The sequence below is a fragment of the Eleutherodactylus coqui genome, chromosome 1, assembly GCF_035609145.1.
Source record: "Eleutherodactylus coqui strain aEleCoq1 chromosome 1, aEleCoq1.hap1, whole genome shotgun sequence".
NCBI classification, from domain to species: domain Eukaryota; kingdom Metazoa; phylum Chordata; class Amphibia; order Anura; family Eleutherodactylidae; genus Eleutherodactylus; species Eleutherodactylus coqui.
In genome coordinates this window covers 31,822,798-31,894,886 of record NC_089837.1, presented here as the reverse complement: position 1 = coordinate 31,894,886, position 72,089 = coordinate 31,822,798, and the positions used below count along the sequence as shown (strand labels likewise).

Sequence of the window (72,089 nt, the reverse complement as noted above, 5' to 3'; positions counted from 1 at the left end):
CAGCCACTCACTGCAGGGGGGTGGTAAAGGGCTTGAACGTCGCAGGGGGAAGTTGTAATGCCTTCCCTGTCTTTCTATTGGCCAGTAAAGCGCACTAACGTCTCAGAGATGAAAGTGAAAGTAACTCGAACATCGCGTGGTACTCGTCACGAGTAACGAGCATCTCAAACACGCTAATACTCAAACGAGTATCAAGCTCGGACGAGTACGTTCTCTCATCTCTAATTATTTTATATTTATTAAATTATTTTCATAATAACTTTTTATAAACATTTTTATTAGTTCCCAAAGAGGACTTGAACTTGCAATAAATTAACAGTTTATTCAGATCACAGCTGGACTCTATTACACACTTAAAGCATCATTATACACAAGTAACAAAACCAATAGATCTGTCAACAGCAACTTGTTGAAGGCTTTCATCTAATAGGAGATTTACTTACACAGCACAAATAGAAAAAAACTTTGAGATAGGCCAATCAATGTATGATCGGCAAGAGTAAGGATGAACAAAAGTTGGACCCGGACCGCGCCTGAGCTCCTCTTACAGATACCTATAGAAGAGGTGGGCACACATACTTATGGCCCTCTGCATTGAAGCCCATGGGAGTTGTAAATATAAAAATACCAAATCCATTAGACTTCAATAGACAGAGCCACATATATGTATACACTACATGACAACTAATCTACATCTAATGATAGGAAGGATGATTAGGAAGGCTCTCCAAGTCTTCAAGGTGGTGAACAAAGTGTACGAACCCCAAGTTACCTATTGCCCTAGTGGGAGTCCAACTTCTAGGAGCCTGCCTGGCTGCTGGGAGTTGTAGTGCCTGACTATTACCCAGCTAGGCCTTTTTGAAACCTTGCGTATATTTTTTTTTGGCTGCAGTTTGCGTTACATAAGCACTGTCAGCCTCCAACTGCACGCCAATAATTCCATAATTTTTTACACCGCTCTGTGTGTGCCGTCAACTTCACGCACGGCGTGAGGAAATAGACCCTGATAGAGGGAAAGTCATATAGGCGCTATATAGCCTGTCTTCTTTTTCAAAACAATTTAAATAAAAGCTCCTTCGTTGGGCTACCTGCGGCCGTCTGCATTTTACTGCCTGGCTGCTGGGAGTTGTAGTGAATCACTATTGCATTGCTGGGCCCGTTTGCAGCCTTCCTTATTCTTTGTTTCTGCTTGGAGTTAGCGTAACATTACCACTGTCAGCGTGCAAGTGTACGCCAATAATTCCATAATTATTCACACCGCTCTGTGTTTGCCGTCAACTTCACGCACAGTGTAAGGCCACAGCCCTTAATAGAGGGAAAGTCATATAGCCGCTATATAGCCTGTATTCTTTTTCAAAACAATTTAAATAAAAGCCCCTTCGTTGGGCTACCTGTGACCGTCTGCATTTTACTGCCTGGCTGCTGGGTGTTGTAGTGAATCACTATTGCACGGCTAGTCCTGTTTGCAGCCTTCTCTATCCTTTGTTTCTGCCTGCAGTTTGCGTTACAATACCGCTGTCAGCCTCCAACTCTACGCCGATAATTCCATAATTTTTTACACCGCTCTGTGTGTGCCGTCAACTTCACGCACAGCGTGCGGAGACAGCCCCTGATAAAGGGAAAGTCATATAGGCGCTATATAGCCTGTCTTCTTTTTCAAAAAAATTTAAAGAAAAGCTCCTTCGTTGGGCTACCTGTGACTGTGTGCATATTACTGCCTGGCTGCTGGGAGTTGTAGTGCCTGACTATTACCCAGCTAGGCATTTTTGTAGCCTTGCGTATAATTTTTTTCTGGCTGCAGTTTGTGTTACATAAGTGCTGTCAGCCTCCAACTGCACACCAATAATTTCATATTTTTTTACACCACTCTGTGTGTGCCATCAACTTCACGCACAGCGTGCGGCGACAGCCCCTGATAAAGGGAAACTCATATAGACGCTATATAGCCTGTCTTCTTTTTCAAAAAAATTTAAAGAAAAGCTGCTTTGTTGGGCTACCTGTGACCGTCTGCATTTTACTGCCTGGCTGCTGGGTGTTGTAGTGAATCACTATTGCACAGCTAGGCCTGTTTGCAGCCTTACTTATTCTTTGTTTCTGCCTGGAGTTAGCGTAACATAACCACTGTCAGCGTGCAAGTGTACGCCAATAATTCCATAATTATTCACACCGCTCTGTGTTTGCCGTCAACTTCACGCACAGTGTAAGGCCACAGCCCTTGATAGAGGGAAAGTCATATAGCCGCTATATAGCCTGTATTCTTTTTCAAAACAATTTAAATAAAAGTTCCTTCGCTGGGCTACCTGTGACCGTCTGCAGCCTTCTGTATCCTTTGTTTCTGCCTGCAATTTGCGTTAAAATACCGCTGTCAGCCTCCAACTGTACGCCGATAATTCCATAATTACTCACACCGCTCTGTTTCTGCTCTATTCGTAATACACCATGCTGAGGGGTAGGGCTATAGGACGTGGACGTGGATGCGGGCGGGGATGTGGAGGTCCAAGTGAGGGTGTGGGCACAGGCTGAGTTCCTGGTCCAGGTGAATCGCAGCCGGCTGCTGCGGGCTTAGGAGAGAGGCACGTTTCTGGGGTCCCCAGCTTCATATGACAATTTTTGGGTCCACGTGGTAGACCTTTATTGCAAAATTAGCAGTGTGAGCTGGTCCTGTCGTGGATGGCAGAAAATGCATCCAGCGATGTATCGACCACCCGGTCTTCTATGCCGTCCACTGCTGCAACTCTGAATCCTCTCGCTGCTGCTCCTCCTTCCTCCCAGCCTCCTCACTCTATGAAAATGACACATTCTGATGAGCAGACAGACTTCCAGGAATGTCCTTGGGCCCCTGCCTCGATTGGGAAAAAATGGCTCCTCTCTCACCTGAGGAGTTTGTCATGACCGATGCCCAACCTTTGGAAAGTTCCCGGCGTCCAGGTGATGAGGCTTGGGATTTACGGCAACTGTCTCAAGAGCTTTCAGTGGGTGAGGAGGACGATGATGATGAGACACAGTTGACTATCTGCAAAGTAGTAGTAAGGGTAGTAAGTCCGAGGGAGGAGCGCACAGAGGATTCGGAGAAAGAGCCGCTGGACGATGAGGTGACTGACCCCACCTGGTTCGCTAAGCCAACTGAGGACAGGTTTTCAGAGGGGCAGGCAAGTGCTGCAGCAGGATAGCTTGGAAGAGGCAGTGGGGTGGCCAGGGGTAGACGCTGGCCCAAAGCAAAGACTCCACCAACTGTTTCCCAAAGCACCCCCTCGCGCCAAGCCACTCTGCAGAGGCCTAGGTCTTCAAAGGTGTGGATGTTTTTCAGTGAGAGCGCGGACGACCGATGCACAGTGCTGTGCAACCTGTGTCGCGCCAAAATCAGCCGGGGAGCCACCAGTACCCGCCTCACCACCACCAGCATGCACAGGCATATGATGGCCAAGCACCCCACAAGGTGGGATGAAGGCCGTTCACCGCCTCCAGGCTGCGCCACTGCCTATCCCCCTGTGCCCCAACCTGCCACTCAGATCCAACCCCCCTCTCAGGAGACAGGCACGAGCGCCTCGCGGCCTGCACTCACACCCTCACCTCCGCTGTCCTCGGCCCCATCCAGCAATGTCTCACAGCGCAGCCCAGCTGTCGCTAGCGAAAGCATTGGAGCGCAAGCGCAAATACGCCGCCACGCACCCGCACGCTCAAGCATTAAACGTGCACATTGCCAAATTGATCAGCCTGAAGATGCTGCCGTACAGGCTTGAGGAAACGGAGGCTTTGAAAAACATGATGGCGACGGCGGTCCCACGCTACTCGGTCCCGAGTCATCACTATTTTTCCCGGTGTGCCGTCCCAGCCCTACACCAGCACGACTCCCGCAACATCAATCGTGCCTTCACCAACGCGGTTACTGGGAAGGTCCACTTAACCACGGACACGTGGACAAGTACTGGCGGGCAGGGCCACTATATCTCCCAGACGGCACATTGGGTGAATTTGGTGGAGGCTGGGACCGAGTCAGAGCCTGGGACCGCACACGTCCTACCCACACCCAGAATTGCGGGTCCTTCCTCGGTTCTGGTATCTGCGGCGGTCTATGCCACCTCCTCTAAATCCTCCCCCTCCTCCTACGCAACCTCTACCTCTCAATTAAGAAATGTGAGCAGCACGTCGCCAGCAGCCTAGGTGACAAGAGGCACACGGCCCCCGAGCTGTTGCAGGGTCTGACACAGCAGACCGATCTCTGGCTTTCGCCGCTGAGCCTCCAACCGCGCATGGTCGTGTGTGACAACGGCCGTTACCTGGTGGCGGCTCTGCAGCTCGGCAGCCTCACACAAGTGCCATGCCTGGCCCACATTTTCCATCTGGTGGTTCAGTGGTTTTTGAAAAACTACCCGCACTTATCTGACCTGCTCGGCAAGGTGCGCCGCGTCTGCGCACATTTCTGCAAGTCCACCACGGACGCTGCCACCCTGCGAACCCTGCAACATTGGTTTAATCTGCCAGAGCACCGGCTGCTGTGTGACGTGCCCACACGGTGGAATTCTACGCTCCACATGTTGGCCAGGCTGTATGAGCAGCGGAGAGCAATAGTGGAATACCAACTCCAGCATGGGCGTCATAGTGGTAGTCAGCCTCCCCAATTCTTTACCGAGGGGTGAGCCTGGATGGCAGACATCTGCCAGGTCCTCCGAAACTTTGTGGAGTCTACCCAGATGGTGAGCGGCGATGCTGCAATCATTAGTGTCACCATTCCTCTGCTATGCCTGCTGAGAAGTTCGCTGCAAAGCATAAAGGCTGACGCTTTGCGGTCGGAACAAGAGACGGGGGAAGAGAATATGTCGCTTGATAGTCAGAGCACCCTCATGTCTGTATCTTTGGAGGAGGAGGAGGGGGAGGAGCAGGAGTAGGAGGGGGAAGAGACAGCTGGGCCCACTGCTGAAGGTATCCATGCTGCTTTCCTCCCATCTGTTCAGCGTGTATGGCCTGTGGAGGAGGTGGAGGAGGAGGAGGATCCTGAAAGTGATCTTCCTAGTGAGGACAGCAATGTGTTGTGTACAGGTACCCTGGCACACATGGCTGACTTCATGTTAGGCTGCCTTTCTCATGACCCTCGCATTAGACGCATTCTGGCCACTACGGATTACTGCGTGTACACCCTTCTCAACCCACGCTATAAGGAGAACCTTTCCACTCTCATTCCCGAAGAGGAAAGGGGTTCGAGAGTGATGCAATACCACAGGGCACTGGTGGAGAAACTGATAGTAAACTTCCCATCTGACAGCGCTAGTGGCAGAAGGTGCAGTTCCGAGGGCCAAGTAGCAGCGGAGGTGAGGAGATCAGGCAGCATGTTCAGCACAGGCAGGGGAACACTCTCCAAGGCCTTTGCTAGCTTTATGGCTCCCCAGCAAGACTGCGTCACCACTCCCCAGTCAAGGCTGAGTCGGAGGGAGCACTGTAAAAAGATGGTGAGGGAGTACGCAGCCGATCGTACCACCATCCTCCGTGATGCCTCTGCTCCATGCAACTATTGGGTGTCAAAGCTGGACACGTAGCACGAACTTGCGCCGTATGCCCTGGAGGTGCTGGCTTGCCCTGCCGCTAGCATCTTGTCAGAGAGGGTCTTTAGTGCAGCTGGGGGAATCATCACAGACAAGCGTACCCGCCTGTCAACTGCCAGTGCTGACATGCTTACAGTCATAAAGATGAACAAAGCCCGCATTTCCCAAGACTTCTCTTCTCCACCGGCGGGGAGCAGCGGTACCTAAAGATTCTTTTCGCTGCAACCACAGATAAAAGCACTCTTCTCTAACACTGGGAAAACGGGGCATTTATTATTGACAATCTGTCTCTAACATTATTCAAAAGTATTGAGACTGTAACATGAACCAATTTTTTCCACAGGGCTGCCTCCAGGCTCTGTTACAAATTAAGCAACAGTGAGCTGTATCTGTAAAAAAATGTTTATGGGTTTCACCTGGCCTCTCGGTTGATACATTTTTCAGAGGTACACTTGTACTCTTGGTACACTAATTTTTGGGGCTCACTCCTACACTCTTATCCAAATAATTTTTCCAGCCTTCGCCTAGGCTAATGGTATCCCAATGTTTCAGAGGTTGGCCTTTACTATTACTACAGAAATTTTACTGGGGTCTGCCTGCCTATACTTCTGCTACAAGAAAGTTTTAGGGGTCTGCCTATACTGCTGCCACTTATATGTTACAGGGGTCTGCCTATACTGCTGCCATTTGAATGTTACAGGGGTCTGCCTATACTTCTGCCACGTAAATATTACAGGGGTCTGCCTATACTGCTGCCACAAGGATGTTACTAAGGTCTGCCTATACTGCTGCCACTTAAATGTTAGAGGGGTTTGCCTATACTTCTGCCACAAGGATGTTACTGGGGTCTGCCTATACTGCTGCCACATTAATTTTACAGGTGTTGGCCTATACTTCTGCTACAGAAATGTTACTCGGATCTGTCTATAGTGTTACTACAGAAATGTTACAGGGGTCTGCATATAATTCTGCTACAAAAATGTTACTGGGGCCTGCCTATACTGCTGCCACGTAAATTTTGCAGGGGTCTGCCTATACTGCTGCCACAAGGATGTTACTGGGGTCTGCCTTTACTGCTGCCACATTAATTTTACAGGGGTTTGCCTATACTGCCGCCACAAGGATTTTACTGGGGTCTGCCAATACTGCTGTCATGTAAATGTTACAGGGGTCTGCCCATACTTCTGCTACAGAAATCTTACTGGGATCTGTCTATAGTGTTACTACAGAAATGTTACAGGGGTCTGCGTTTACTTCTGCTACAAAATTGTTACTGGGGTCTGCCTATACTGCTGCCACTAGGATGTTACTGGGGTCTGCCTATACTTCTGCTACAGAAATGTTACTGGGATCTGTCTATACTGTTAATACAGAAATGTTACAGGGGTCTGCGTATACTTCTGCTACAAAAATGGTACTGGGGTCTGCCTATGCTTCTGCTATATAAATGTTGCAGGGGTCTGCTTATACTGCGGCGACAGACATGTTACTGGGGTCTGCCTTTACTTCTACAGAAATGGTACTGGGGTCTGCCTATACTGCTGCCACAAGGATGTTACTGGGGTCTCCCTATACTTCTGCTACAGAAATGTTACTGGGATCTGTCTATACTGTTAATACAGAAATGTTACAGGGGTCTGCGTATACTTCTGCTACAAAAATGGTACTGTGGTCTGCCTATGCTTCTGCTACATAAATGTTTCAGGGGTCTGCTTATACTGCTGCTACTGAAATGTTACTGGGGTCTGCCTATACTGCTGCTACATAAATGTTACTGGGGTCTGCCTATAGTGTTACTACAGAAATGTTACCCAGGTCTGTGTATACTGTTACTACAGAAATGTTGCTGGGGTCTGTCTATACTGTTACTACTGAAATGTTACAAATAATGGGCTCTGCCTGTACTGCTGCTATTAAAATTTTACAGGGGTCTGAATATACTGCTGCTACTAAAATGTTACTGGGGTCTGCCTATACTTCTGGCACGTAAATGTTACAGGGGTCTGCCTATACTTCTGCTACTGAAATGTTACAAGGGTCTGCCTATACAGTTACTACAGAAATGTTACTTGGCTCTGTCTATTCTGTTACTACAGAAATGTTGCTGGGGTCTGTCTATACTGCTGCTACAGAAATGTTACTGGGGTCTCCCTAGACTTTAGCAATATAACTGTTACTGGAATCAGCTTATGCCTTTGCTACAGGAATATTACATGGGTCTGTGTATACTATGGGTGCACTAAGTCTTCCCATCGCAGTGTTCTACCTATCTGGCCCTCAAAAAACCCAGACTGACTAGGGCATGGAATGTGGGCCGAGGCCAACATGTATTTTGTCTCACGTAACCTCAGCTATCCGGGGCACTGCAAGGGGATTTCTTTATGTACCGTCTGTGGGTTCCTGCTAGCCACCCATGCTGTGGGTGCACACAGACTTGCCATAGCGGAGTTGTACCTGCCTGGCACTTTAAAAAAAACAATAGACTGACTAGGGCATGGAGTGTGGGCCGAAGCCAACATGTATTTTTCTCACGTAACCTCAGCTATCCGGGGCACTGCAATGGGATTTCTTTATGTACCGTCTGTGGGTTCCTGCTAGCCACCCATGCTGTGAGTGCCCACAGACTTGCCATAACGGAATTGTACCTGCCTGGCACTTAAAAAAAAAACAGACTGATTAGGGCATGGAGTGTGGGCCAAAGCCAACATGTATTTTCTCTCACGTAACCTCAGCTATCCGGGGCACTGCAATGGGATTTCTTTATGTACCGTCTGTGGGTTCCTGCTAGCCACCCATGCTGTGGGTGCACACAGACTTCCCATTGAGGTGTTTTACCTGTCTGTCCCCAAAACACTGACAGACTTGGGGAGGGTGCAGAGTGCAGATGGTTTACCCCTTGCGTTGTCGATGAGGTATCCGACACCCAAACAGAATGAGTAGTGTGTGGACACATGGATTCCCCATTGCTATGTCACTCGCAGCACCTTGGGCCACACAAGGTGTTGGCTGTGACAAAGGCTGACCCAGGGCCCGCTCACATACTTCCCACACAGAGTATTGCTGCATTGTGGAGATGTGTAGAAGTGCTGGGCTGGCAGCGGAGTCCCCTTTATGCCCACGTTTGCAGCTCCTGACGGAGGTGGCCCAGGATTGGAATGAAGATCGAACGTCAATGTATTATCAATTCTCAACAGTATTGTGGGCTATCGCCCCCCCCCCCCCCCCCCCCCCTTCAAAGAGGGTCGCTGCCTGGCCCTGCCAACTCTCTGCAGTGTGTGCCTCCGGTCCCTCCTCATGGCAGACGCATTTATAAATAGACAAGAGGGTGGTGTGGCTATGAGGCCAGCGTGTGGCATGAGCGCAGCTGAGGGCTCTGTAGGGGCACTTTTGTGTGCGCTGCGGATGCAGGGTCGTGTGGGGGAGTTGGGCAGCATGTAACCCAGGAGAAGAGGCAGTGGTGTGTCCCGCAGGGAGGGATTGTGCTTGGTTGGAGAAAGTGTGGTGCTTAGCTAAGGTGTGCCTTGCTAATGAGGGTTTGTCCATAGCAAAAATTGTTAGGGCAGGGGGCACTCTTGCCGCTATTGTGGCTTAATGGTGAGACCTGGGAACCTTACATGCAGCCCTGTATGTTGCCCCTCGCCTGGCGTATCCGTATCTGTGTCGTTTCCATCACTTTCGTAGTTTTTTCAGATTTTCACAAATGAAAACCTTAGCGAGCATGGGTCATATACAAAAATGCTCGAGTCGCCCATTGACTTCAATGGGGTTCGTTACTCGAAATAAACTCTCGAATATCGCGGAAAGGTCGACTCGAGTAACGTGCACCCGAGCATTTTGGTGCTCGCTCATCTCTACCTGTTACCTTTCCCTGCTCCCTCTTTAACACGTAATCCCCCTACCCACACCCCATTTTTTTTCTTTCTCTTACCCACCCAATTCTTTCTTTACTCCCCCTTGCAGACATTATCTTCTTTTTGTTTTTATAATGTCATTAGTCAGATATATTTTGCAGTCTCTGTTCTAAACCATTTGTTTCTTACCTGACTGTATAGAGAGAATGTAGAGTTTAACTAACATCCTGCGCGATATTTTTTGTCATAACTTTGGCATTTATCTTTGTTTTTTATATTCATTTACATTTTTTTTTTTTAAAGCCAAGGGGCACTCCATATAGTGTCACCACCTTAGTTGTGAGGAAGTGCCCAGCTTCACAGGCTGTTCTTTGTATTTACCAGCTGACAGATCTGCCGAAAGGGTCATCAATAGAGATGAGCGAGCACCAAAATGCTCGGGTGCTCGTTACTCGGGACGAAATTATCGCGATGCTCGAGGGTTCGTTTCGAGTAACGAACCCCATTGAAGTCAATGGGCGACCCGAGCATTTTTGTATTTCGCCAATGCTCGCTAAGGTTTTCATGTGTGAAAATCTGGGCAATTCAAGAAAGTGATGGGAACGACACAGCAACGGATAGGGCAGGCGAGGGGCTACATGTTGGGCTGCATCTCAAGTTCACAGGTCCCACTATTAAGCCACAATAGCGGCAAGAGTGGCCCCCCCCTCCCAAAAACTTTTACTTCTGAAAAGCCCTCATTAGCAATGCATACCTTAGCTAAGCACCACACTACCTCCAACAAAGCACAATCACTGCCTGCATGACACTCCACTGCCACTTCTCCTGGCTTACATGCTGCCCAACTGTCCCCCCTCCCCCCCACAGCGCACACCAAAGTGTCCCTGCGGAGCCTTCAGCTGCCCTCATGCCACGCCACACTCATGTCTATTTAGAAGTGCGTCTGCCATGAGGAGGAACCGCAGGCACACACTGCAGAGGGTTGGCACGGCTAGGCAGCGACCCTCTTTAAAAGGGGCGGGGCGATAGCCCACAATGCTGTACAGAAGCAATGAGAAATAGAATCCTGTGCCACCGCCATCAGGAGCTGCACACGTGGGCATAGCAATGGGGAACCTATGTGCCACACACTATTCATTCTGTCAAGGTGTCTGCATGCCCCAGTCAGACTGGGCTTTTTAATTCATAGACACAGGCAGGTACAACTCCCTATTGTGAAGTCCCTGTGGACCGACAGCATGGGTGGCTCCCTGGAACCCACCAGCGGTACATAAAAATATCCCATTGCAGTGCCCATCACAGCTGAGGTAGTAATGTTGTGCTTAATACAGGTGGGCTTCGGCCCACACTGCATGCCCCAGTCAGACTGGGGTTCTTTACAAGTGGAAACAGATGCATTTATAATTCCCTGTGGACCCACAGCATGGGTGGGTGCCAGGAAGCCACCGGCTGTACATAAAAATATCCCATTGCATTGCCCAACACAGCTGAGGTAGTAATGTTGTGCTTAATACAGGTGGGCTTCGGCCCACACTGCATGCCCCAGTCAGACTGGGGTTCTTTACAAGTGGACAGATGTAGTAACAACTCGCTGTGGACCCACAGCATGGGTGGGTGCCAGGAAGCCACCGGCGGTACATAAATATATCCCATTGCATTGCTCAACACAGCTGAGGTAGTAATGTCGTGCTTAATACAGGTGGGCTTCGGCCCACACTGCATGCCCCAGTCAGACTGGGGTTCTTTACAAGTGGACAGATGTAGGTTAAACTCCGTGTGCACCTACAGCATGGGTGGCTCCCTGGAACCCACCGGCGATACACAAAAATATCCCATTGCATTGCCCAACACAGCGGATGTAACGTCAGCTGTAATGCAGGTGGGCTAAAAATTAATTTGATTACACTGTAGGCGAGGGCCCACAAAAATTGCTGTATCAACAGTACTAATGTACATCCAAAATATTGGCCATGGCCAACCAAGAGGGCAGGTGAAACCCATTAATCGCTTTGGTTAATGTGGCTTAAGTGGTAACTAGGCCTGGAGGCAGCCCAGTTTAACGAAAAATTGGTTCAAGTTAAAGTTTCAACGCTTTTAAGAGCATTGAAACATATAAAAATTGTTTAGAAAAATTATATGAGTGAGCCTTGTGGCCCAAAGAAAAATTGCCCGTTCAGCGTCATTACGTGAGGTTTCAGGAGGAGGAGCAGGAGGAGGAGGAGGAATATTAGACACAGATTGATGAAGCAGAAATGTCCCCGTTTTGGATGGTGAGAGAGAACGATGCTTCCATCCGCGGGTGCAGCCTACGTATTGCTTACGTATCGCTGCTGTCCGCTGGTGGAGAAGAGAAGTCTGGGGAAATCCAGGCTTTGTTCATCTTGATGAGTGTAAGCCTGTCGGCACTGTCGGTTGACAGGTGGGTACGCTTATCCGTGATGATTCCCCCAGCCACACTAAACACACTCTCTGACAAGACGCTAGCCGCAGGACAAGCAAGCACCTCCAGGGCATACAGCGCTAGTTCAGGCCACGTGTCCAGCTTCGACACCCAGTAGTTGTAGGGGGCAGAGGCGTCACGGAGGATGGTCGTGCGATCGGCTACGTACTCCCTCACCATCCTTTTACAGTGCTCCCGCCGACTCAGCCTTGACTGGGGAGCGGTGACACAGTCTTGCTGGGGAGCCTTAAAGCTGGCAAAGGCCTTGGAGAATGTTCCCCTGCCTGCGCTGTACATGCTGCCTGATCTCTGCGCCTCCCCTGCTACCTGGCCCTCGGAACTGCGCCTTCTGCCACTAGCGCTGTCGGATGGGAAGTTTACCATCAGTTTGTCCACCAGCGCCCTGTGGTATAGCATCATTCTCGAACCCCTTTCCTCTTCGGGAATGAGAGTGCAAAGGCTCTCCTTATACCGTGGATCGAGCAGTGTGTACACCCAGTAATCCGTAGTGGCCAGAATGCGTGTAACGCGAGGGTCACGAGAAAGGCATCCTAACATGAAGTCAGCCATGTGTGCCAGGGTACCTGTACGCAACACATGGCTGTCTTCACTAGGAAGATCACTTTCAGGATCCTCCTCCTCCTCCTCTTCCTCCTCCTCAGGCCATACACGCTGAAAGGATGACAGCCCAGCAGCATGTGTACCCTCACCAGTGGGCCAAGCTGTCTCTTCCCCCTCCTCCTCATCCTCCTCAACGCGCTGAGATATAGACAGGCGGGTGCTTTGACTATCCAGCGACATACTGTCTTCCCCCGGCTCTGTTTCCGAGCGCAAAGCGTCTGCCTTTATGCTTTGCAGGGAACTTCTCAAGATGCATAGCAGAGGAATGGTGACGCTAATGATTGCAGCATCGCCGCTCACCACCTGGGTAGACTCCTCAAATTTTCCAAGGACCTGGCAGATGGCTGCCAACCAGGGCCACTCTTCTGTAAATAATTGAGGAGGCTGACTCACACTGCACCGCGCAAGTTGGAGTTGGTATTCCACTATAGCTCTACGCTGCTCATAGAGTCTGGCCAACATGTGGAGCGTAGAGTTCCACTGTGTGGGCACGTCGCACAGCAGTCGGTGCACTGGCAGATTAAACCTATGTTGCAGTGTCCGCAGGGTGGCAGCGTGCGTGTGGGATTTGCGGAAATGTGCGCAGAGCTGGCGCACCTTTCCGAGCAGGTATGACAAGTGGGGGTAGCTTTTCAGAAAGCGCTGAACCGCCAAATTAAACACATGGGCCAGGCATGGCACGTGCGTGAGGCTGCCGAGCTGCAGAGCCGCCACCAGCTTACGGCCGTTGTCACACACGACCATGCCCGGTTGGAGGCTCAGCGGCGCAAGCCAGTGGTCGGTCTGCTCTGTCAGACCCTGCAGCAGTTCGTGGGCCGTGTGCCTCTTCTCTCCTAAGCTGAGTAGTTTCAGCACGGCCTGCTGACGCTTGCCCACCGCTGTGCTGCCACGCCGCGTGACACCGACTGCTGGCGACGTGCTGCTGACACATCTTGATTGCGAGACAGAGGTTGCGTTGGAGGAGGAGGAGGAGGAAGGTGCTTTAGTGGAGGAAGCATACACCGCCGCAGATACCACCACCGAGCTGTGGCCCGCAATTCTGGGGGTGGGTAGGACGTGAGTGGTCCCAGGCTCTGACTCTGTCCCAGCCTCCACTAAATTCACCCAATGTGCCGTCAGGGAGATATAGTGGCCCTGCCCGCCTGTGCTTGTCCACGTGTCCGTTGTTAAGTGGACCTTGGCAGTAACCGCGTTGGTGAGGGCGCGTACAATGTTGCGGGAGACGTGGTCGTGCAGGGCTTTGACGGCACATCGGGAAAAGTAGTGGCGACTGGGAACCGAGTAGCGCGGGGCAGCCGCCGCCATCATGCTTTTGAAAGCCTCCGTTTCCACAAGCCTATACGGCAGCATCTCTAGGCTGATCAATTTTGCAATGTGCACGTTTAACGCTTGAGCGTGCGGGTGCGTGGCGTCGTACTTGCGCTTGCGCTCAAACTGTGGCACTAGCGACGTCTGGACGCTGCGCTGAGAGACATTGCTGGATGGGGCCGAGGACAGCGGAGGTGAGGGTGTGGGTGCAGGCCAGGAGACGGTAGTGCCTGTGTCCTCAGAGGGGGGTTGGATCTCAGTGGCAGGTTGGGGCACAGGGGGAGAGGCAGTGGTGCAAACCGGAGGCGGTGAACGGGCATCGTCCCACCTTGTGGGGTGCTTGGCCATCATGTGGTGGAAGTCCAGTATATATCTATATGGATCGGTGGGCCTTGGCAGTAGACAGTTGTCAATTTAACATTCTGTATACATATTTGCTTTCTGTCTTGCTACAAATATAATGTTCTTACAGTTATGCAATAGGTACTTCCGCTTATATGAAATATCTGTTTTATAAACTCTGCTGGATGGAATTTAGCACGCAACCAAGATATAAATATATCTGTTTGTCCGGTTGCATGGGTGATTAAAGGAACTAGGAAGTAGACAATGAACCGAATCTGAGACAAGCTTCCGCTTTCAAGTTACCGCGAAAATTTCCCCAGCGACTTTACTGGAAACAGACGCGAATAACATGGGAGGTCTATGCTATTATTAACTCATGATGTAACATCCAATCATATCGAAGGAACCACACGTGGCTCCAAGACAACCCACTCATTTCATCCACCACCTGATGGCCAATCACAGATGACCGGAGGATGGAAGAATTGCAAGATGCTTATCCAATAATTAAACAATACATTGTATCTATGTAATCTTTGACCTGCCCAGATGGGCGGATGTGTTAAACTCTTAAAATAGGCTACACGCCGATCATTAAAGTTAGAATTGAGGAAGCTATGCATGCTGAACCTCGTGTCAGTGTGAAAACTTCTTATGCGCATTATCAATTCAGAATTAATATGGAAGGGTGTAAACATTCCAAATTGAGTAAGCCGTGGTTCCGCAAAGGAAGGTTCCGCGACAGCTGGTGGCCCGTACGGGGAGTGATCGACAGGTTCCATAGAATTCGGACAGAAGACACGGACATATGCGACCTTGGACTTGGTGGGCCCAAAATATCATCAGAACACGGTAAGATAAATTAATTATCTATACCTGTGTGGCTAAGTTCAGGCTCGCCTATGTGCCGTGTCAAGGCCGAACGATTTGGATCCGCACGACGACAGGTACTTCTTTAAGTCTCGATCACTCGATAAGAACCTGTCATAAGATATAAAGGAATGTTTACATGCCTGTTGTCTTGAGAGTACTAGTTAATTGGTGACATCAATAGCTGACCCCAGGAGGGCCTGTACGGGGTGTTTCCACTCCTGAGGGAGGAGGGAGCCGTTCAGGTGGCCTGTCGCAGAGACTCAGCAGTCCTGAGGCCTGTTTGTAGGGCCCAGGGAGGGAGAGACTGCCAGAGAAAAGTCTGATATGGGATTTCCGCTCCTGCTAGGCCTGCTTGTAGGGTCCGGGAGAAGGGAGCTGTCAGACACGTATCCCGAGGGGCAGTGAGACTAAGCCAGCCGTACTGGTGCTCTGTCTATTTGTGTGTGTCCACAAATATTTGTTTATCGTTTGAATGTCCACAAGTAGATCCCTCCGTCTGAGGGTAGATTGATAAACTGTGTAGCGACAGAAACGCTAGAGACTCTAGGGCGGGGCATATTATGTCCGGCGTCTGAGGAGACTTTTATAATCATGAATCTGGCAGCCATGATTGAAATTGAAAGGCAGCGAACATTGTACCGAGGTTAATTCTTACACCCTCCAGAAAGTGTGGAAGGGGTGGAGGGTCAAGTTATCATTGATTAATCAAGCAATCTTTCTGTGTGTTTAAAACGTCCTACCTGTCCGTTATATAAAGTTAGTGTGCTTGTCTGTTGTGTAGAGCTAATCCTGCTGAGTTGTTATATAGAATTAGTATCAGTCCTGCTCAACTGTAAGAAGGGATTGTTAGCAATGAGCAATGAGCAATGCATTGGCTGGGTTATAGCCAAGATAATGCACCGTACACAGCGGCGCGCTGTGGGTTTGGACTTCATAGGTTGCATTTTTGGATCCCTTCTAGTAAAAGACAGACTACTAGACTCTGTTGCTGTTGAATTGTTAAACGTTGAAAGTATAGGCTTGTGCCCGTAAGTGAATGTATAAAAAGGGTTAACTGAATGTGTTTAGAGGAAAAAAAAAAAAAAAAAGCTGCTAACTTCATTTAAAAAGAGGAAGTGGAACTCTTAATAGAAGCAAAGCAATTCTTGTGCTGTAACATTTGTTAGTTATTTAACTAATGTTGGATGTTAAAACTACTCGTATGTTTTGTTATGTAATCTCTAATCTTTGTTATACGCCCGTCACATAAATGTAAAAAGTTATATGCCACTCAAATCCTGAGGGGGCTCTTAAGAATACAAACTGTAACAGACTGCGTAGCCCACCATGCCCACAAGAAAATACGTCTATGTTTGCCAAGTCCCAAACAGCGTACATGTTAGCAGCCCCCAATTCAATTGTAACCACATACAATGTTAGGTGGTCACCGCTGTGACCGTGAGGTTACAACATAAGATTTATGCATTAGACGTTAGAATTTCCCTAAGAGACTTAAAAAGAGGAAGAGAAGGTGGGTTGAAATGGCGTCTGTATTAATACACGCCAAAGACACCAGCGGTCAATATAACGGTTTAGTGAATAGAGAGAATTGCAGTACATTACCAATCAGATGGAGATGCCCGGCATCTAAGACTGCATCTGCCCGGTCGCCAGAAGTCTGGGACAAAAACTGTTGTAAAAGTAAAAATTAGCCACGTTCTCCCGTTATCTCCCTTATAATCCTGTCGCTGGGCTGTCACATGAGCGAGAGACTTAAAAAGAGGAAGTTACTTGCCCTGTAGTCCCAGCACAAGTAACGTATATTCACAGACAATATAAAATAAATAAATAAACTACAGGGAGTAAGAGAAACTGTAGAGAAACGGTAGAGAAGCCAAAGAATAGGAAACAAGCAGGTAACGATAAGGCCAGGTATCCACAGGAGGAACGGGGCAGATTGACCCGTAATTTGTAAAATGTGAATTGTGTGATGCATAAGACTTTATCTTTATTGGGTTGTGATGTGTACACAAGGACTGCCAAACTTGAATGAGAGAATAAGGAAGTAAGGGATTAGCCTGATTCAGAGGGGTGGAGCTAGATGATGCAAGAACACGTCTCTTATCCAAGGAGGGGGTAAGAATCATAGATAGCCAGAAGAAAAAGTTTTGTTTTTTTCTCCTGTCCCAAACTCAGCTTTCCACGGTTCCTGACAAATTTTGGGACACCCACAAGACAGGCATAGGGAAATTGAATGTACCGACCATGATAATATATACGAGACCCAGATACACACCCCTGGGTCAAACAGTATCCCCCCACCCCCCTAGTTAAAAAAAAAAAAAAAAGGGGGTGAAGGGTCAGCCACACATGTTAGGTGCTGTGTGCTGATGCTTTGGAAAAACTGCCAACCGGCCACAATTTCACTGTTAATTTCTCTTGCAGAAGGCTGTAAGGCCTGGAGGCCTCCAAAGACTAACCAAGTTCTGCAGGCCATACCTGTACATACACCCGTTGCCAAATTCCGCACCTTTCTGGGCCTTGTTTCATACTGCCGCCCATATGACAGTATTGACACAAAAGCACGGAGGACAACCACAGCAGATGAGGTTAGATTCAGTGACTCGAGAAGCTCCCTCATCTGTTTGTGCGGTGGCAGCAGTACAGGCAATGGCTGACAAATCTTCCAAGTTGGTATTGGACTACCCCCTAGTGGTCCACACCCCAAATGACACCCAGAACATACTCATGCAAGTGCAACCCAAGCACTTATCTCTGGCCTATTAGATCCGGCTACAATGTGCTCTTTCCATGCCTCCCCCAATATTGCTTCCCAATGTTGTAATACCTTGAACCCGGCTACTCTTCTCTTAATCAGGTATTCCTGGGGGGAGGGGAGGCATATGTGATTTGAGTATGGCAGATCAGCTATTTTTTAAAATTGTTTAAAATTCTGTGCATTATTGTAGTGATGTACACACTGTTAATGATGCATATTTTGAGTTTTCTTTTGTAGATGGTATCAGGGTGAGGATTGATGATTCCGAACCAGATATGCAGAGGTCACACAACAAGATGTCCTAAACGCAGAAGCTCTGCCTCCGCATGTCTCAGGGCAAGAAGCGGAACCGGAGGCCCTCACTGAGGCGTGTGGAGTGGTAGAAGGTAAGTCGGCAACTCTTTACACTGACTCCTGGAATGCATTTGGCATAGCTCATGATTATGGCCCAATATGGAAGGCCAGACAGCTTGTTATCTCAGTAGGACAGCCAATTAAGAATGGTGCAGCGGTGCAGAGTCTCATGGAAACCCTACTACTACTACTACTACTGGCAATGGAGAATCCACACCGATTTCTACAATGGAGAAGCGAGAGATGACACCCTCGCCGACAACACAGCAAAGGCAGCGGCCCTCAAGCAGTGGAAGAAAGAAGAATAGATACTGACAGCATGAGTCAGTGATAAAAACTTTGGACTTTGATAAAAACTTTGGACTTTGATATGTCAAGGACTTTACAGTTACAAGTCAACGAGGAAAGAAAGCAGATGGGCTAAAAGACGGGAGCGACAGAAAAGGACGGCGTATGGCGAACAATCAACAGAACTTGCCTACAGAGGTCCCTGTCCCCCATGATGGCCCAACTGGTACACAGAATCAAAAGCAGCGATGACGGCGACACTGAACAAGAATGGGTGACACCTAGGTTCTCTGTAGCTGCTGCATCATTTGTCCAGTTAGCATGATCTTTGCCATATGCGAGTCCGGACAGAAGTAGGGTGGCCATATAACAATTGCCTTGACCACTCTACTCATTTCAGAGATTGCCAATTTGACCAAATTCAGCTCACACCTGTTGGGGAGTATGAACATGTGCTTGTTGTTGCTCGAGTCTTTTTCAGGTTGGAGGCCCACCCTGATACTAAGGTAAATGAGCAGATAAACACACAGAAATTCATGAATGAGGTAATCTGCAGATATGGGGTACCAGAAGTGATTGAGTCAAACAAAGGTACACACTTCACAGGGGAAATAATGCAACACATCATGTCTGTTTTGGGTATATTTCAGGCTTTTCACACACCCTACCATCCACAGAGTAGTGGGAAAGTAGATACAAAAGGCAATAGAGAAAATGGGTAAATTTTGAATTGAGTGTCTTTCATTAGTTTTTCTTTTTCCCAGGAGGGTACATGCCACAGTAGCTGAATTTGGGGAATGATTTTCTTGTTAATTTTGTCATAGGCCTCTCCAAGGAATTGTTAGTAATGCATTCTGCAGTCTCTGCTTTTCCCCAGGTCCTACAGATGAGTGTCACAATCTAAAACCAGGTGACAGGGTCTATGTGGAAAAGTTTAAGAGAGAAACCCTGTTTGAATGTCCCTACCAGATGTTGTTCACCACCCCAACTGCAGTCAAGCTCAAAGGAAAGCCCACTTGGATCCACACTTCGCACTGCAAAAACTAATGATCCTGCATATCCTTTACATGCTATAATGTGGTACAATTCCTCTAACACACACCTTTGACTACTGTACACTAGCCCCCTGTTTCAGAACAAATTGATACAATCAAATGTGCAATATGAAGCCTACACTGAGGGTGAGAATCTAACACTGCATCGTGCTAAGAGAGACGTTGACGCTCCAGGTGGTAACTTTGATCCACATGTACACATAGATGTAATAGGAGTGCCAAGGGGGGTGCCAGATGAATTTAATTCTAGACATCAGGTTAAAGCAGGTTTTGAGTCCTTATTTGCTTTTGTCACTGTTAATAATAATGTAGATTGGATGAATTATATCTCTTACAATCAGCAGAGGTTTGTAAACTACACCAGAGATGCTTTGCAAGGGTTAGCTAACCAGTTAGGGCCCACTGCATCCATGGCGTTCCAAAATAGAGTGGCCGTGGATATGATTTTCGCAGAAAGAGGTGGGGTATGTAATTTCCTGTACGTGTATTCTCCCTTTAATGTGACCAATGTTTCCCTTGTTTGAAAAAGATGAAGAGCCAGTTCCGATAATGCCAACCACATACGCTACCAAAGAAAAGGAGAAATGTACTAGTACTGTGCCTGGCCCGATCTCCTAAGATGGATTGTCAGTGGAATTCCCATTTGCCAAGGGATAGTGCAGAAGACCTTAGGTTCCGGCGAGGGCACACCCTGTGGGGTGTTAACTTGTACAGATAGAGGGTATGGATGCCCAGAAATGAGCCCAGGGAATCCATGGCCTCCCTCTGAGGTGAGGTAGGGATCCCCCCCCCCCCCTCCTAGGAGTAGGGACTTACGGGCAGTGGGAAAACCCTGACGCAAGGGTGAGGCGACCTGGACGTGTTCACCATTAGGACTATCTCCAGGAGGGACAATGGTGTGGGTGAAGATTAGGGAGTCCCACGCCGTGCGTACCTGTGCACACTACTAGTATGTACTTCTAGTACAGCACATTAGAGTGAGAAGAGAGACCCCTGGTGGTAGTTTTGATCTACACGTATACATTGACATCATAGGATAGCCAAGGGGGGTACCTGACAAGTTTTAAAAATTAGAGACCAAGTTAAAACTAGATTCGAGTCCATTTTCCCGATCATTAGGGTAAATAAATGTTGACTGGATTAATTATGTTTATTATAATTAACAGCGGTTTATAAATTATACTAGAGACGCCTTATAGGGACTAGTCGACCAATAGGACCTACCTCGACTATGACTTTTCAAAATAGAATGGCACTAGGTACGATTTTAGCCAAAAAAGGGAGTGTCTGTAAGATGATAGGGGAGACTTGTACCTACATTCCAGACAAAACGTGACCCGCAGGTAAAAACGCAGTTGCCATTAAGAAGCTGACCGCACTAACTAAAAAGAGCTAACCTTAGTCTGTTTTCCTCGGTTAGGTACCTAACAGGAGAAGGGAAAAATATAGAAAAATAAGTTTTAAAACATTGTGTATTTAGAACACTGTGATAGGTTTTCGCTAAGATTTTGCTTTATTTTATCTGCAGTGCACTCTGCTTATGTCCACACAACATGCCGATGTTACAACACCCCTGGTCCTGTTACCTTGCCGCCTCTGGAAAAGGGAAGTGGGAATAATCACCTTGTAGCTCTTTCCTTCCAGACTAATATATATGATCATGCACTTACTAATGAGACAGGGGTTCAGTCATATTGATCAGTAATTAGATAGTTCTGATTTTGCACTCTTGTTGATGAATCGAGGTAACGTCAAGAAGGCGGGGTTCTATACAAGTTATGCAGTGTTTACCTGGAATAGTGAAAGTCGCACCTCTCCTAACCTGATTATATTTGTCACCTTTATAGTCATCCTAATTTCTGTTTGTTGTTGCATACAGTGTATTCCGACCCTGATGACTACCTGGTCCACCTGTCCCACTACGACGTCCAACAAAAAGCCCACTGTCAGCGCAAACGTCGTCATCATGGATCCAGAATACGATGATGTCGAACCATCCTATACCCCCATGGCAGCAATAGCTCCAGTGTACAACACAATGCGAGTCTAGGGTCAGCGGTGGGGGTGGGACGGAGCAGGGCGAGTTTAGTGAAACAGATAGTTTCAAGGGGGGTCTGTGGTGGAAGCCCAGTATATATCTATATGGATCGGTGGGCCTTGGCAGTAGACAGTTGTCAATTTAACATTCTGTATACATATTTGCTTTCTGTCTTGCTACAAATATAATGTTCTTACAGTTATGCAATAGGTACTTCCGCTTATATGAAATATCTGTTTTATAAACTCTGCTGGATGGAATTTAGCACGCAACCAAGATATAAATATATCTGTTTGTCCAGTTGCATGGGTGATTAAAGGAACTAGGAAGTAGACAATGAACCGAATCTGAGACAAGCTTCCGCTTTCAAGTTACCGCGAAAATTTCCCCAGCGACTTTACTGGAAACAGACGCGAATAACATGGGAGGTCTATGCTATTATTAACTCATGATGTAACATCCAATCATATCGAAGGAACCACACGTGGCTCCAAGACAACCCACTCATTTCATCCACCACCTGATGGCCAATCACAGATGACCGGAGGATGGAAGAATTGCAAGATGCTTATCCAATAATTAAACAATACGTTGTATCTATGTAATCTTTGACCTGCCCAGATGGGCGGATGTGTTAAACTCTTAAAATAGGCTACACGCCGATCATTAAAGTTAGAATTGAGGAAGCTATGCATGCTGAACCTCGTGTCAGTGTGAAAACTTCTTATGCGCATTATCAATTCAGAATTAATATGGAAGGGTGTAAACATTCCAAATTGAGTAAGCCGTGGTTCCGCAAAGGAAGGTTCCGCGACAATCATATGCCTGCGTATGCTGTTGGTGGTGCCTCCCCTGCTGATCTTGGCGCGACAAAGGTTGCACACCACTGTTCGTCGGTCGTCAGGCGTCTCTGTGAAAAACTGCCACACCGTAGAGCACCTTGACCTGTGCAGGGTGGCATGGCGCGAGGGGACGCTTTGGGAAACAGTTGGTGGATTATTCGGTCTGGCCCTGCCTCTACCCCTGGCCACCGCACTGGCTCGGCCTGTGCCCACACCCTCACTTGGCCCTCCGCGTCCTCGGCCGTGTCCACATCCTCTAGGCCTACCCCTACCCCTCAGCATGCTGTATTACCAGTGATTTGATTTCCCAGGCAGGAAAGAAATTGGCGCAAGGCTGCACTCAACCGTAGCTAGTTGCGTCTGATTTTTTTACGTTCTCCACGCAGCACACACGTACCCAGAGCCCTTAGGACTGACAGAGGCAGGGCAAATATACTTTCTTCCCTTTTGTTTAAAAGGATAGGCCCACTGCGTCTATTCAATGAATAATAAGTTTAATAACTGTGTTGCGGCCCTGCAAAACTGTCACAGAACTTTACTGTTGCAGAGTTACTAACTGTGGCAGAGCAGGTATTTCCCAGGCAGGAAAGAAATTGGCGCAAGGCTGCACTCAACCGTAGCTGGCTGCGTCTGATTTTTTTTACGTTCTCCACGCAGCACACACGTACCCAGAGCCCTTAGGACTGACACAGGCAGGCCAAATAGAATTTTTTCCCTGCTTTTTACAAGGAATACCCACACTGCGTGTATTCAATGAATAATGTATGTCTTCTGGCCCTGCCTACACAATTCTATCCCTGTAGTATTAATGCCGGGTGCAATGGTCTGCACAGCCGGTTTGGAGGAAAAAAAAAAAAATGCAACACTGCTAACAGCAGCCTGGACAGTACTGCACACGGATAGATGTGGCCCTAGAAAGGACCGTTGGGGTTCTTGAAGCCTACACTAACTCCTAACACTCTCCCTGCCTAACCCCCACTTCTGTCCCTATTGCAGGGCGCAATGCTCTGCAGATCCAATTTTGGAAAAAAAAATAAAAATACTGTGCTAACACAGTACTGCACACTAGTAGATGTGGCCCTGAGAAGGGCCGTTGGGGTTCTTGAAACCTACACTAACTCCTAACGCTCTCCCTACAGCAGCTCCAGCACGATAGTACTTTCCCTCAGCTAAGTCACAAGGCATGTGTGGCGAGCCGCGGGAGGGGCCGATTTTTATACTCGGGTGACATCTGATCTTTCCAGCCACTCACAGCAGGGGGGTGGTAAAGGGCTTGAACGTCACAGGGGGAAGTTGTAATGCCTTCCCTGTCTTTCAATTGGCCAGAAAAGCGCGCTAACGTCTCAGAGAGGAAACAGAAAGTAACCGGAACACCGCGTGGTACTCGTTACGAGTAACGAGCATCCCGCACACCCTAATATTCGCACGAATATCAAGCTCGGACGAGTACGTTCGCTCATCTCTAGTCATCAATCTCCATAATCTTTGCCTCTCCTGCTATTCAAGCAGGTGTGTGCACACATTAGATTGGGTTTAGTTCTCATTTGACCAGAATGTCTCTGAATGCCCAACTCCTACAATCGCCCTGTGACAGCGGAAGGTTGGGCATTCAGATACTGCCTCTAATCTGATTAAACCAGATGCAGAACAGTGCAGCATGGGAAGTGAGGAAAAGGAAGTACAGGACAGTGAACTACTGGAAAAATCGTAGGCTTGCTAAACGCCTCCGGGCTAAAAGTGGAATGCAAATAGCAGGGTAGCCAGAAAATTGGAAGGACCACCTAACAATCATAACTTAAAAGGGTTGTCCTGGATTAGAAAACCATGAATAAATGAGCAGTGGTTGAAGTTGTATTGTTGTTTGTAGTGTTCTACGAATATCAAAAGGGTCATTCACATGGGACTAAGTGTATTTCTGCCATGCAAATACACAGCATTTTTTCATTGCTGCAATGTGCTTACACGCATGCATTTCACCTGCTCCCACGTGTATGCGTGTGCAGAAATATACCATATATTTGTACACACAAATCTACACAGAATCACATTGATTTTGTGGGTACAGGCACCATAGAAACACAGGTTTTCTGTGCATGGCATGTGTATTTACGCAAGCCCATTGACTTCATTTGGATCTGCTGCTGCACAAATGCGCACAAAATAGAACATGTTGTGTGTTTTTTTTTTTCATGATCGGAATGCGTGTGCAAATTATGTACGTGTAAATCAACCAAATGAAATCAATGGTTGGATTCACTGTAAATTTTGCACTGTGCAAATACGCCTGTGAGAATGAGCCCCTTGTGTACGTTCTGTTTACTATAAATAGCTGCTTTTATTGCATAATTTCAGGGTTTGTTATAATTAGATGTAGCGTAAACAAATAACATACTTTTCTGACTATGGCTGCCTGCAGACGGCCGGGTCGTATCCGGCTGCGAGAAACCCTCACCCGCGCCCCGCCGCTCCAGCTCTTTTTAATGTGCCGCTGCCGGGCAGCTGGCGCATGCGCAGAGCAGAGCCGGCAGCCAGTGAGTGACTTTCTGTCACGAAATAGAACATGCTGCGGTTTGTTTGCCACGCAAGATTTCGTGTGGACAATCTGCGGCCGTCTGCATAGGATTGCGTTTCCTGGCGCAATCCTATGGCAGCTTCCATAGGCGGAAATTCCGCGGGAAATTCCGCCGCGGAATTTCCGCCTATCTGCAGGCGGCCTATATCATGCAGTTTTCTGCCAGATAAAGTCTTTCTTATAAGCACCTGTGCCTTATTATCCAGAGGCAGGGGGATCTGGTAAATACAAAGATCCCTGACCATTGTCCTAATGATTTGGCAGTGTACTGATTGATGATGGGAAGAACTCTGCAGCCATAATGCCGAAGTTGCAAAGTCCTCCTACTACTGCTTGATCAGTCCCCTCCAGCAGAACTTCTGATAAAGTCATAATCATGTGAGCAGGAAGCAGCTGGAGGGGGTCATGTATTACTACATTTGGATGTGTTAATAAAATCTGTATTTAACATGCCAGCTGCAGATTTGTGTGTGTGCATGCAGCAGAGCTGTGTGTGTGTACATGTATGTAGGAAAGCTGTATGTGTGGTGTCCCAAAGGACCACTCAGGACACTAGGCCAACGCTGAGGAGATGGGAGGGTAGATTCGTCACTTTTCATGGGGGCTCTTATCATACTCCTCCCCGAAAGGACACACGTGACCTCGGCCCAAGTACCACTTGGCCTCTTCCGGACAACCCTGGAACACAGATAGCCTATAGATGTGTGTTGGACTGTAGATTTGTCACGTGACGCCACCATTCCTTACTCACCAGAATGAACCTCAGCGGAAAACTAAAGGAAGAACACACACAATTAACTCTTTAGTACTTCAGTCCCTGGGAATGGTCAGAGGCTGGCAAAACTTTACTTTAAACTCTTGACATGGTATACAGCTTAATTACACACTGGTGCAGGAAGAACAGAAGATTTGGAGGTCAGGGAGGAAGATTAGGATATTGGTCCTACAGTGTCTATGTTATTTGTATGGTACTGCTCCTGGAAAGAACACTCGCTGAGGGGATGGGGTATGATCACTCCACAGACACTCACTTGGTAAAGACTCAAATCTCCGAATGGCAGACTCAACTCTCTTCACTCGACTCTCTCTAATGGTTCCTAGAATTGGGAGTCTCAGGTAACCTCTACTTCTCTTTCATCACTCTTCACCACATGAGGGTTGAAGGTACACCCATGTGGCCAGCACTCTACTCCTGACCGTGGAAGATGATGAAAGACTGAACTCAGAAGAGCTACACCTTGCACTGAGGCACTCATACTTATAGTCTCTAACATACCACATGACAGGACATAAGTTGATACTTTTGCAGACATATCCCAGCCACATCCACACATTAACTCTTCACTTGCTGCAGATGTGCAATACACATAACAAGAGACTGGACAGTTTGCACAGTGCATCTACACAAAAGACATGACATGTATGACATTTATGGAGGGGCCAGATATATGTTTTTGGGCCACTACATATGTATGGGTGCATGCAGCAGGGTTGTGTGTACAAGTAGCAGAGCTGTGTGTGTGTGTGTGTGTGTGTACATGTATGTAGGAACGCTGCATGTATGGGTGCATGTAGCAGAGTTGTGTGGGTATATAGCAGAGTTGTGCATGATGCACAGCTCTGTGTCTGTTCTAGAGATGTGTGTTGTGTACATGTACAATATGCATGCAGCAGTGCTATGCATAATGTGATCTTACGCACTTGCGCCATTGTTTGAATAGACACGCTCGGTTTAATAAGAGCCGACTGTTCACCCCATTTTCTACACTAGAACATTAAAGTTAATAACTGCAGCCCCTCCACTTTGTTAGACCCCCAGAGACACTTACATTAGTATGAAATATTTTTTCCTGTTTTCTGCTGTCTAAACCCGGAGGGCGTCTTATAGTCAGTTGTGTTTTAGTCCTCCTTCACACTGGTGATTGTGATATCGCGACAATAAAATGGTGACATAATCGCTGCCTTGTTCAGGTGATTTTTGAGCATCTGCAATGCTTTTGCCCGCAAGTCAATAGGAGTTTCTAATGTTAAAAATGTGATTGTTCCAACATTTTTGCAGTATTCATTACAAGTGCAAACCAATCACATCCATGTTTGTGCCTTGTCATAAGTATGTATGATATAAGTGTGTATAAATATTCATGCTTCTTCAGATCTATTCCATTTTAGCCCGATGAAGAGCCCGAGAGGTTCGCAAGCTCGCTATTACATCATGTATTTTTGTTAGCCATTAAAAGCTATCATATCTACAAGATTACGTGGTTTCTCTTGCTGGGAACAATCCCACTTTGCTCTACTGTCTGACACTATAACAAACCTTTGTTTTCATTATACCTTATGTTAAAAATGCATTGCCTTTTATAATTGCACAGAAGATAGGACATGCTGCGATTTTTAAATCTTGCACCTTTACATGAGTGAAAACATTGCAATTTAGAATGAAACCATTGAAAATCATTGGTTTCATAATTCTGCATTTCCACTCACTCTTGCATCACAATCGTGCAATTTTATTGCAAGTATGAAGGCACCACTATAGTCCAATCGCTGTGTCCTCCAGGTCTAGAAAAGCAGAATACTTAAGAGATTAATTTAAAATTATTACTACTTTTTAAAAAAATCACATTTTTATACAGACGAAGCTCAATATTCTACCAGTAAATCTGCTGCTTCAGGTCTAATGTGGGGTTTTATTTATTTACTCTCCAAGTACATTACAGTCAAAACTGCTACAGATAATTACAGCACATACAGCAGAAGGGAGGGGTGATATCTGGGGTTACATGGCATGTTCACATTGAAAAGGAATATGATGCAGACGCAAAAGATACCATCCTCAGTACCATCCAAGGCTTTACCGATGCCACATATTTTGAAGGATCCTACAACCATTTCTTCCTTCACAGGCTGCCACAATGTTTTCACCCACTCACAAACCTGAGAGATGGTGGGCCTTTTCATTGGTCCAGGGGTTGTCCGGTCATGATTCCCAGCAGCCATCACTTGTTCCACTGCAGTCACATGAAAACTTTAGATGGCTTGTTAATTGAAATGTCCAGAGGCTACAACTCGCTGGTAAGCCTGCCAGGAATTACAGATGGATGGATCTAACCTTCTTTAAAGATCTTTTTTGTGTTTTCACTGTTATTTGCCCTTGTGCTGACCAGTTTGAATTTCGGCACATTCACTTTATAAGACGCATCTTATAAAGCAAAAAATATGGTATATTAAGCTATGTAGAACAAAGCCCTGACATTGAAGCTCTGGTCTTCATACTCGCTTCATTTCTAATTAACCTAGTGATATCTATTCATCGTTAGAGGTATTACAAATGACTGAAGGCTTATAATATAGATGTATGTTATAATAATATACATATATTTACAGGATTATTACAAATAATCTTCAAGAAGTGAAACTCTCCTAACTCATGTTTCTTAAAAAAAATTGCTAATAAAATCATCATGACAGCTCATTTTTCTTTGTTTATGTTGACAAATTCCATTGAATCCATGAGTCGGGGAGGATGCAGGTTGCAGGGAAATTGGATTGAAAGGGTTAATGCTCCTGAGTTCTGCAGTTCTGGTATTCTCACTATAAAAGACATCATAACTTTTTAACTTTCCCATTGACATATTTACACAAGAGCTTTTTTGGATGGAAAAACTCATAGATTCCTTGGACTTAGTCAGCAGAAACACCTAAAAATGACCTGTCATGATGAATTTATTAACAATTTTTTGAAAATGAAACAGGAGTTTAATTTAAATAGTACCATTAGAAGAATTGTATTTTTCAATGATACCATTTAACTTACCAGATAAAGTATTAGAAAACCATTCCTAAGTGGGGCAAAATAGGGAAAAAAATGCAATTCCACCATTTTGAGGGAAGGGATTTTTATGGCATTTATAGTGCTGTACAAATTACTTTTTTCTGTGGTTAAGTGTGATTCTAACGATACTAAATATATAGCTTTTTTTATATAGACTGGTATAGTTGGAAGGGACCTCCAGGGTCCAACCCCCTGATCATTGCAGGATCACTAAATCATCCCAGACAGATATATATCCAGCCTTTGTTTGAACAATTCCATTGAAGGAGAACTCCCCACCTCCCGTAGTGCTTAAAAAAAGAAAAAATCTTACAAAACAAAAATCTCTTCTGGGCCCATAACTTTATTTTTTCTGTCACTCCGTCTGTGTGAAGGTTTGTTTTTTTGTGGGGTGACCAATGGTTTACAATTGTTCCATTTTGTCAGACGTACAACTTTTAGATAGCTTTTTATTTTATTTTTCTTGGAGACGGAGTAACCAAAAAATGCACAATTTTGACAGTGTTAACCATGTGGAGTAATAGTGTAATATTTTAATAAATTGGATTACAGATGTATCAATGCATATTTTTAGTTGTTTTTTTTTTTAATTTCTTGATGCAATGACTGGGAAAAGGTTTCCTTAAAAAAATTGTTTATGTTTTTTAATATTGTATTATTTTATATTTCTTAAATTATTTTCATAATAACTTTTTATAAACATTTATATTAGTTCCCAAAGAGGACTTGAACTTGCATTAAAACTAACATTCTATTCACATCACAGCTACTAATAGTATCATTATAGACAAGTAAGAAAAAAAAAAGATCTGTCAACAGCAATATGTTGAAGGGTTCCATGTAATAGGAGATTTTTCTATACTGCACAAATAGAGAAAAAACTTTGAGATAGGCCAATCAATGTATGATCAGCAAGAGTAAGGATGAACAAAAGGAGGTGGGACCCGGACCGCGCCTGAGCTCCTCTTACAGATACATATGGAAGAAGTGGGCACACATACTTATGGCTCTCTGCCTTGAAGCCCACGGGAGTTGTAAATATAAAGATAACAAATCCATTAGACTTCAAAAGACAGAGCCATGTATATGCATACAGTACATGACCACAAATATACATCTAATGGTAGGAATGATGATGGTGGAGGCTCTCTAGGTCTTCAAGGTGGTGGAGAATAGTATACGAGCCCCATATTACTTATGGCTGGTGGGAGTCCAACTTCTAGGACCATCAAAAAGGAACAGAATGAAGCGGCTACAGTCATCATTGTTTATTCAGGCACAGCAGACTACAGCTCAGCACCACCTACCCCATTCACTTGAATGGACTGAGCTGTAGTTTTGGTCACAGCCACAAGCATTCTGCTTATCAGTGATGGTATGGGACCCCCACCTATTACACATTGTTGGCCTGTCCTGTATATTAACCTCATAGATCTACTATTTCTATGTTCTCTCTGATTTCTGTATCTTTTCTTTGGAATAAGAAATCAGTTACATTCTGAAGAGCCTTGGACATCGGAGTCCTGAGTTTGGCAGTTCTGTATATCAGGTAGGAGGAATGTAGAACTGGGAGAAAGTCCAAGACAATATAAAGCCAATCAGGGTGCACACAGTAAATATAGTAATACAATATACCACAAATATAGCAAATGAAGTATACAATGTTATAGATGAAAGTGACGGATATAAATTTCATCACTGAGTAATATGTCTCCAGATTGATGGATAAATTACTGCTCATCTTCATCTTTGTTGTGTGATGATACAACGAGGTGAAGAGAAGGACTGAGGAAATGCAGTAAAAAAGCAGTGGAAAGGAGACTTCAATGGTAACTGGGTATACATAATTAATATCAATGCAATCTGCCATTGGATAAGCCATGGTTTTATTGTATGTTTCACCACTAGAGATCTTTGTAACAGTCAACAACAAGGATATCAAACTATTTACAGCGGAGAGAAGTGCTGAGGCTACAATGAGGTAAACAGTCCTGTGTACTATCACCCCTCTCAGATACAGGAACAGTCTGGTGTGGAAGTTGGAGATCTTCAGACAGAGGACAACAGAGAGCAGAGATGTTAACCACATATTGGCAGAATACAAGAAATCACAACTTAAACCTATAAGTAAAATTACAAGTGAATCCAGGTTTTGCCGAAAAATAGGATAAATAAAGAAATATAGAATATTTGCACATTGAGCGCACATCCTTGAAATCCCAAGAGAAGTTACAATGTGGTCAACAGGAGTCACTGATCTTCCTTCCCACCAGTCGGTGACATTGACACCTATAATAAATGAATGCATCACCAGTCCAGTTATGAGAGTAATCAGTGCCGGGACCAGGAGACCCAGATACAGGACATCAGTGTCACCCTCTGTAGAATCAGCCATCTCTCCTGTGTGTGAGGTTACTGATAACACAGCAAGACTTTATCACAGGATTAATGATCACATTTTTTAGCATTTATTCAAATGTGTCTATATTTACAGTGGAAATACAGACGATATCACAGAGCCTCTGAGCTAGAACAGGTCTACACCTGCAAAGCAGATCAAATCACATAGAAAGATCATTTTACAGCTAAAACGATAAAAAAGGAGAAATCAAAATGATATGATCACCTGTTGAGTCCATTTGAAAAAACCCTAATTTATCTTGCCCTGACCCCAAAATACTGCCCGTATTAGACTCTAGTACTGCACTCAATATTCTGCTGCTAGAATTACTAAAGAAAATATATGAATACCAGCATTTTGAATGCCAGTCTTAGTATTATTATCACCCTAGGTACAATGAGCCTAATATATGAAGAGGTGAACCCCTTTTCACATACACTGCTGTGCAAAAGTTTTAGGCAGGTGTGGAAAAAATTCAGCAAAATAAAAATGCATTCAAAATAATATTAATAATTTATTTTTGTCAATTACCAAAATGTGAAGTGAATAGAGATGAGCGAGCACCAAAATGCTCGGGTGCTCGTTACTCGGGACGAACTTTTCACGATGCTCGAGGGTTCGTTTCGAATAACGAACCCCATTGAAGTCAATGGGCGACCAGAGCATTTTTGTATATCGCCGATGCTCGCTAAGGTTTCCATGTGTGAAAATCTGGGCAATTCAAGAAAGTGATGGGAACGACACAGCAACGGATAGGGCAGGCGAGGGGCTACATGTTGGGCTGCATCTCAAGTTCCCAGGTCCCACTATTAAGCCACAATAGCGGCAAGAGTGCCCCCCCCCTCCCAACAATTTTTACTTCTGAAAAGCCCTCATTAGCAATGCATACCTTAGCTAAGCACCACACTACCTCCAACAAAGCACAATCACTGCCTGCATGACACTCCGCTGCCACTTCTCCTGGGTTACATGCTGACCAACCCCCCCTGCACGACCCAGTGTCCACAGCGCACACCAAACTGTCCCTGCCCAGCCTTCAGCTGCCCTCATGCCACGCCACACTCATGTCTATTTATAAGTGCGTCTGCCACAGGAAAAGCAGGCACACACTGCAGAGGGTTGGCACGGCTAGGCAGCGACCCTCTTTAAAAGGGGCGGGGCGATAGCCCACAATGCTGTACAGAAGCAATGAGAAATATAATCCTGTGCCACCGCCATCAGGAGCTGCACACGTGGGCATAGCAATGGGGAACCTATGTGCCACACACTATTCATTCTGTCAAGGTGTCTGCATGCCCCAGTCAGACCGGACTTTTTAATTCATAGACACAGGCAGGTACAACTCCCTATTGTGAAGTCCCTGTGGACCGACAGCATGGGTGGCTCCCTGGAACCAACCGGCGGTACATAAAAATATCCCATTGCAGTGCCCATCACAGCTGAGGTAGTAATGTCATGTTTAATGCAGGTGGGCTTCGGCCCACACTGCATGCCCCAGTCAGACTGGGGTTCCTTAAAAGTGGAAACAGATGCATTTACAACTCCCTGTGGACCCACAGCATGGGTGGGTGCCAGGAAGCCACCGGCGGTACATAAATATATCCCATTGCATTGCCCAACACAGCTGAGGTAGTAATGTCGTGCTTAATGCAGGTGGGCTTCGGCCCACACTGCATGCCCCAGTCAGACTGGGGTTCTTTAGAAGTGCACACATGCAGTTACAACTCCGTGTGGACCCACAGCATGGGTGGGTGCCAGGAAGCCACCGGCGGTACATAAATATATCCCATTGCAGTGCCCATCACAGCTGAGGTAGTAATGTCATGTTTAATGCAGGTGGGCTTCGGCCCACACTGCATGCCCCAGTCAGACTGGGGTTCCTTAGAAGTGGAAACAGATGCATTTACAACTCCCTGTGGACCCACAGCATAGGTGGGTGCCAGGAAGCCACCGGCGGTACATAAATATATCCCATTGCATTGCCCAACACAGCTGAGGTAGTAATGTCGTGCTTAATGCAGGTGGGCTTCGGCCCACACTGCATGCTCCAGTCAGACTGGGGTTCTTTAGAAGTGGACACATGCAGTTACAACTCCGTGTGGACCGACAGCATGGGTGGCTCCCTGGAACCCACTGGCGGTACATAAATATATCCCATTGCAGTGCCCAGCACAGCTGAGGTAATGTCAGCTTTAATGCAGGTGGGCTAAAAATTAATTTGATTACACTGTAGGCGAGGGCCCCCAAAAATTGGTGTACCAACAGTACTAATGTACCTGAGAAAAATTGGCCATGGCCAACCGAGAGGGCAGGTGAAACCCATTAATCGCTTTGGTTAATGTGGCTTAATTGGTAACTAGGCCTGGAGGCAGCCCAGTTAAAATAAAAATTGGTTGAGGTGAAAGTTTCAACGCTTTAATGAGCATTGAAACGTATAAAAATTGTTTAGAAAAATTATATGACTGAGCCTTGTGGGCCAAAGAAAAATTGCCCGTTCGGCGTGATTATGTGAGGTTTCAGGAGGAGGAGCAGGAGGAGGAGGAGGAATATTATACACAGATTGATGAAGCGAAAAGGTCCCCGTTTTGGATGGTGATAGAGAACGATGCTTCCATCCGGGGGTGCAGCCTACGTATTGCTTAGGTATCGCTGCTGTCCGCTGGTGGAGAAGAGAAGTCTGGTGAAATCCAGGCTTTGTTCATCTTGATGAGTGTAAGCCTGTCGGCACTGTCGGTTGACAGGTGGGTACGCTTATCCGTGATGATTCCCCCAGCCACACTAAACACACTCTCTGACAAGACGCTAGCCGCAGGACAAGCAAGCACCTCCAGGGCATACAGCGCGAGTTCAGGCCACGTGTCCAGCTTCGACACCCAGTAGTTGTAGGGGGCAGAGGCGTCACCGAGGACGGTGCTGCACTCGGCTACGTACTCCCTCACCATCCTTTTACAGTGCTCCCGCCAACTCAGCCTTGACTGGGGACCGGTGACACAGTCTTGCTGGGGAGCCATAGAGCTGTCAAAGGCCTTAGAGAGTGTTCCCCTGCCTGCGCTGTACATGCTGCCTGATCTCTGCGCCTCCCCTGCTACCTGGGCCGTGGAAATGCGCCTTCGGCCACTAGCGCTGTCGGATGGGAAGTTTACCATCAGTTTGTCCACCAGCGCCCTGTGGTATAGCATCATTCTCGAACACCTTTCCTCTTCGGGAATGAGAGTGCAAAGGCTCTCCTTATACCGTGGATCGAGCAGTGTGTACACCCAGTAATCCGTAGTGGCCAGAATGCGTGTAACGCGAGGGTCACGAGAAAGGCATCCTAACATGAAGTCAGCCATGTGTGCCAGGGTACCTGTACGCAACACATGGCTGTCCTCACTCGGAAGATCACTTTCAGGATCCTCCTCCTCCTCCTCCTCCTCCTCTGGCCATACACGCTGAAAGGATGACAGGCAAGCTGCATCTGTACCCTCAGCAGTGGGCCAAGCTGTCTCTTCCCCCTCCTCCTCATGCTCCTCCCCCTCCTCCTCCTCCTCCTCCTCCTCTGGCCATACACGCTGAAAGGATGACAGGCAAGCAGCATCTGTCCCCTCAGCAGTGGGCCAAGCTGTCTCTTCCCCCTCCTCCTCATCCTCCTCCCCCTCCTCCTCAACGCGTTGAGATATAGACATGAGGTTGCTCTGACTATCCAGCGACATACTGTCTTCCCCCGCCTCCGTTTCTGATTCCAAAGCGTCTGCCTTTATGCTTTGCAGGGAACTTCTCAAGAGGCATAGCAGAGGAATGGTGACGCTAATGATTGCAGCATCCCCGCTCACCATCTGGGTAGACTCCTCAAATTTTCCAAGGACCTGGCAGATGGCTGCCAACCAGGCCCACTCTTCTGTAAATAATTGAGGAGGCTGACTCCCACTGCGCCGCGCAAGTTGGAGTTGGTGTTCCACTATAGCTCTACGCTGCTCATAGAGTCTGGCCAACATGTCACAATTTCAACTGTAATATCTCAAATATATTCAAACATACTGTACAAATTTTTGATAAGATATATATTTCCATCTGTTTACTTTATTCTGAATGGACACTTGAAAAACTTTTGTGTTTTTTTTAACCATTTAGACGACGTACAAATTTAACATTACTTTTTAGCATTTTGAGGAGCACTTTGTTTTCCTGCACCAAGCCAAGTTTGCAAAGTCTCATGAGTGTCAGAACAACAGATACCCCCACAAGTGACCCCATTTTAAAAACTACACCCCTTAATGTATTAACTGAGGGGTGTCATGAGTATTTTGACCCTACCAGTTTTTTTTCAGGAATTAATTCAATTTAGAGAAGAAAAAATAAAATTTCATATTTTTGCAAATATGTCATTTTAAAGACATATTTTTTTCCTATAGTGCCCATAAAAAAGAGGATTTACACCCAAAAATGGATACCCCTGTTTCTCCCGTGTTCAGAAACATACCCATCGTGGCCCTAATCTTATGCCTGGATGCACAACGGGGCCCAAAACGAAAGGAGTAGTCGGTGATTTTCAGAACATAAATTTTCCTTGAAGGCGTTTTAGGCCCCATAGCACTTTTGTAGAGCTCTTGCGCGGCCAAAACCAAAGAGAACCCCCACAAGTGACCCCGTTTTGAAAACTAGACCCCTTAACGAATTGATCTAGGGGTGTACTGCCCATTTTGACCCCACAGTTTTTTAATGAATTCAAGCAAAGTAAAAAGAAAAAATTGTGATTTTTGCTTTTTTGTCAATTCTGTTATTTTAAAAACTGCTTTTTTTTGTACAGGACACACATGACTGAAGCCTTGCACCCCAAAATGGATACCCCTGTTTCTCCCGTGTTCAGAGACATACCCATTGTGGCCCTAATCTTATGTCTGGATGCACAACGGGGTCCAAAACGAAAAGAGTAGTCGGTGGTTTTCAGAACATAAATTTTCCTTGAAGGCGTTTTAGGCCCCATATCACTTTTGTAGAGCTCTTGAGTGGCCAAAACCAAAGAGAACGCCCACAAGTGACCCCATTTTGAAAACTAGACTGATTAACAAATTCATCTAGGGGTGTGCTGCCCATTTTGACCCCACAGTTTTTGAATGAATTCAAGCAAAGCAAAAGGAAAAAATTGTGATTTTGTTTTTTTTTTTTAAATCCTGTCATTTTAAAAACAGGTTTTTTGTACAGCACACACATGAATGAAGACTGGCACCACAAAATGGATACCCGTGTTTCTCCCGTGTTCAGAGACATACCCATTGTGGCCCTAATCTTATGTCTGGATGCACAACGGGGCCCAAAACGAAAGGAGTAGTCGGTGGTTTTCAGAACATAAATTTTCCTTGAAGGCGTTTTAGGCCCCATAGCACTTTTGTAGAGCTCTTGAGCAGCCAAAACCAAAGAGAACCCACACAAAAGACCCCATTTTGAAAACTAGACCCCTTATCGAATTTATGTAGGGGTGAACTGCCCATTTTGACCTCAGTTTTTGAATTAATTCAAGCAAAGCAAAAGGAAAAAAATGTGATTTTTGTTTTTTTGGCAATTCTGTCATTTTAAAAACTGCTTTTTTTGTACAGCACACAAATGAATGAAGACTTTCACCCCAAAATAGATACCCCTGTTTGTCATGTGTACAGAACCATACCCCTAGTGGCCCCAATCTACTTAAAGGACACATGGCTAGGCCTATAATGGAAGGAGCACCCGTTGGATTTCATGGTACAACGGAATAAATTCCAGGCCCCATCGCCCACATTGAGCGTCCAAAACGATAAAGAACCCCCACAAATGACCCCATTTTGAAAACTAGACCTCGTAACGAATTCATCTAGGAGTGTACTGCATATTTTGACCCCACAGTGTTTGAAAAAAATCTAAGCAAAGCAGAAGGAAAAAATTACGATTTTCATTTTTTTGGCAGTTGTTTAAATTTAAAAACTGTTTTTTTTTGTACAGCACACATAGGAATGAAGACTTTGACCCCAAAATGGATACCCCTGTTAGTCCCGTGTTCAGAACCATACTCCTAGTGGCCCTAATCTACTTAAAGGACACATGGCTAGGCCTATAATGGAAGGAGCACCCATTGGATTTCAGGGTACAACGGAATAAATTCCAGGCCCCATTGTCCACTTGTACGGAATAAAAATTGACACCTTAAAAAAATCCCCCCCCCCCCACACACACACACACACTCCGCGCCCTTTTCGGCGTTCATCAAATCTTAGATAAAAGTAATAATGTGAACTGTGTAGTATTTCCAAAGACAGGGGTAATTACGGAGGCTGGTTGGGATGGGTACGTGGGGCAATAAAACTGGGTATCCCCCCTCCTCTCATACTTTTTGGGGGGTATTTAGTGACCTCAGTAGCAGGTATGGGGTGTAAAAAGTGGCGCTCTGTGAGTCTCCGTAATCTCGCTGAGGTGCGGCGCTCTCACACCGAAGGCGCTCAACAAGCTGCTCCTGGAACTGCATGAAGGCGAACGTTCCTGGGGCTCCTTGTAAATTACGGATTACAGGTAGCGGTCTGAATAACGCCAGGCTCACTCAGCCGTAGGCGGAATCCGCTTGCGGAGGCCCGCAGTGGATCCCAGCTGCGAGCCCGGCTGTGACCCTGCGTACGGCCGTGTAATGTACTGCGCATAACTGCCTACTCACACAGGCGGTCATGCGCAGTATATATTTTTTTTGTTTGTATTTCCCGCACCGTCGCTTAGCGATGACACGGGTACCCGCAGCCCGTATACAAGGTAGTTGTGTATGGGCTGCGGGTATATCCGCGACCACGGAGCACAATGGGCTCTATGTTGCGGATATCCGCAGTAAAATAGAACCTGCTGAGTTCTCTTTTCTGCGAATGGATTACACAATTCCAACCCATTAATGTGAGCGTAATTGTGTAATCCAATGTGATTGATCTGCGTATTACCGCATCGGTGAAGAGAGATGAACCTTCACCTTTTTTTTACTTTTGCGTGAACACCATTATCCATTGGATAATGGCGAACACATGATCAGGAACCGCTCACCGCGGCCCCTCCGTGAAATCTCCAGGCTCTCGGCTAAGTTTTGTAGCCAGGAGCAGGGAGATTTTAAATTACCACAGCTTTTGCGCATGCGCCTGCTATTTTGGCGACATGCGCATGCGCAGAAGCTGGGGTAAGGTCCGCTGATAAATCCGCGAGCCTTAGGTACGTCATTTCATCCTCCCTCACGGATATGATCCGTGGGGGGAGATGAAACGCAAGCTTTTTTAACCTTTTTTTTTTACTTTTTACACTTTTTTTTTTACTTTTTACACTTTTTTTTTTACTATACATGATCACTGTCATTCATTGGATGACAATGATCATGTCCCCAGTGACGTCACTCTGCTCCTGGCTACACATGGCAGCCAGGAGCAGAGGGGTTTTAAATTTCCCGGGGCTCGAGCCCCTCTGTGCACGCGCCCGATGTCAATCATCGGGCGTGCATGCGCAGAAGGGGACTCCGGTGCTAGAAGACCGGGACACCGCTGAGGACCGGGGGTGAGGATTTTCACCTCCCCTCATGGATCCGATCCATGAGGGGAGGTGAAACTTAACTTTTTTTTTACTTTTTAAACTTTTTCGCGATCGCCGCTATCCAATGGATAGCGGCGATCGCTGGCCCTGGGACCGCTCACAGGAGCCAGGAGATTTTAAATTTGCCGGGGGCTCCCGGGCTTCTGCGCATGCACGTGTTGTAATCGTCTGGGGCGCAGAAGGCCGGCGGCGGGTCCGGGAGGACCAGATCTCCGGGGGCCACCACGGACAAGCCGGGTGAGTATTTTCAGCTGCCCTGATGGATTCGTTCCATCAGGGCAGCTGAATATCTTACTTTTTTCACCTTTTTATTTACTTTTTTGCGATCGGCGCTATCCATTGGATAGCGCCGATCGCAATGCCGGGGGGGGACTGCCCACATCCTGGGATGACAGCTCCATGCTGTCGGCTACCTGCGGGCACCGACAGCATGGAGTTATCACGTCCTCAGGCAAGTGGGCATTAATCCTAAGAGGATGCATAAAACTACGTCCTCTAGGATTAAAGCCCACTTACTGAGGACGTAGTTTCCTGATGGGGCAGTCGTTAAGGGGTTAAACATCTAGGGATTAACCATATTGGGAATTTATCCCATATACATATTCTCCCTGTTAGATCCAATTGACTTATCAAGAAAAAGAGCAGACATCAGGACTGTTACGTCTTATTTGCAAGATCTATACAGCGCTATGAAGGCTTATTGATACCCCTGACTCACACAGCACTATGGGGGCTCATTGACATCGGTTTTTTATATTAAAATTACGGTTGTTCCTGATGAACTACTGCATGACCTGGGTATAACGGATCCGGCACACTTTGACCTGACCCAACCTACCTTCTCCCAAATCCATTAAACCCTTAAGGGCAGGCCTTGCATTTATTATCAATCATTCACATGGAGTGTGGCATTAAGACTCCAGGGGGAGCCCAGGGTGGCAGTACCAATGTGGTTCACTGATGGATATGCAGGGCAACCCACCGAATTATCATGGCGTCATTAATAGGTTGCTGGTCTGCATGGTGAACTACATATATCAGAATGGTCTGACACCCTGTATCCACTATGTGTGGGAGTGTACACCAAGCATCCACCCCCCTCATTATCAGGAGGCAGTGTGAGTGGGTGTTTTATCAGTGTCCTGCACAGGTGTTATTGGCTCCTCCATTTGGTAGCCAGCTACCTGCATGGTGAGAGGAGGATTCATCTATATGCACTCCTCAGTCAATAAGTAACGGCCATTTTTCTGTGATTGTTTTTAATTCTTGATTTCCCCTTCTGTGATGCATTTATATTAGTGTAGGGACAGACTACAACGCAAGGAACCGTGAAGTGGTTAGTGGGCTCATGTATCTTGGCCAACATTCAACCAATGCCTTGCATTTATTATCTATCATTCACGTGCAGTGTAGCATTAACCCTTTCCAGTCCAATGTCGGGCCTGCCCCGACATCATCATTTTCCTCCACAGCTCCGATGTCGGGGCAGGCCCAACACTGCAGTGCAGGAGTGGATCTGCACCCGATCGTCAGGCACATCGGGTGCAGATGCACTCCTGCACTGGTCCCCATCGAGGACCCCCGAGGAGAAGGCAGAAAGGGTTTTTAACCCTTTCTGCCCACTCCTTTACACATTACATAGCGCTCAATTAGCGCTATGTAATGCATAGATTCCGGCCGGCGATCATGTGACCGCCGGTGTTACCTGACCCCCGGCGGTCACATGAACGCCGAGTCGGGAGCCTGCACCGTGGAAGGACCTGCTTACCTGACCGGCGTCTTGTGCATTCTCCTTCTGTCTCCCGACCCGGCGATCATGTGACCGCCAGGTGTCACCTGACCCCAGCGGTCACATGATCGCCGAGCCGGGAGGCAGAATGAGAATACGGAAGACGCCGGACAGGTAAGCAGGTCCCTCCCTGCACCCTTCTGAACTCTGTCAGATCAGGAGGGTGCAGGGAAAATGTATTTTTTCTCACCCATTCTCCCAGCTTCAATTTATTTGGAGCTGGGGAGAATGGGTGAGAAAAAATAAATGGATTGGAAAGGGTTAAGACTCCAGGGGGAGACCAGGGTGGCAGTACCAATGTGGTTCACTGATGGATATGCAGGGCAACCCGCCGAATTATCATGGCGTAATTAAAAGGTTGCTGGTCTGCATGGTGAACTACATATATCAGAATGGTCTGACACCCTGTATCCACTATGTGTGGGAGTGTACACCAAGCATCCACCCCTCTCATTATCAGGAGGCAGTGTGAGTGGGTGTTTTTTCGGTGCCCTGACAGGTGTTATTGGCTCCTCCATTTGGTAGTCAGCTACCTGCATGGTGAGAGGAGGATGCATCTATATGCACTCCTCAGTCAGTAAGTAACGGCCATTTTCTGTGATTATTTTGGGCTTAAGGACGCAACGATTTTTGGCGGATTTTCTTCTCCATTTATCAAAAGTCATAACTTCTTTATTTTTCCGTAAACGCGGTCGTATAGGGGCCTGTTTTTTGCGTGGCGAACTGTAGTTTTTATCGGTGCCACTTTTGGGTACATTGACTATATTGTAAAACTTTTTTTTTTTTAATGATAGCAGGGAGAGAAAACGCATCAATTCTGCCATAGATTTTTTGTTACAGTGTTAATCATGCAACATAAATGACACAATGCATTTTTTCTGCAGGTTGGTACAGTTACAGCGATACCAAAATTTTTACATTTTTTTTTTAGGTTTTTCCACTTTTCGGCAATAAAAACCCTTTTTGTGGAAATCTTTTTTTTTTAATTGCTGCATTCAAAGTCCTGTAACTTTTTATGTCCGGAGCTCTATGAGGGCTTATTTTTCGCGAGACGAGCTGTAGTTTATTGGTACCATTTTGAGGGTACATACGGCTTTTTTGATCACTTTTATTGCGTTTTTAGGGAGGCAAAATGCTAAAAATGTCTACAAAATGCTAAAAATTAGCATTTTGCCGCAGTTTTTTAGCGGTTTTTTAATACTTTTTTCCGTGCACAGTCAAAAGCATGTGCAGCTTATTGTACGCGTCATTACAGATGCAACAATACAAAATATGTGGGGTTTAAATTTTTTTTTAACCTAATATGAGAAAAAACATAAAAAAGGTGTTTTTTTTTTACTTTTCTTATTACCAGATAAGGCAGGGCCATGCCTTATCTGGCGTCCTATATGCCTTATCTGGCATCCTGTTGCCATGGCAACAGGCGGGGCTCTCTGCGATTATATCGCGCTCCCTCTGTGCACCCCTCCCATGCCGCAATCTACATAGATTGCGTCAGGGAAGGGGTTAACAGTGGGGGGGCGCATCTCCGATGCACCCCCTCTGTTGCAGCGGGAGGCCGGCTGTGACTGACAGCCTCGCTAGCAGAAACTCGCTAGCCGTTCTGACGCTATAGACAATGTCTCTGGAGGGACTCTGGCCTGACGCAGCCGAGAGGCAACAGACTAACCCACACTCCATGAACAAGGGGGGAAGGTAGCTATAAGCCCCTGCCTTCCCCCCACATTTCTGCTGACTCCAAGGACCCGCCTTTTAGACCACTACGGTAAGCACGGCATAACCGCCTTATGCCTGCGCTGCACCCCACAAAACCAATGCTCACTTTACGTCTTCCTGCACCCCCTCCAACCACAAGTTCGTGCCAATTTCGTTGAGGTGCACCCCATCACTTCTCCAATAATTCCCAACTCCTGATTCCAGGTCTACATGGCGCACCGCTACTCCCCAGTTATGTCCCATGAAGCGGGACACCTCCCGGTTAAGTTTAATCCTGGCCTTATCTATCGCCTGTACTGACCGCGCATACCGCAAAACTTTTTTTGGGACTATTTCGGACCAGACCAGAATCAAACCCCGATACGACATCAGTAGACGCAACATATTGTACCGAATGTCCCTGGATAAATCCCTGAAAGGACTCCAGCCCAGGTCATTACCCACAACATGCAGTACCAAAGTATCAGGCGCCACATCCAACGTGACTAAGCATTGAACGTCCTGCAGAACCCGAAACCACGCCATCCCCCTAACTCCAATCCAGGGAACCCTGCTGTATCCCTACTAAATCTCAATTGTCTGCCATCTGGCCTGACCCTAGCCCTTTCCCCCTCAATAAACATAGGAATGACCCATTATCCACTCACGGGCCGCCTGATGATCTGTACCAAAGAAGAAAACCAACCGTAAATTACACCCCCGATTGTGAAATTACTACCCATCCCTTATAACAAATGCAGTCTAGTATAGAATTGAAATCTCCCCGACTTCCAACGGCCAATTCTCATTATCGCTGCACTGTCCATCCCCCTTTGCTGCTTCTGTTACCGCCCCTACCCTAAAGGAATGGGTCCCAAAATTAGAACTATCCAGGTCAGCTTTCTCTTAAACACAGCTGAAAACTGATATCTGGACAGAAAACAACCATCCCTATGTCACAAAAAAGACGCTGACCTAACCCCTGACAAAAAACTATACTCCCTCCAACACTTAATGGGGCACATGCTACCTCCACGCACTTGCCCCACCATTAGCCAACGACCTTTCCCTTTTTGATCCGTCTTGGAGCGGCGGATAAAAAATTCTAGCCACCCATTTATCAACTTAAGATCCTCCACTTGCTAACCCCCACCTATCCTCTTACTGGGCGAAACCAGTTCACCCACTCGCAGACCCCCGAAAAATGCCAATGAAAAAGCCGCCTTAAACAGTGAACACTCAAAACCATCGTTGCATACCTCCTTCAACACTTTTCTCATTTTTTCTAACATCGCAAAAGATACCAGTCGTCGCATATTTGTACCCCCTCTTCCCCTTCTAAAACCTTTTAGCGCCTGCCTTACCAAAAAATTCTTAGTAATGTCTGTCATTCCCTTCAGCTTTGCGCCAAAAGCCACCACCCATAAACTTATTACCCCTAGCCACTGACAAACCTTTCTCCAAACCTTCCCTTAACTACCCTAACAACGCCCCTGCTGCATCCTCCTCAGTGCTAACATTTCCAAACTGCTTAACCACTCTTCCCATTCCAACCAAGCTGCCTCGTAGGTAGCCCATGTACTCCGAGCCAGCGAGGCACCTATCAAGTGCCCCACTGCTCACTGACCACGCTCCAGATATGTGCCAGGCAAGTCATCCCTTCCTCCTCTGCTCCTGGGGCCAACAACCAGAATCACTCCCACTGAAAACGAGAAAGAGCATCCGCAATTGAGTTGTTTACCCCTGGTACATGTACCGACACTATCCACGCGTTCAAAGGCAACGCTTCCAGTACTAAGTGGCGCAATAAGGCCACCACTGGAGAGGAAGAGGCAGACAATTTATTTATCGCCTGCACAACCCCCAAGTTGGCACAGTGAAAATGTACCTTTCTGTCCTTAAAATGTTCTCCCCATAATGCCACGGCCACTATGATAGGGAACAGTTAGAGCAGTACCAAGTTTTTAACCAAACCCGAAGAGAACCACTCGTTTGGCCAACTACCCGCGCACCAACGGCTTTGGAAATATGCACCAAAAGCAGCACTCCCTGCCACGTCAGTAAACAATTCCCAGTCAAAATTGTCTACCACTTCCTCCAGCATTACAGGCCGTCCATTATACTTCTCCAAAAACGACACCCACACTGCCAAATCCTTTTTATGGCCGATACTAACCTCCTGCAAAATATCCGCCCCATCAGCATTATTCGGCAAGCAAAATTGAACTTGCCCAATAACGACTGCAGCTCCCTCAACGTGACCTTGGTCACTACCCTTGCTCTGTTTAGTTCCACCTTTAAATCTGCTACTTTGTCCTTGGGTAGTCTGCACTCCATTGCAACCATGTCAATGGTAATGCCCCAAAACTTCAAACAGGTTGTGGGCCCTTTGTTTTTTTCGGGTGCGAAAGGCACCCCGAAATGCCGAGAAACCCATTGAATCGATCCCAACAATGTTGCGCAAATTGGCAACCTTGCTGGCCCTATACACAGGAAGTCATCCAAGTAATGAATGACTGACCTAAGCCCAGTGGAGTCCCTCACTACCCACTACAAAATAGAGCTGAATGCTTCAAAGTAAGCACATGAAATGGAGCAGTCAATGGGTAGGCACTAGAGATGAGCGAGCGCCAAAATGCTCGGGTGCTCGTTACTCGGGACGAAAATTTCGCGATGCTCGAGGGTTTTGTTTCGAGTAACGAACCCCATTGAATTCAATGGGCGACCCGAGCGTTTTTGTATTTTGCCGATGCTCGCTAAGGTTTCCATTTGTGAAAATCTGGGCAATTCAAAAAAGTGATGGGAACGACACAGCAACGGATAGGGCAGGCGAGGGGCTACATGTTGGGCTGCATCTCAAGTTCCCAGGTCCCACTATTAAGCCACAATAGCGGCAAGAGTGCCCCCTCCTCCCAACAATTTTTACTTCTGAAAAGCCCTCATTACCAATGCATACCTTAGCTAAGCACCACATTACCTCCAACAAAGCACAATCACTGCCTGCATGACACTCCGCTGCCACTTCTCCTGGGTTACATGCTGCCCAACCCCCCCTGCACGACCCAGTGTCCACAGCGCACACCAAATTGTCCCTGCGCAGCCTTCAGCTGCACTCATGCCACACCACCCTCATGTCTATTTATAAGTGCATCTGCCATGAGGAGGAACAGCAGGCACACACTGCAGAGGGTTGGCACGGCTAGGCAGCGACCCTCTTTAAAAGGGGCGGGGCGATAGCCCACAATGCTGTACAGAAGCAATGAGAAATCCAATCCTGTGCCACGTCCTTCAGGAGCTGCACACGTGGGCATAGCAATGGGAAACCTATGTGCCACACACTATTCATTCTGTCAAGGTGTCTGCATGCCCCAGTCAGACCGCGTTGTTTTATAAATAGTAAGAAAGACGTCAGGCAGCAGGTTTGGTGCAGTTGTATTTTATGCATTCATGAGAATACACAGATAGTAATGCCTCCTCAACACACAAGATGGCATGATATAAGGTAAACAACATATGATGACTTGCAAGTATATCTCTGTCGGATATAAAACTTTTTCCCAGTCCTTGGATGATTGAACGTGTTGCCACGACTCATATTGCTGCAACATGTGCAGCTCAGACATGGAAAATTCCCAGTCTTCACTGGGTATAAGACTCTTTGTTTTGGGGGGCCAATATCTGACAGGTAGGAACGTACTAATCGATCTTTCAAGTTACGTCCTCGTCGATAAGCCATAATCGGAAAGGACCGAAATTCGGGGACATTACCACAGCCCTTGGAGAGTAATAACCAGTGTCGTCTGATAATTCTCATAATTTGATCACTGGCCGGGCTATAGGTGGATACAAAGGGAATACGAGACACTTCAGTATCTCGATGTTTCGGGGAGAGAAGCTGATCTCGTGGAAATTGTCGAGCTTTTTCCATTAAAGGGCCTATCACATTCGCTGGATAACCCCGCGTTCTGAATTTGGAGTACATTTGCTCAAGACGATCGTTCACTTTCTCATTGCTTACGATCCGCCTCACCCGAAGGAGCTGGCTCCAAGGTAAGGACTCTATTGTCTTTCTTGGATGGAAGCTATCAAAGACTAATAGGTTATTCCTATCAGTGACCTTGGTAAAGAGGTCAGTCTCCAAATGGCCTTCTTTTTTAATGACAAGTACATCCAAGAACTGGAGTTCAGTAGTAGATGTCGACATGGTAAACCTGAGTTCTGGGAGTATATTATTTAATTCATCAAAGAAAGATGTCAATTCCATTTCAGTGCCTTCCCAAATCAGGAAGACATCATCAATATACCTCCACCATCCACGTACATATTGCCAGGATGGGGAGGTATAGATCCATGTTGTCTCAACATAATTCATAAAAATAACCGCATACGTCGGGGCCACATTCGACCCCATTGCGGTCCCACAGCATTGCCGATAAAAGGCATTCTCAAAGATGAAATAATTGTTGGTCAAAATAAATTCAAGTAGGGTCAAAATAAATTGAATAGTGCCATTATTCCAATCAGAGCTTAATAGGGAATCACGTACTGCATCTAGACCCTTGTCATGTGCTATTATAGTGTAGAGTGAGACCACATCTAATGAAACTAGTAAGGAGTGTTCACTCACTCTAACTTCCTTGATTTTGTTTAAGAAGTCGCTGGTATCACGTATATAAGATAGGCCTCTTATGGCAAAGGGTCTTAAAACTCTATCTAAAAAACGGGAGATGTTACTGAATAGTGACTCCCTACCGGATATGATCGGTCTACCCGGTGGGTTTGCAAGATCCTTGTGGATCTTTGGTAGGACGTAGATAGTGGGTGTAATAGGGTATTCAATGAGTAAATAATCCGCAAGTTGTTGATCAATGATAGCTTGATTGATCGCCTCATTAATCAAAACCCGTAATTGCATCTGAAAGCGTAATGTTGGATCTTGTCTTAGTTTCTCATAAGTCGAGACATCGTTCAATTGGCGGCGAATTTCATTCAGATATTTAAACCTGTCCATTACTACTACGGCCCCACCCTTATCCGCTGGTTTAATAATTACTGATTGATTCTTACTTAAATTCTTGACCGCCAGCCATTCATCCTTGTGCATATTCGTGCGACAGGGTTTACATAATCTATGAGATCTCAAGTGATGAACATCCTGCTTTACAAATTTAGAAAAAGTTTCAACTACATGGTCATTGGAAGGCGGTACGAAACGACTTGCAGGACGAAGACCAATTTCCCTCGAGGAAAACACCTCACGGGGATTAGTCTGAGTGCTGCCAACCTCACTATTTGATGGTACAGTGGAAAAAAATGTCTTAAGTTTTAATCGCCTCATAAAGGCGTCCAAGTCTACATCTAATTGGAACCAATTTACCGCTGGTTTCGGGCAGAACGCCAGACCCTTGGAGAGTACTGAAATCTCCAATTCAGTTAGTGTAATAGAAGAAATATTTACCACTAACGATTGATCACCAGTTACGGGAGTCTCCTGGTGGTTGCTCGGGTCTGCATAGTCTCTTTTCCTCGCTCTGTTGTGCTTGCGCCCTCCTCTCCGGATTCCACCCTGTTGTGTAAATTTATTCGTGATTTCGACGGCGGGCGATGACCTAAAAAACGTGCGGTATTCGGATTTCTCTCCGTGACAGGTCTTGATGAATCGTCAGTTGAGTCGGATCCAACAGATGTGAACCCGAATTCGCCTTTACGTTTTTGTCCACCCATCCGTCCACGACGTTGGTTTCTCCTAGGATTGGGATTGGAAGAAAAATGCCCACGTGAATATTGCCATTTATAAACCTTGTTATTTTTATAATCCTCCGCGTCGCGGTACCACTTCATCCTTTTAGTTGACTCTATGTCCTCCTGATATTTTCTCAGTAGAGCATCCATCTTTGTTGAGTAGGGTAGCCAGTCGGTTTCACCCATCTGTTGTTTTAATTGGGATTCGATATCTCCAATAATCTCTCGACTCCTTTTAACTTCTGAACATAAATATTCAATGTTAAGTAACATCAGATCGAATGAGCATTTATTTAAAATACCCTCAAACTTAGCACAGAAGCTCGAGTTGTCCGCAAGTAATGTGGGTCTCATACTCGAGCGCAAACCTCGTGGGATCCTCCTTGCCTGGTAATACTCGTGTAAGGTGGCCAGGTGGAGATTGTAAGATATCATGTGCTTTCGTTCTGATTCAAACTGTTTCTGTAAGACAGCCGCAGAGGGAGTACACAGGAATGAGGTATCAACAGACACTTCAGACAAAATTTTTGTTGCATCTGCTTCTGAAAACATAAATGGAGAGGAGGCTCCTGGTGCACCATCAGCCAGGCCCGCAAATAATGAGGCTTGTCCCCCTGGGGGTGCACGCTGTGATGGATCCATAGCAATTTGAAGTAAATAAAGTTGAACAGCAGCACTCACCACTACCAGTTCGGGGGGGAAAAAAAATCCTAAGCTGTATCCTTCAGCCTTGTCTGCACGCCCAGACCGGGAACGAGTCCAAATTCCCAAAGATATGCATATAGTAAGAAAGACGTCAGGCAGCAGGTTTGGTGCAGTTGTATTTTATGCATTCATGAGAATACACAGATAGTAATGCCTCCTCAACACACAAGATGGCATGATATAAGGTAAACAACATATGATGACTTGCAAGTATATCTCTGTCGGATATAAAACTTTTTCCCAGTCCTTGGATGATTGAACGTGTTGCCACGACTCATATTGCTGCAACATGTGCAGCTCAGACATGGAAAATTCCCAGTCTTCACTGGGTATAAGACTCTTTGTTTTGGGGGGCCAATATCTGACAGGTAGGAACGTACTAATCGATCTTTCAAGTTACGTCCTCGTCGATAAGCCATAATCGGAAAGGACCGAAATTCGGGGACATTACCACAGCCCTTGGAGAGTAATAACCAGTGTCGTCTGATAATTCTCATAATTTGATCACTGGCCGGGCTATAGGTGGATACAAAGGGAATACGAGACACTTCAGTATCTCGATGTTTCGGGGAGAGAAGCTGATCTCGTGGAAATTGTCGAGCTTTTTCCATTAAAGGGCCTATCACATTCGCTGGATAACCCCGCGTTCTGAATTTGGAGTACATTTGCTCAAGACGATCGTTCACTTTCTCATTGCTTACGATCCGCCTCACCCGAAGGAGCTGGCTCCAAGGTAAGGACTCTATTGTCTTTCTTGGATGGAAGCTATCAAAGACTAATAGGTTATTCCTATCAGTGACCTTGGTAAAGAGGTCAGTCTCCAAATGGCCTTCTTTTTTAATGACAAGTACATCCAAGAACTGGAGTTCAGTAGTAGATGTCGACATGGTAAACCTGAGTTCTGGGAGTATATTATTTAATTCATCAAAGAAAGATGTCAATTCCATTTCAGTGCCTTCCCAAATCAGGAAGACATCATCAATATACCTCCACCATCCACGTACATATTGCCAGGATGGGGAGGTATAGATCCATGTTGTCTCAACATAATTCATAAAAATAACCGCATACGTCGGGGCCACATTCGACCCCATTGCGGTCCCACAGCATTGCCGATAAAAGGCATTCTCAAAGATGAAATAATTGTTGGTCAAAATAAATTCAAGTAGGGTCAAAATAAATTGAATAGTGCCATTATTCCAATCAGAGCTTAATAGGGAATCACGTACTGCATCTAGACCCTTGTCATGTGCTATTATAGTGTAGAGTGAGACCACATCTAATGAAACTAGTAAGGAGTGTTCACTCACTCTAACTTCCTTGATTTTGTTTAAGAAGTCGCTGGTATCACGTATATAAGATAGGCCTCTTATGGCAAAGGGTCTTAAAACTCTATCTAAAAAACGGGAGATGTTACTGAATAGTGACTCCCTACCGGATATGATCGGTCTACCCGGTGGGTTTGCAAGATCCTTGTGGATCTTTGGTAGGACGTAGATAGTGGGTGTAATAGGGTATTCAATGAGTAAATAATCCGCAAGTTGTTGATCAATGATAGCTTGATTGATCGCCTCATTAATCAAAACCCGTAATTGCATCTGAAAGCGTAATGTTGGATCTTGTCTTAGTTTCTCATAAGTCGAGACATCGTTCAATTGGCGGCGAATTTCATTCAGATATTTAAACCTGTCCATTACTACTACGGCCCCACCCTTATCCGCTGGTTTAATAATTACTGATTGATTCTTACTTAAATTCTTGACCGCCAGCCATTCATCCTTGTGCATATTCGTGCGACAGGGTTTACATAATCTATGAGATCTCAAGTGATGAACATCCTGCTTTACAAATTTAGAAAAAGTTTCAACTACATGGTCATTGGAAGGCGGTACGAAACGACTTGCAGGACGAAGACCAATTTCCCTCGAGGAAAACACCTCACGGGGATTAGTCTGAGTGCTGCCAACCTCACTATTTGATGGTACAGTGGAAAAAAATGTCTTAAGTTTTAATCGCCTCATAAAGGCGTCCAAGTCTACATCTAATTGGAACCAATTTACCGCTGGTTTCGGGCAGAACGCCAGACCCTTGGAGAGTACTGAAATCTCCAATTCAGTTAGTGTAATAGAAGAAATATTTACCACTAACGATTGATCACCAGTTACGGGAGTCTCCTGGTGGTTGCTCGGGTCTGCATAGTCTCTTTTCCTCGCTCTGTTGTGCTTGCGCCCTCCTCTCCGGATTCCACCCTGTTGTGTAAATTTATTCGTGATTTCGACGGCGGGCGATGACCTAAAAAACGTGCGGTATTCGGATTTCTCTCCGTGACAGGTCTTGATGAATCGTCAGTTGAGTCGGATCCAACAGATGTGAACCCGAATTCGCCTTTACGTTTTTGTCCACCCATCCGTCCACGACGTTGGTTTCTCCTAGGATTGGGATTGGAAGAAAAATGCCCACGTGAATATTGCCATTTATAAACCTTGTTATTTTTATAATCCTCCGCGTCGCGGTACCACTTCATCCTTTTAGTTGACTCTATGTCCTCCTGATATTTTCTCAGTAGAGCATCCATCTTTGTTGAGTAGGGTAGCCAGTCGGTTTCACCCATCTGTTGTTTTAATTGGGATTCGATATCTCCAATAATCTCTCGACTCCTTTTAACTTCTGAACATAAATATTCAATGTTAAGTAACATCAGATCGAATGAGCATTTATTTAAAATACCCTCAAACTTAGCACAGAAGCTCGAGTTGTCCGCAAGTAATGTGGGTCTCATACTCGAGCGCAAACCTCGTGGGATCCTCCTTGCCTGGTAATACTCGTGTAAGGTGGCCAGGTGGAGATTGTAAGATATCATGTGCTTTCGTTCTGATTCAAACTGTTTCTGTAAGACAGCCGCAGAGGGAGTACACAGGAATGAGGTATCAACAGACACTTCAGACAAAATTTTTGTTGCATCTGCTTCTGAAAACATAAATGGAGAGGAGGCTCCTGGTGCACCATCAGCCAGGCCCGCAAATAATGAGGCTTGTCCCCCTGGGGGTGCACGCTGTGATGGATCCATAGCAATTTGAAGTAAATAAAGTTGAACAGCAGCACTCACCACTACCAGTTCGGGGGGGAAAAAAAATCCTAAGCTGTATCCTTCAGCCTTGTCTGCACGCCCAGACCGGGAACGAGTCCAAATTCCCAAAGATATGCATATAGTAAGAAAGACGTCAGGCAGCAGGTTTGGTGCAGTTGTATTTTATGCATTCATGAGAATACACAGATAGTAATGCCTCCTCAACACACAAGATGGCATGATATAAGGTAAACAACATATGATGACTTGCAAGTATATCTCTGTCGGATATAAAACTTTTTCCCAGTCCTTGGATGATTGAACGTGTTGCCACGACTCATATTGCTGCAACATGTGCAGCTCAGACATGGAAAATTCCCAGTCTTCACTGGGTATAAGACTCTTTGTTTTGGGGGGCCAATATCTGACAGGTAGGAACGTACTAATCGATCTTTCAAGTTACGTCCTCGTCGATAAGCCATAATCGGAAAGGACCGAAATTCGGGGACATTACCACAGCCCTTGGAGAGTAATAACCAGTGTCGTCTGATAATTCTCATAATTTGATCACTGGCCGGGCTATAGGTGGATACAAAGGGAATACGAGACACTTCAGTATCTCGATGTTTCGGGGAGAGAAGCTGATCTCGTGGAAATTGTCGAGCTTTTTCCATTAAAGGGCCTATCACATTCGCTGGATAACCCCGCGTTCTGAATTTGGAGTACATTTGCTCAAGACGATCGTTCACTTTCTCATTGCTTACGATCCGCCTCACCCGAAGGAGCTGGCTCCAAGGTAAGGACTCTATTGTCTTTCTTGGATGGAAGCTATCAAAGACTAATAGGTTATTCCTATCAGTGACCTTGGTAAAGAGGTCAGTCTCCAAATGGCCTTCTTTTTTAATGACAAGTACATCCAAGAACTGGAGTTCAGTAGTAGATGTCGACATGGTAAACCTGAGTTCTGGGAGTATATTATTTAATTCATCAAAGAAAGATGTCAATTCCATTTCAGTGCCTTCCCAAATCAGGAAGACATCATCAATATACCTCCACCATCCACGTACATATTGCCAGGATGGGGAGGTATAGATCCATGTTGTCTCAACATAATTCATAAAAATAACCGCATACGTCGGGGCCACATTCGACCCCATTGCGGTCCCACAGCATTGCCGATAAAAGGCATTCTCAAAGATGAAATAATTGTTGGTCAAAATAAATTCAAGTAGGGTCAAAATAAATTGAATAGTGCCATTATTCCAATCAGAGCTTAATAGGGAATCACGTACTGCATCTAGACCCTTGTCATGTGCTATTATAGTGTAGAGTGAGACCACATCTAATGAAACTAGTAAGGAGTGTTCACTCACTCTAACTTCCTTGATTTTGTTTAAGAAGTCGCTGGTATCACGTATATAAGATAGGCCTCTTATGGCAAAGGGTCTTAAAACTCTATCTAAAAAACGGGAGATGTTACTGAATAGTGACTCCCTACCGGATATGATCGGTCTACCCGGTGGGTTTGCAAGATCCTTGTGGATCTTTGGTAGGACGTAGATAGTGGGTGTAATAGGGTATTCAATGAGTAAATAATCCGCAAGTTGTTGATCAATGATAGCTTGATTGATCGCCTCATTAATCAAAACCCGTAATTGCATCTGAAAGCGTAATGTTGGATCTTGTCTTAGTTTCTCATAAGTCGAGACATCGTTCAATTGGCGGCGAATTTCATTCAGATATTTAAACCTGTCCATTACTACTACGGCCCCACCCTTATCCGCTGGTTTAATAATTACTGATTGATTCTTACTTAAATTCTTGACCGCCAGCCATTCATCCTTGTGCATATTCGTGCGACAGGGTTTACATAATCTATGAGATCTCAAGTGATGAACATCCTGCTTTACAAATTTAGAAAAAGTTTCAACTACATGGTCATTGGAAGGCGGTACGAAACGACTTGCAGGACGAAGACCAATTTCCCTCGAGGAAAACACCTCACGGGGATTAGTCTGAGTGCTGCCAACCTCACTATTTGATGGTACAGTGGAAAAAAATGTCTTAAGTTTTAATCGCCTCATAAAGGCGTCCAAGTCTACATCTAATTGGAACCAATTTACCGCTGGTTTCGGGCAGAACGCCAGACCCTTGGAGAGTACTGAAATCTCCAATTCAGTTAGTGTAATAGAAGAAATATTTACCACTAACGATTGATCACCAGTTACGGGAGTCTCCTGGTGGTTGCTCGGGTCTGCATAGTCTCTTTTCCTCGCTCTGTTGTGCTTGCGCCCTCCTCTCCGGATTCCACCCTGTTGTGTAAATTTATTCGTGATTTCGACGGCGGGCGATGACCTAAAAAACGTGCGGTATTCGGATTTCTCTCCGTGACAGGTCTTGATGAATCGTCAGTTGAGTCGGATCCAACAGATGTGAACCCGAATTCGCCTTTACGTTTTTGTCCACCCATCCGTCCACGACGTTGGTTTCTCCTAGGATTGGGATTGGAAGAAAAATGCCCACGTGAATATTGCCATTTATAAACCTTGTTATTTTTATAATCCTCCGCGTCGCGGTACCACTTCATCCTTTTAGTTGACTCTATGTCCTCCTGATATTTTCTCAGTAGAGCATCCATCTTTGTTGAGTAGGGTAGCCAGTCGGTTTCACCCATCTGTTGTTTTAATTGGGATTCGATATCTCCAATAATCTCTCGACTCCTTTTAACTTCTGAACATAAATATTCAATGTTAAGTAACATCAGATCGAATGAGCATTTATTTAAAATACCCTCAAACTTAGCACAGAAGCTCGAGTTGTCCGCAAGTAATGTGGGTCTCATACTCGAGCGCAAACCTCGTGGGATCCTCCTTGCCTGGTAATACTCGTGTAAGGTGGCCAGGTGGAGATTGTAAGATATCATGTGCTTTCGTTCTGATTCAAACTGTTTCTGTAAGACAGCCGCAGAGGGAGTACACAGGAATGAGGTATCAACAGACACTTCAGACAAAATTTTTGTTGCATCTGCTTCTGAAAACATAAATGGAGAGGAGGCTCCTGGTGCACCATCAGCCAGGCCCGCAAATAATGAGGCTTGTCCCCCTGGGGGTGCACGCTGTGATGGATCCATAGCAATTTGAAGTAAATAAAGTTGAACAGCAGCACTCACCACTACCAGTTCGGGGGGGAAAAAAATCCTAAGCTGTATCCTTCAGCCTTGTCTGCACGCCCAGACCGGGAACGAGTCCAAATTCCCAAAGATATGCATATAGTAAGAAAGACGTCAGGCAGCAGGTTTGGTGCAGTTGTATTTTATGCATTCATGAGAATACACAGATAGTAATGCCTCCTCAACACACAAGATGGCATGATATAAGGTAAACAACATATGATGACTTGCAAGTATATCTCTGTCGGATATAAAACTTTTTCCCAGTCCTTGGATGATTGAACGTGTTGCCACGACTCATATTGCTGCAACATGTGCAGCTCAGACATGGAAAATTCCCAGTCTTCACTGGGTATAAGACTCTTTGTTTTGGGGGGCCAATATCTGACAGGTAGGAACGTACTAATCGATCTTTCAAGTTACGTCCTCGTCGATAAGCCATAATCGGAAAGGACCGAAATTCGGGGACATTACCACAGCCCTTGGAGAGTAATAACCAGTGTCGTCTGATAATTCTCATAATTTGATCACTGGCCGGGCTATAGGTGGATACAAAGGGAATACGAGACACTTCAGTATCTCGATGTTTCGGGGAGAGAAGCTGATCTCGTGGAAATTGTCGAGCTTTTTCCATTAAAGGGCCTATCACATTCGCTGGATAACCCCGCGTTCTGAATTTGGAGTACATTTGCTCAAGACGATCGTTCACTTTCTCATTGCTTACGATCCGCCTCACCCGAAGGAGCTGGCTCCAAGGTAAGGACTCTATTGTCTTTCTTGGATGGAAGCTATCAAAGACTAATAGGTTATTCCTATCAGTGACCTTGGTAAAGAGGTCAGTCTCCAAATGGCCTTCTTTTTTAATGACAAGTACATCCAAGAACTGGAGTTCAGTAGTAGATGTCGACATGGTAAACCTGAGTTCTGGGAGTATATTATTTAATTCATCAAAGAAAGATGTCAATTCCATTTCAGTGCCTTCCCAAATCAGGAAGACATCATCAATATACCTCCACCATCCACGTACATATTGCCAGGATGGGGAGGTATAGATCCATGTTGTCTCAACATAATTCATAAAAATAACCGCATACGTCGGGGCCACATTCGACCCCATTGCGGTCCCACAGCATTGCCGATAAAAGGCATTCTCAAAGATGAAATAATTGTTGGTCAAAATAAATTCAAGTAGGGTCAAAATAAATTGAATAGTGCCATTATTCCAATCAGAGCTTAATAATGGCACTATTCAATTTATTTTGACCCTACTTGAATTTATTTTGACCAACAATTATTTCATCTTTGAGAATGCCTTTTATCGGCAATGCTGTGGGACCGCAATGGGGTCGAATGTGGCCCCGACGTATGCGGTTATTTTTATGAATTATGTTGAGACAACATGGATCTATACCTCCCCATCCTGGCAATATGTACGTGGATGGTGGAGGTATATTGATGATGTCTTCCTGATTTGGGAAGGCACTGAAATGGAATTGACATCTTTCTTTGATGAATTAAATAATATACTCCCAGAACTCAGGTTTACCATGTCGACATCTACTACTGAACTCCAGTTCTTGGATGTACTTGTCATTAAAAAAGAAGGCCATTTGGAGACTGACCTCTTTACCAAGGTCACTGATAGGAATAACCTATTAGTCTTTGATAGCTTCCATCCAAGAAAGACAATAGAGTCCTTACCTTGGAGCCAGCTCCTTCGGGTGAGGCGGATCGTAAGCAATGAGAAAGTGAACGATCGTCTTGAGCAAATGTACTCCAAATTCAGAACGCGGGGTTATCCAGCGAATGTGATAGGCCCTTTAATGGAAAAAGCTCGACAATTTCCACGAGATCAGCTTCTCTCCCCGAAACATCGAGATACTGAAGTGTCTCGTATTCCCTTTGTATCCACCTATAGCCCGGCCAGTGATCAAATTATGAGAATTATCAGACGACACTGGTTATTACTCTCCAAGGGCTGTGGTAATGTCCCCGAATTTCGGTCCTTTCCGATTATGGCTTATCGACGAGGACGTAACTTGAAAGATCGATTAGTACGTTCCTACCTGTCAGATATTGGCCCCCCAAAACAAAGAGTCTTATACCCAGTGAAGACTGGGAATTTTCCATGTCTGAGCTGCACATGTTGCAGCAATATGAGTCGTGGCAACACGTTCAATCATCCAAGGACTGGGAAAAAGTTTTATATCCGACAGAGATATACTTGCAAGTCATCATATGTTGTTTACCTTATATCATGCCATCTTGTGTGTTGAGGAGGCATTACTATCTGTGTATTCTCATGAATGCATAAAATACAACTGCACCAAACCTGCTGCCTGACGTCTTTCTTACTATATGCATATCTTTGGGAATTTGGACTCGTTCCCGGTCTGGGCGTGCAGACAAGGCTGAAGGATACAGCTTAGGATTTTTTTTCCCCCCCGAACTGGTAGTGGTGAGTGCTGCTGTTCAACTTTATTTACTTCAAATTGCTATGGATCCATCACAGCGTGCACCCCCAGGGGGACAAGCCTCATTATTTGCGGGCCTGGCTGATGGTGCACCAGGAGCCTCCTCTCCATTTATGTTTTCAGAAGCAGATGCAACAAAAATTTTGTCTGAAGTGTCTGTTGATACCTCATTCCTGTGTACTCCCTCTGCGGCTGTCTTACAGAAACAGTTTGAATCAGAACAAAAGCACATGATATCTTACAATCTCCACCTGGCCACCTTACACGAGTATTACCAGGCAAGGAGGATCCCACGAGGTTTGCGCTCGAGTATGAGACCCACATTACTTGCGGACAACTCGAGCTTCTGTGCTAAGTTTGAGGGTATTTTAAATAAATGCTCATTCGATCTGATGTTACTTAACATTGAATATTTATGTTCAGAAGTTAAAAGGAGTCGAGAGATTATTGGAGATATCGAATCCCAATTAAAACAACAGATGGGTGAAACCGACTGGCTACCCTACTCAACAAAGATGGATGCTCTACTGAGAAAATATCAGGAGGACATAGAGTCAACTAAAAGGATGAAGTGGTACCGCGACGCGGAGGATTATAAAAATAACAAGGTTTATAAATGGCAATATTCACGTGGGCATTTTTCTTCCAATCCCAATCCTAGGAGAAACCAACGTCGTGGACGGATGGGTGGACAAAAACGTAAAGGCGAATTCGGGTTCACATCTGTTGGATCCGACTCAACTGACGATTCATCAAGACCTGTCACGGAGAGAAATCCGAATACCGCACGTTTTTTAGGTCATCGCCCGCCGTCGAAATCACGAATAAATTTACACAACAGGGTGGAATCCGGAGAGGAGGGCGCAAGCACAACAGAGCGAGGAAAAGAGACTATGCAGACCCGAGCAACCACCAGGAGACTCCCGTAACTGGTGATCAATCGTTAGTGGTAAATATTTCTTCTATTACACTAACTGAATTGGAGATTTCAGTACTCTCCAAGGGTCTGGCGTTCTGCCCGAAACCAGCGGTAAATTGGTTCCAATTAGATGTAGACTTGGACGCCTTTATGAGGCGATTAAAACTTAAGACATTTTTTTCCACTGTACCATCAAATAGTGAGGTTGGCAGCACTCAGACTAATCCCCGTGAGGTGTTTTCCTCGAGGGAAATTGGTCTTCGTCCTGCAAGTCGTTTCGTACCGCCTTCCAATGACCATGTAGTTGAAACTTTTTCTAAATTTGTAAAGCAGGATGTTCATCACTTGAGATCTCATAGATTATGTAAACCCTGTCGCACGAATATGCACAAGGATGAATGGCTGGCGGTCAAGAATTTAAGTAAGAATCAATCAGTAATTATTAAACCAGCGGATAAGGGTGGGGCCGTAGTAGTAATGGACAGGTTTAAATATCTGAATGAAATTCGCCGCCAATTGAACGATGTCTCGACTTATGAGAAACTAAGACAAGATCCAACATTACGCTTTCAGATGCAATTACGGGTTTTGATTAATGAGGCGATCAATCAAGCTATCATTGATCAACAACTTGCGGATTATTTACTCATTGAATACCCTATTACACCCACTATCTACGTCCTACCAAAGATCCACAAGGATCTTGCAAACCCACCGGGTAGACCGATCATATCCGGTAGGGAGTCACTATTCAGTAACATCTCCCGTTTTTTAGATAGAGTTTTAAGACCCTTTGCCATAAGAGGCCTATCTTATATACGTGATACCAGCGACTTCTTAAACAAAATCAAGGAAGTTAGAGTGAGTGAACACTCCTTACTAGTTTCATTAGATGTGGTCTCACTCTACACTATAATAGCACATGACAAGGGTCTAGATGCAGTACGTGATTCCCTATTAAGCTCTGATTGGAATAATGGCACTATTCAATTTATTTTGACCCTACTTGAATTTATTTTGACCAACAATTATTTCATCTTTGAGAATGCCTTTTATCGGCAATGCTGTGGGACCGCAATGGGGTCGAATGTGGCCCCGACGTATGCGGTTATTTTTATGAATTATGTTGAGACAACATGGATCTATACCTCCCCATCCTGGCAATATGTACGTGGATGGTGGAGGTATATTGATGATGTCTTCCTGATTTGGGAAGGCACTGAAATGGAATTGACATCTTTCTTTGATGAATTAAATAATATACTCCCAGAACTCAGGTTTACCATGTCGACATCTACTACTGAACTCCAGTTCTTGGATGTACTTGTCATTAAAAAAGAAGGCCATTTGGAGACTGACCTCTTTACCAAGGTCACTGATAGGAATAACCTATTAGTCTTTGATAGCTTCCATCCAAGAAAGACAATAGAGTCCTTACCTTGGAGCCAGCTCCTTCGGGTGAGGCGGATCGTAAGCAATGAGAAAGTGAACGATCGTCTTGAGCAAATGTACTCCAAATTCAGAAGGGTTATCCAGCGAATGTGATAGGCCCTTTAATGGAAAAAGCTCGACAATTTCCACGAGATCAGCTTCTCTCCCCGAAACATCGAGATACTGAAGTGTCTCGTATTCCCTTTGTATCCACCTATAGCCCGGCCAGTGATCAAATTATGAGAATTATCAGACGACACTGGTTATTACTCTCCAAGGGCTGTGGTAATGTCCCCGAATTTCGGTCCTTTCCGATTATGGCTTATCGACGAGGACGTAACTTGAAAGATCGATTAGTACGTTCCTACCTGTCAGATATTGGCCCCCCAAAACAAAGAGTCTTATACCCAGTGAAGACTGGGAATTTTCCATGTCTGAGCTGCACATGTTGCAGCAATATGAGTCGTGGCAACACGTTCAATCATCCAAGGACTGGGAAAAAGTTTTATATCCGACAGAGATATACTTGCAAGTCATCATATGTTGTTTACCTTATATCATGCCATCTTGTGTGTTGAGGAGGCATTACTATCTGTGTATTCTCATGAATGCATAAAATACAACTGCACCAAACCTGCTGCCTGACGTCTTTCTTACTATATGCATATCTTTGGGAATTTGGACTCGTTCCCGGTCTGGGCGTGCAGACAAGGCTGGAGGATACAGCTTAGGATTTTTTTTCCCCCCCGAACTGGTAGTGGTGAGTGCTGCTGTTCAACTTTATTTACTTCAAAAAGTTTTATAAATAGTCACAGGCAGGTACAACTCCGCAATGGGAATTCTGTGTGCACCCACAGCATGGGTGGCTCCCTGGAACCCACCGGCTGTACATAAATGTATCCCATTGCAGTGCCCTGGACAGCAGAGCTAATGTCAGAGTAAATGCAGGTGGGCTTCGGCCCACACTGCATGCCCCAACCTGACCGGGGTTTTTAATTCATAGACACAGGCAGGTACAACTCCCTATTGTGAAGTCCCTGTGGACCGACAGCATGGGTGGGTGCCAGGAAGCCACCGGCGGTACATAAATATATCCCATTGCAGTGCCCAGCACAGCTGAGGTAATGTCATGTTTAATGCAGGTGGGCTACGGCCCACACTGCATGCCCCAGTCAGACTGGGGTTCTTTAGAAGTGGACACATGCAGTTACAACTCCGTGTGGACTGACAGCATGGGTGGCTCCCTGGAACCCACCGGCGGTACATAAATATATCCCATTGCAGTGCCCAGCACAGCTGAGGTAATGTCATGTTTAATGCAGGTGGGCTACGGCCCACACTGCATACCCCAGTCAGACTGGGGTTCTTTAGAAGTGGACACATGCAGTTACAACTCCGTGTGGACCGACAGCATGGGTGAGTCCCAGGAAGCCACCGGCGGTATATAAATGTATCCCATTGCAGTGCCCTGGACAGCAAATCTAACGTCAGGTTTAATGCAGGTGGGCTTCGGCCCACACTGCATGCCCCAGTCAGACTGGGGTTCTTTAGAAGTTGACACATGCAGTGACAACTCTGTGTGGACCGACAGCATGGGTGGGTGCCAGGAAGCCACCGGCGGTACATAAATATATCCCATTGCATTGCCCTGCACAGCTGAGGTAACGTCAGATAAAATACAGGTGGGCTTTGGCCCACACTGCATGCCCCAGTCAGACCGGGGTTTTTAATACATAGACACAGGCAGGTACAACTCCCTAATGTAAAGTCTGTGTGGACCGATAGCATGGGTGGCTCCCTGGAATCACTGGCGGTACAAAAATATATCCCATTGCAGTGCCCTGGACAGCAGAGCTAACGTTTGATTAAATACAGGTGGGCTTTCGCCCAAACTACATGCCCCAGTCAGGCTCGAGTTTTTTATAAGTATACACAGGCACGTACATCTCCCCAATGGGAAGTCCATGTGGACCGACAGCATGGGTGGGTCCCAGGAAGCCACCGGCGGTACATAAATATATCCCATTGCAGTGCCCAGCACAGCTGATGTAACGTCAGCTTTAATGCAGGTGGGCAAAAAATTAATTGGATTACACTGTAGGCGACGGCCCCAAAAAATTGGTGTACCTACAGTACTAATGTACGTCAGAAAAATTTCCCATGCCCAACCAAGAGGGCAGGTGAAACCCATTAATCGCTTTGGTTAATGTGGCTTAATTTGTAACTAGGCCTGGAGGCAGCCCAGTTAAAATAAAAATTGGTTGAGGTGGAAGTTTCAACGCTTTAATGAGCATTGAAACGTATAAAAATTGTTTACAAAAATTATATGACTGAGCCTTGTGGGCCTACGAAAAATTGCCCGTTCGGCGTGATTACGTGAGGTTTCAGGAGGAGGAGCAGGAGGAGGAGGATGAATATAATACACAGATTGATGAAGCTAAAAGGTCCCCGTTTTTGATGGTGATAGAGAACAATGCTTCCATCCGTGGGTGCAGCCTACGTATTGTTTAGGTATCGCTGCTGTCCGCTGGTGGAGAAGAGAAGTCTGGGGAAATCCAGGCTTTGTTCATCTTGATGAGTGTAAGCCTGTCGGCACTGTCGGTTGACAGGCGGGTACGCTTATCCGTGATGATTCCCCCAGCCGCACTAAACACCCTCTCTGACAAGACGCTAGCCGCAGGACAAGCAAGCACCTCCAGGGCATACAGCGCTAGTTCAGGCCACGTGTCCAGCTTCGACACCCAGTAGTTGTAGGGGGCAGAGGTGTCACGGAGGACGGTCGTGCGATCGGCTACGTACTCCCTCACCATCCTTTTACAGTGCTCCCGCCGACTCAGCCTTGACTGGGGAGCGGTGACACAGTCTTGCTGGGGAGCCAGAAAGCTGTCAAAGGCCTTAGAGAGTGTTCCCCTGCATGTGCTGTAATTTCTGCCTGATCTCCGCGCCTTCCCTGCTTACTGGCCCTCGGAACTGCGCCTTCTGCCACTAGCGCTGTCGGATGGAAATTTTACCATCAGCTTGTCCGCCAGGGTCCTGTGGTATAGCATCACTCTCGAACCCCTCTCCTCTTCGGGTATGAGAGTGGAAAGGTTCTCCTTATACCATGGGTCAAGCAGTGTGTACACCCAGTAATCCGTAGTGGCCAGAATGCGTGTAACGCGAGGGTCACGAGAAAGGCATCCTAACATGAAGTCAGCCATGTGTGCCCGGGTACCTGTACGCAACACATGGCTGTCCTCACTAGGAAGATCACTTTCAGGATCCTCCTCCTCCTCAGGCCATACACGCTGAAAGGATGACAGGCAAGCAGCATGGGTACCCTCAGCAGTGGGCCAAGCTGTCTCTTCCCACTCCTCCTCATCCTCCTCATGCTCCTCCTCCTCAACGCGCTGAGATATAGACAGGAGGGTGATCTGACAATCCAGCGACATACTGTCTTCCCCCGCCTCCGTTTCCGAGCGCAAAGCGTCTGCCTTTATGCTTTGCAGGGAACTTCTCAAGAGGCATAGCAGAGGAATGGTGACGCTAATGATTGCAGCATCGCCGCTCACCATCTGGGTAGACTCCTCAAAGTTTCCAAGGACCTGGCAGATGTCTGCCAACCAGGCCTACTCTTCTGTAAAGAATTGAGGAGGCTGACTCCCACTGCGCCGCCCATGTTGGAGTTGGTATTCCACTATAGCTCTATGCTGCTCATAGAGCCTGGCCAACATGTGGAGCGTAGAGTTCCACCGTGTGGCCACGTCGCACAGCAGTCGGTGCACTGACAGATTAAACCGATGTTGCAGGGTGCGCAGGGTGGCAGCGTCCGTGTGGGACTTGCGGAAATGTGCGCAGAGCCGGCGCACCTTTCTGAGCAGGTCTGACAAGCGAGGGTAGCTTTTTAGAAAGCACTGAACCACCAAATTAAAGACGTGGGCCAGGCATGGCACGTGCGTGAGGCTGCCGAGCTGCAGAGCCGCCACCAGGTTACGGCCGTTGTCACACACGACCATGCCCAGTGGGAGGCTCAGCGGCGCAAGCCAGCGGTCGGTCTGCTCTGTAAGACCCTGCAGCAGTTCTTGGGCCGTGTGCTTCTTCTCTCCTAAGCTGAGTAGTTTCAGCACGGCCTGCTGACGCTTGCCCACCGCTGTGCTGACGTGCCGTGCAACACCGACTGCTGGCGACGTTCTGCTGCTGACACATCTTTATTGCGAGACAGAGGTTGCGTTGGAGGAGGAGGGTGGTTTAGTGGAGGAAGCATACACTGCCGCAGATACCAGCACCGAGCTGGGGCCCGCAATTCTGGGGGTGGGTAGGACGTAAGCGGTCCCAGACTCTGACTCGCTGTGCTGCCGTGCCGTGCAACACCGACTGCTGGCGACGTTCTGCTGCTGACACATCTTGATTGCGAGACAGAGGTTGCGTTGGAGGAGGAGGAGGAGGGTGGTTTAGTGGAGGAAGCATACACCGCCGCAGATACCACCACCGAGCTGGGGCCCGCAATTCTGGGGGTGGGTAGGACGTAAGCGGTCCCAGGCTCTGACTCGGTCTCAGCCTCCACTAAATTCATCCAATGTGCCGTCAGGGAGATATAGTGACCCTGCCCGCCTGTGCTTGTCCACGTGTCCGTTGTTAAGTGGACCTTGGCAGTAACCGCGTTGGTGAGGGCGCATACAATGTTGCGGGAGACGTGGTCGTGCAGGGCTGGGACGGCACATCGGGAAAAGTAGTGGCGACTGGGAACTGAGTAGCGCGGGGCCGCTGCCGCCATCATGTGTTTGAAAGCCTCTGTTTCCACAACCCTATACGGCAGCATCTCCAGGCTGATAAATTTGGCTATGTGCACGTTTAACGCTTGAGCGTGCGGGTGCGTGGCGGCATACTTGCGCTTGCGCTCAAACACTTGCGCTAGCAACGCATGGACGGTGCACAGACATTGGTGGATGGGGCCGAAGACAGCGGAGGTGAGTGTGTGGGTGCAGGCCAGGAGACGGTAGTGCCTGTGTCCTGAGAGGGGGGTTGGATCTCAGTGGCAGGTTGGGGCACAGGGGGGAGAGGCAGTGGTGCAAACTGGAGGCGCTGAACGGCCTTCGTCCCACCTTGTGGGGTGCTTGGCCATCATATGTCTGCGCATGCTGGTGGTGGCTCCCCGGCCGATCTTGGCGCGACAAAGGTTGCACACCACTGTTCGTCGGTCATCTGAACTCTCAGTGAAAAACTGCCAGACCTTTGAGAACCTCGGCCTCTGCAGGGTGGCATGGCGCGAGGAGGCGCTTTGGGAAACAGTTGGTGGATTATTCGGTCTGGCCCTGCCTCTACCCGTGGCCACCGCACTGACTCTTCCAACCTGCCATGCTGCTGTACTTGCCTCCCCCTCTGAAGACCTGTCCTCAGTAGGCTTAGCAAACCAGGTGGGGTCAGTCACCTCATCGTCCAGCTGCTCTTCCTCCGAATCCTCTGTGCGCTCCTCCCTCGGACTTACTCCAATTACTACTACATGAGTGATAGACAACTGTGTCTCATCGTCATCGTCCTCCTCACCCACTGAAAGCTCTTGAGACAGTTGCCGGAAGTCCCCAGCCTCATCCCCCGGACCCCGGGAACTTTCCAAAGGTTGGGCTTCGGTCACGACAAACTCCTCAGGTGGGAGAGGAACCATTGCTGCCCATTCTGGGCAGGGGCCCAAGAACCGTTCCTGGGAGTCTGCCTGCTCCTCAGAATGTGTCATTGTAATGGAGTGAGGAGGCTGGGAGGAAGGAGGAGCAGCAGCCAGAGGATTCAGAGTTGCAGCAGTGGACGGCGCAGAAGTCTAGGTGGTCGATAGATTGCTGGATGCACTTTCTGCCATCCACGACAGGACCTGCTCACACTGCTCATTTTCTAATAAAGGTCTACCGCGTTGACCCATTAATTGTGAGATGAATGTGGGGACGCCAGAAACGTGCCTCTCTCCTAATCCCGCAGCAGTCGGCTGCGATACACCTGGATCAGGAGCTCGGCCTGTGCCCACACCCTGACTTGGGCCTCCGTGTCCTCGGCCGCATCCACGTCCTCTAGGCCTACCCCTACCCCTCAGCATGCTGTATTACCAGTAATGCAGAAACAGAACGCTGTAATTAAATGTGCCGCTTATTGGCCTGTGGTTGGAGGCTGACTTCGCTTACGGAACGCCAGGAAATAATTTTGCGCAAGCCTGCTGTAACACTTAGCTGGCTGCGTATGAATTAGGAGAACTACTACACCCAGCACAGACCCAGAACACTGAGGACAGTCACAGGCAGCCCAAATAGATTTTTTTCCACAAATGTTTTTGCAAAGGCCCACTGCCTATATTCAATAAATATATCTCTTCACTCTCTGCGTCACCGCTACTGGCCCTGGAGTATGTCAAATAACTGCAGAGTGTTGCACTGTGGACTGGAATACAGCGGTGATTTAACAGCCAACACAGAGCCAGGAAATAATTTTGCGCAAGCCTGCTGTAACACTTAGCTGGCTGCGTATGAATTACGAGGACTACGACACCCAGCACAGACCCAGAACACTGAGGACAGTCACAGGAAGCCCAAATAGATTTTTTTCCCCAAATGTTTTTGCAAAGGCCCACTGCCTATATTCAATAAATATATCTCTTCTCTCTCTGCGTCATCGCTACTGGCCCTGGAGTATGTCAAATAACTGCAGAGTGTTGCACTGTGGACTGGAATACCGCGGTGATTTAACAGCCAACACAGAGCCAGGAAATAATTTTGCGCAAGCCTGCTGTAACACTTAGCTGGCTGCGTATGAATTAGGAGAACTACTACACCCAGCACAGACCCAGAACACTGAGGACAGTCACAGGCAGCCCAAATAGATTTTTTTCCCCAAATGTTTTTGCAAAGGCCCACTGCCTATATTCAATAAATATGTCTTCTGTCCCTGCCTCACAATATATGTCTTCTGTCCCTGCCTAACCACCACTTCTGGCCCTGGAGTATTACTGCAGGGCGCAATGCTCTGCATGGCCGATATACCCAAAAAAAAAAAAAGTGCAACACTGCAAAAAGCAGCCTCCACAGTACTGCACACGGTTGGATGTGACCCTAAGAAGGACCGTTGGGGTTCTTGAAGCCTAAAATACTCCTAACGCTCTCCCTATAGCAACTCCACCAAGACAGCACTTTCCATAAAGTATGTCAGAACGCATCTGTGGCGAGCCACGGGAGGGGCCGATTTTTATACTCGGGTGACACCTGATCTCGCCAGCCACTCACTGCAGGGGGGTGGTATAGGGCTTGAACGTCGCAGGGGGAAGTTGTAATGCCTTCCCTGTCTTTCTATTGGCCAGAAAAGCGCGCTAACGTCTCAGAGATGAAAGTGAAAGTAACTCGAACATCGCGTGGTACTCGTCACGAGTAACGAGCATCTCGAACACGCTAATACTCAAACGAGTATCAAGCTCGGACGAGTACGTTCGCTCATCTCTAATTATTTTATATTTATTAAATTATTTTCATGAATGGGTGTGAGTGAGGGCTGGCCTCTGATTGGTCAGGCTGTGACCATTAAGAGGCATCTTATTCAGCAGGCGGGGATTTTAAATCCCCGGCTGCTGAATACTACTCACAGCTGTTCAGAGCAGTTCAGGAGAACTGCAGCCTGCCGCGCTGAACTCCGTCTGCCTGCACCAGGTGAGTATATATATTTTTTATTTTTACACATTTCTGGATGAATTGCAGGAAAGGGCTTATATATTTAACCCCTTTCCGACAATTCATCCTGCGATCGCCGGCAGCCCATTGCATTCAGTGGAGTCGGCTGTATTGCCGGTTCCATTGAATTCAATGGGCAAACATCGTTCTTCTCTGTCACAGCTGTTACAGCTGTGGCAGAGAAGAAGGATTTGTCTTCTATATGTTCTCAATGGGGTTGGCGCTGCTGCCGCGGGCCCCATTGAGCGCATATAGAAAAGATTTCTCAGGGAAGAAAGTTAAAGTAACCCGAACATCCGAACATCGTGTGGTGTTCGTTACGAATAACGAACATCCCGAACACCCTAATATTCGCCCGAGCATCAAGCTCGGACGAGTATGTTCGCTCATCTCTATTGGTGATGAAACCTACTTTCCTCTAATCGTAGCGGATGTCCTCTTGTTACCGTCACGGTCCTGGGTGTAAACAGAGATCCATGTGTTGTCCCCTCATGTACTTATACATGGTTATTTGGTCGCCTCTTAACCTTCTTTTTTCTAGAGTAAATAGTCCTAATTTGGATAGCCTCTCTGGGTATTCCAGTCCCGTCATTCCATGTATTAGTTTAGTTGCCCTTCTTTGAACCCCTTGAAGCACTGTGACATCTTTCCTGAGCACCGGTGTCCAGAATTGTACGCAGTATTCCATGTGAGGCCTGACAAGTGCCTTATATAATGGAAGGATAATGTTCTCGTCCTTCGCCCCTATACCTCTTTTAATGCACCCCAAGACTTTATTTGCCTTTGCAGCAGCTGACTGGCATTGGTTACTCCAGTTCAGTCTACAATCCACTAGTACCCCCAGATCCTTTTCCATATCACTTTTCCCTAGTGGTACCCCATTAAGAGAATATTTGTGACATCCGTTCCTCCTGCCCATGTGCATAGTCTTACATTTTTCAACATTGAACTTCATTTGCCATTTTTTTGCCCAAGCCCCCAGCTTATCCAGGTCTGTTTGTAGCCGCACATTGTCCTCCGTTGCATTAATTATATTGTATAATTTTGTGTCATCTGCAAATATTGATATTTTGCTGTGCAGCCCCTCTATCAGGTCATTGATAAATATGTTGAACAGAGTGGGGCCTAGTACTGAACCCTGTGGCACCCCGCTAGCGACTGTGGTCCAATCAGAGTATGAGCCATTTATTACCACCCTCTGCTTTCTATCATTGAGCCAATTTTTTACCCACTTACACACGTTTTCACCCAGTCCGAGCTGCCTCATTTTGTATATTAGCCTTTTATGTGGCACGGTGTCAAAGGCTTTAGAGAAGTCCAGATATACAAGATCAATAGATTCTCCCTGGTCCAGCTTAGAGCTTACTTCATCGTAGAAACTGATCAGATTTGTCTGACATGAGCGACCCTTCATGAATCCATGCTGGTGAGGAGTTATTCCCTTAATCTCCTTGAGGTAATCATCAATGGCGTCTCTCAGAATCCCCTCGAAAATTTTTCCCGTTACTGAAGTGAGACTTACTGGCCTGTAGTTGCCAGGCTCACTTTTGCTCCCTTTTTTGTAAATTGGAACCACGTTGGCAATGTGCCAGTCCAATGGTACTACTCCGGTCTTGATAGTGTCCAGAAATATTAGGTATAGTGGCCTAGCTATCTCGTCACTTAGTTCCTTTAGTATCCTTGGGTGTAATCCATCTGGGCCCGGCGATTTATCAATTTTAGTTTTCTTTAGACGCTTCCGCACCTCCTCCTCCTCCTCCTGAAAGGTCTACAGCCCAGGTCATTACCCCCGACATGCAGTACCAAAGTATCAGGCGCCACATCCAACGTGACTAGGCATTGAACGTCCTGCAGAACCCGAAACCACGCCATCCCCCTAACTCCAACCCAGGGATCACTGCTGTATTCCTACTAAATCTCAATTGTCTGCCATCTGGCCTAACCCTAGCCCTTTCCTCCTCAATAAACATAGGAATGACCCATTATCCACTCAATGGCCGCCCGATGATCTGTACCAAAGAAGAAAACCAACCGTAAATTACACCCCCGATTGTGAAATTACTACCCATCCCTTATACAAATGCGGTCTAGTATAGAATTGAAATCTCCCCGACTTCCAACGGACAATTCTCATTACCGCTGCACTGTCCATACCCCCCTTTGCTGCTTCTGTTACCGCCCCTACCCTAAAGAAATGTGTCCCAAAATTAGAACTATCCAGGCCAGCGTTCTCTTAAACACAGCTGAAAACTGATATCTGGACAGAAAACAACCATCCCTATGTCACAAAAAAGGCCCTGACCTAACCCCGACAAAAAACTATAATCCCTCCAACACTTAATGGGGCACATGCTACCTCCACGCACTTGCCCCACCGTTAGCCGACGACCTTTCCCTTTTTGATCCGTCTTGGAGCGGCGGATAAAAATTTCTAGCCACCCATTTATCAACTTAAGATCCTCCACTTGCTTACCCCCACCTATCCTCTTACTGGGCGAAACCAGTTCACCCACTTGCAGAGCTCCGAAAAATGCCAATGAAAAAGCCGCCTTAAACAGTGAACACTCAAAACCAACGTCGCATACGTCCTTGAACACTTTTCTCATTTTTTCTAACATCGCAAAAGATACCAGTCGTCGCATATCTGGACACCCTCTTCCCCTTCTAAAACCTTTTAGCGCCTGCCTTACCAAAAAATTCTTACTAATGTCTGTCATTCCCTTCAGCTTTACGCCAAAAGCCACCCCCCCCCCATAAACTTATTAACCCTAGCCACTGACAAACCTTTCTCCAAACCTTCCCTTAACTACTCTAACAACGCCCCTACTGCATCCTCCTCTGTGCTAACATTTCCAAACTGCCTTAACCACTCTTCCTATTCCAACCAAGCTGCCTCGTAGGTAGCCCATGTACTCCGAGCCAGCGAGGCACCTATCAAGTGCCCCACTGCTCACTGACCACGCTCCAGATATGTGCCAGGCAAGTCATCCCTTTCTCCTCTGCTCCTGGGGCCAACAACCAGAATTGCTCCCACTGAAAACGAGAAAGAGCATCCGCAATTGAGTTGTTTACCCCTGGTACATGTACCGCCAGTATCCACGCATTCAAAGGCAACGCTTCCAGTACTAAGTGGCACAATAAGGCCACCACTGGAGAGGAAGAGGCAGACAATTTATTTATCGCCTGCACAACCCCCAAGTTGGCACAGTGAAAATGCACCTTTCTGTCCTTAAAATGTTCTCCCCATAATGTCACGGCCACTATGATAGGGAACAGTTCGAGCAGTACCAAGTTTTTAACCAAACCCGATGAGAACCACTCGTTTGGCCAACTACCCACGCAAAATTGAGCCTGCCCAATAACGACTGCAGCTCCCTCAACGTGACCTTGGTCACTACCCTTGCTCTGTTTAGTTTCACCTTTAAATCTGCTAATTTGTCCTTGGGTAGTCTGCACTCCATTGCAACCGTGTCAATGGTAATGCCCAAAAACTTCAAACAGGTTGTGGGCCCTTCGCTTTTCTTGGGTGCGAAAGGCACCTCGAAATGCCGAGAAACCCATTGAATCGATCTTAACAATGTTGCGCAAATTGGCAACCTTGCTGGCCCTATACACAGGAAGTCATCCAAGTAATGGATGACTGACCTAAGCCCAGTGGAGTCCCTCACTACCCACTCCAAAAAAGAGCTGAACGCTTCAAAATAAGCACATGAAATGGAGCAGCCAATGGATAGGCACTAGAGATGAGCGAACCTACTCGTTTCGAGTAATTACTCGATCGTGCACCGCGAATTTCAAGTACTTCAGTACTCGGGTGAAAAGATTCGGGGGGGTGGGGCGGGGGGAGGCGTGGCGGACCGGGGGGTAGCAGCGGGGAACAGGGGAGACCCTTCTCTCTCTCCCTCTCCCCCCCACTCCCCGCTACAACCCCCCACTCACCCACGGCGCCCCCCGAATCTTTTCACCCGAGTACAGAAGTACTCGAAAATCGCGGTGCTCGGGCGAAAAAGGGGCGTGGCCGAGTAGGTTCGTTAATCTCTAGCAGGCACCTATCCGCAAAATAACTTCCCTCCTAATAACAACCTAACAACCGAATGCTCTCAGGCGATACCGGAAGTAACCGAAAAGCTGACTCTATATCCACTTTCACCAACCTAGCCCCCTGCCTGTACTTCCATACCTAAGTAACTGCGGCATCAAATGCAGTATAAACCAGGAAACAGATATCCAGATCTATCCCGTCTGTAAATTTTTTGCTGTAACAGGAACACTATGAACTGGGGCAGGAATTTAAAACCATCCTGAAACCCTTCTAATAATAAACTCGCCTTCTCCCTATCTGGGTACCTATTTAGAAATGGCACCACCTTTTTCCAGCCCCACTGAAGCCTTTTTTTCTTCCTTTTCTGAAGCACTTTGTCGCTCTGTGTGACCCAGCGTTACACAGGGAGCAAACGTGCTTAAATCTACTGTTACTTCCGAATTTACAATGGCTGTCATTAAACTGCCAACATAACCCGGGCCTATAGCCGACCGCCTGTCCTCCCTGACCTCCGCCCTGGGAACCGTTGGCCGAGCTCGGAGTCCCAGCCCCTCCCTGAAAGGGCTGCCCGTACCTCACTGGGGCCATCACTCGCAACCAAAGCCCTATATCCTTCTGAACCTAACGAATAGATGGCCGGACCGCTTTCTGCTGATGGAACTGCTCGTCTTACCTGAGCCATGTCTGACCCCCATAAACTCT

The 72,089-nt window shown here is 46.6% G+C and overlaps 3 protein-coding genes across 3 annotated transcripts; all 3 read right to left on the bottom strand.

Moving 5' to 3' along the window:
* Positions 1-45,637: 45,637 nt before the first annotated feature.
* Positions 45,638-47,821, bottom strand: LOC136611522 (uncharacterized). Its single transcript, XM_066591226.1, has 2 exons — positions 47,621-47,821; positions 45,638-47,320 (listed from the first exon to the last, which is right to left on the bottom strand). Exon 2 carries the CDS (start codon positions 47,264-47,266, stop codon positions 45,638-45,640), a length of 1,629 nt encoding a protein of 542 aa, XP_066447323.1. The 5' UTR covers positions 47,267-47,320; positions 47,621-47,821.
* A 946-nt stretch (positions 47,822-48,767) lies between these two features.
* Positions 48,768-50,951, bottom strand: LOC136611448 (uncharacterized). The gene is made up of 2 exons (XM_066591122.1): positions 50,751-50,951; positions 48,768-50,450 (listed from the first exon to the last, which is right to left on the bottom strand). The coding sequence occupies exon 2, from the start codon at positions 50,394-50,396 to the stop codon at positions 48,768-48,770; it is 1,629 nt and encodes a 542-aa protein (XP_066447219.1). The 5' UTR covers positions 50,397-50,450; positions 50,751-50,951.
* Positions 50,952-51,897: 946 nt separating this feature from the next.
* On the bottom strand, positions 51,898-54,081 carry LOC136611384 (uncharacterized). Its single transcript, XM_066591002.1, has 2 exons — positions 53,881-54,081; positions 51,898-53,580 (listed from the first exon to the last, which is right to left on the bottom strand). Exon 2 carries the CDS (start codon positions 53,524-53,526, stop codon positions 51,898-51,900), a length of 1,629 nt encoding a protein of 542 aa, XP_066447099.1. The 5' UTR covers positions 53,527-53,580; positions 53,881-54,081.
* Positions 54,082-72,089: the final 18,008 nt, after the last annotated feature.

Excerpts from the sequence above, each read along its gene's own strand:
- LOC136611522 (XM_066591226.1), bottom strand. The coding sequence starts at position 47,266 with ATGCACAAGGATGAATGGCTGGCGGTCAAGAATTTAAGTAAGAATCAA.
- LOC136611448 (XM_066591122.1), bottom strand. The coding sequence starts at position 50,396 with ATGCACAAGGATGAATGGCTGGCGGTCAAGAATTTAAGTAAGAATCAA.
- LOC136611384 (XM_066591002.1), bottom strand. The coding sequence starts at position 53,526 with ATGCACAAGGATGAATGGCTGGCGGTCAAGAATTTAAGTAAGAATCAA.